Here is a 55,351-nt window from a genome sequence, read left to right on the forward strand (position 1 = left end):
TATGTGTGACATGAACGGAGCATCTTTGGCTCTCTAAGAATACGGTAACATGTACATTTATGTCAGATATGGTAAATATCTTTCTATTTTCCTTATTGTATTTTATTATAGAATGGGCAACACCCCAGACTCTGCGTCAGATAACCTGAGCTTTCGCTGCGCTACTTCCCAGCCTGCAAAACATGGAAAAGAAGACCTATGAGCCAAGCATTTAAAAAATTTTTTTCTAATGCTTTAATCTGTGACAAGACTGTTTTTGAACAATTCCAGCTGTCCAATAAGGATCTGTGTAATTTGTATGTTCCTTATGGAACAGGTCAGGTAAATTAACTATATCGCTTTATAAAAGACCAGCAATTCTCAATCATTAAAAAACACTTTTGACACGTCATTGGGCATGTGAAAAGTTATTGATCACAGTGGGTCTCCCTGCTGTGACCAGCTGTGATCAGGACATATATCTGGGGAGAGAGCCTGGCATCCATGTGATCCACTCCCTGACCGTATCTCCTGATCTGCTAATTCTGACAATGTAAGTCTATGAGGCTATATTGTCGGAACTAGCTGGGGAGTGGATGGCACTGCCACTGGGCTCTCTTACTGGCTATATGTCTTGATCACAACAGGTCTTAGCAGTGAGACCCACTGCTATCGTTAACTTTTGACATGCCTGATCACATGACAGAAGATTTTTTTTAATGACAGCTACGGTACTCTTTAATCTATACATTTTTGAGGACATTTAATAGGCACAGTATTTTGCAGACCTCTTGCCATACTTTTTCCTCAATATCCCAAATTTATATTAGGATGTATATGTGGGATTTTAGATTTTCAAATGAAATGTATTCTCAGTGATCCAAATAGACACCTGTTTGGATAATGCAGAAGGACACATCCTAAGAATCTTTTTCTTGATTATTCAATATTTTGTCTTAATTTTTATCATTTTAGCACCGTTAATTGGTTCCTTATTCTTTCCACAATACCTCATATAGTTAAAGGACAGAGTTTCTCAAAATGTATTTGGTGAGTTGGAGAGATGCCTGAGCATTCTTACTGTGAAAATTGAGTACTACAGAATGGGGGGGGTAATTGCTTTATTACGTTGCTGTTTATGTTATCATCACAGTCCCTTTTATGTTGGTGTCTTCTGTTGTTGTTTTTTGTGCAGATTTAAACAAAAAACGTTCAATAAGAAACTGTTACAAAACCCTCTCTATCTATGTCTATTCCTTTTTATATATATTTTTCTAGGATGCCATTTTTCTTACTTTTGATACCCAAATTGGTAGATAAAGTAGTGAATATAATGAAGAATCAAGTTATGTATTTTGGTTTCTCCTTACGTTATACGTATCGTTAAAGGGGAAAGAAAATAGTTTCAAATCAACTGGTACCAGAAAGTTATACAGATTTCTAAATGACTTCTATTTAAAATGAATATAAAAAAAATTAAAGCCTTCCAGTACTTATCAGTTGCTGTATGTCCTGCAGGAAGTGGTGTATTCTTACCAGTCAGACACAGGGCTCTCTGTTGCCACTTTTGTCCTTGTCATGACGTAAACTGCACAAAGCATTAGTAAATCCCCATAAAAAAACCTCTCCTGCTCTGGACAGTTCCTGTCTTGGCCAGAGGTGTCAGCAGAGAACACTGTGCCCGACTGAAAAGAAAACACCACTTCCTGCAGTATATACAGCAGCTGATAAGTATGGGAAGAGTTGAAGAGTAATTTACAAATCTGTATAACTTGACTTAAAAACTGCAAAAACAAGCCCTAACATTGCTGTGTCAATGGCAAAGATAAACTTACGACTCAGGGATGAAAAATGGAAACTTTTTGTACTTTTAGTAGAGTAACACATGATTATAACTGATAAAGTAGAATCTTTAAATTTATATAGATTAAACCATATGTTTGACCTTTTTAGCACAACAACATAGTAGACAAGGACACATATTTTAAGAAAGACTCCCAAGGAATCCTCTGCATCTGTCCCTTGAAGGTCTCGCTATTTAGGAACGTGTTCAGCTATAATTGTTGGTTCCCACATTCTGAATGAAGACTTAAATATAATATGAGCTAAACAATGTAAATAGCTCAGAAGCTGCCTGATGTCGCTGCAGCATGCGGGCATGGGTTTTGCCCTCATGCCTTGTTCTTGACATACACCCACCTCCCTCTAGTCTTAGAAGGTGTACTTCAAAGATGAGCAGAGAGGTTAAGGGCCCTATTCCACCGGACGATTATCGTTCAGATTATCGTTAAATCGTTCGAATCTAAACGATAATCGTTCGGTTGAAATGCAGTTAACGATTAACGACCGTACGAGAAATCGTTGATCGCTTTATAAGACCTGGACCTATTTTTAGCGTTGCTCGTTCGCAAAAGGTTTGCAAATCGTTCGCATTGAATAAGACGTCGTTCGGTCGTTCGCAGTAGATACAAACACAATTGCGAATAAATAGCAAAGAAAAAACTATCGCAAATACGATCATAAGTAACGATTATCGTTCCATGGAAATGAGTGAATGTTTTCAGGTCTTTAGCAATAGAGGTCATTTGAGATCGTTAATCGTTAACGATTATGCGACCGATAATCGTACGGTGGAATAGGGCCCTAAGTGAGTTCCAATAACTGTTCTAAGCCCTTTTCTGCTCCACAGACATCCCCTTTAAGCCATGCACTTTCCAGGTAAGCCACAACTACATTCTTGTCGGGAATGGTTTGAAAGTTAAAAAAAGTGTTTAAACACAGAAATAAAAAAAATAAAAAATAATAATAATAAAAAATATATAATGTTGTTGTTGTTGTTTTCTTTTCTTTTTTTTTTGGGGGGGGGGGGTGGAGGGGGGCTCATAATGCTAGCAAATTGTATTTATAACTAACAAGGGATAAGCCCACTTAGCATTTTGCAAAATAGTTTTGATTCTAAGGGCCCTTTTACACAGAAAGATTATCTGCCAAAGATTTGAAGCCAACCAAGGCCAGGACTGGATTTGAAAAGAGGAGAAATCTCAGGCTTTCATGTATGACCTGATCTCTGTTTATAGTCTGTTCCTGGTTTTTGCTTCAAATCTTTGGCAGATAATCTTTCTGTGTAAAAGGGCCCTTATGCAGTGCTTCTCAATTCCAGTCCTCAGGCCTCACCAACAGATAATGTTTTTTTAGGATTTCCTTAGTGTTGCACAGGTGATACAATTATAGTCAGTGCATCAGATATTATCACAGGTGTTCTCTGTATGGGAAATCCTCAAAACATGACCTGTTGGTGAGGCCCAAGGACTGGAATTGAGAAGCACTGCTCTAATGCATGGGTCTCTAAGCTGCGGCCCTCCAGCTATTGCAAAACCACAATTCCCATCATGCCCGGACAGCTAAAGCTTTGGATTTGGCAGTGCAGGCATGATGGGAAATGTAGTATGGCAACAGCTGGAGGGCTGCTGTTCTCTGACCTAAACAGAAACTCAGATATTTGCTTGTTCCATCCAGTTTCTTTATATTTAAAGAGGTTATCGGGGGTTAGAAAAAAGTATGGATACTTACTTGAAAAACAGCACCCCCATGTCCTCAGGTCAAGTGTGGTATTACAATTTAGTACCATTTACTTCAATGAAACTGACTTGCAAAACCCACCCCTGAACTGAGAACAAGAGTGGTGCTGTTTCTTGGGCAAAGTGTCCATGTTTTTAGCATGATAACCCCTTAACCCTTACCAATATATAAGTCCAGGAATGGATTTGAAAAGAGGAGAAATCTCAGTCTTTCCTTTATGACCTGTTTATAGTCTGTTTCTGGTTTTGGCTTAAAAAATCTGCCAGATAAATCTCTCTGTGTAAACCCGCCATAAGAGTTAGGGCCCTATTCCACTGGACGATTATCGTTCAGATTATCGTTAAATCGTTCGACTCTAAACGATAATCGTTCGGTTGAAATGCAGTTAACGATTAACGACCGAACGAGAAATCGTTGATCGCTTTAAAAGACCTGGACCTATTTTTATCGTTGCTCGTTCGCAAATCGTTCGCGTTGAATAAGACATCGTTCGGTCGTTCGCAATAGATACGAATGCAATAGCGAATAAATAGCGAAGAAAAAACGATCGCAATTACGATCATAAGTAACGATTATCGTTCAATGGAAATGAGTGAACGTTTTCAGGTCTTTCGCAATAGTGGTCGTTTGAGATCGTTAATCGTTAATGATATGCAAACGATAATCGTTTGGTGGAATAGGGCCCTTAGAAGAACTGTTTTTTTTAGTGGAGACTGTGACCCCCTCTGTAAACCTTGCTAGAATACAAAAGGATTTGGGATTGAACTACTGAAGTAGAAGTATATGAAAGGCTAGATGGGTGTTAATATCTATTTCGGAGCTGTGTCTGACTCGTCTAGTGCCACAATTTGGCTGGCATATAAGACAACAGGATTTGCTGTAGTGCTGTGTCAGGGTTAGGCTGCGGAAAAGAAACACTGCCAATGTACTGTGTTGAAGCTTTGGAACCTTTGAGTGAGGATTTTGATGATGCGGACATTGTTCCTTGCTTCCATTCCAAGAGTGGAAATAGATTTAATAGGAAGACAGGAAGCAGTTATAAGCAGCTGTTTATAGCACGCATTTCGGAAGGTGACAATGCTAGGAGAGGGGTTTGGACCTCTGGGACTGGTTGTCGTTGGAGGTAGCCAATGGGCCAGTCAGCCTAGACCAAGTATTTAGATGCAGGTTAGATCACCAAGTTGAATATTTGGGTAAAATTGCTATTATGAACACCCCAGTCATCTCCTCTTAAGCCCCTATAACACGGGGCAACTGAGAGGAACAAACAAGTGCTGTCAGTGCTTGTTTGCTCCTCGTTCCCTGCTCGCTGCTGCCGCTATTGCACACATTGACAGCGAGCAGGTAAGTACAGCGGGGGTCGCAGGGAGCTGCCTGGGTGATCGCTAGATCGTCCGGGCAGCAGATAGCGGTCCACTGCTTCCACTCTTGTTCCACGGAGCAACGACAGCAGATCGTTGCTATATTAGTCATTTGTCTTTCAACAGCAACAATTGTCGGCTGATCGTTGCCTACTATTACACAAGACGAATATGGCCGATAATCGTATCATGTAATAGGACCTTTAGACTATGGCAACATGTAACATGATCCTTCAGTGCGCTGAGTGCTCTCTCATGATTCATTCTTAGCTTTTCTCAGAGTACAGAGTTTTCATCAATATACACTTATTACGGGAAATGCTTATAAAGTGCTTTTTTTCCCTGCACTTACTACTGCATCAAGGCTTCACTTCCTGGATAAAATGGTGATGTCACGACCCGACTCCCAGAGCTGTGCGGGCTATGGTTGCTGGAGGGGATGATGGCAGAGGGATGCTCAGTGTCCCTCCAGTGCCCTGTGTCCCCCTGTCATCATCCTCTCCAGCAGCCACAGCCCGCACAGGTCGTGACATCACTATTTTATCCAGGAAGTTAAGCCTTGATGTAGTAGTAAGTGCAGGGAAAAAAGCACTTTATGTGCATTTCCTGTAATAAGTATATATTGGGGATTTGTATAACTTTTGGGGGGCAATTCAATACTTAAATAAAAAGTTTCGTCACACTTCTTTAACCTCTTAAGGACATAGGACGTACCGGTACGTCCTATGTCCTCACTTGCACTTCAAAGCGGGGCCGCGCGGCGGCCCCGCTTTGAAGTGCCGCGATCCCGGGTGCCGCGTGTAGCCCGGGACCGCCGCTATTAGCGGGCACGGTCTGATCGCCGTGCCCGCTAATTAGCTAATCGGAGGCAGCTGTCAAAGTTGACAGCTGCCTCCGATTACCGGAGGCAACGTTTCCCTGGTGTCTAGTGGGGGAGATCGCTCCTCCGGGACCTTGTCCCGGAGGAGCGATCTCCGTTACTGATGCCGGCCGGGGACGCGTCCAAGATGGCGCCGTCCTCGGCTCGGCACTCGTTCGTTTTCGGCTGCAGCAGCCGAAAGCAAACGAGTGCCTATCTCATGGATCTCTGCAGCATATCTATGCTGCAGAGATCTCAATGAGAGATCAAAGTATATATACTAGAAGTCCCCCAGGGGGGCTTCTAGTATGTGTGTAAAAAAAAAAAAAAAAGTGTTGTTAATAGTAAAAAGCCCCCTCTCCTAATAAAAGTCTGAATCACCCCCCTTTTCCCAGGTTTTAAATAAAAGTAAACAAATAAATAAATAAATAAACATGTTTGCTATCGCCGCATGCGTAATCGCCCGAACTATTAATTAATCACATTCCTGATCTCGTACGGTAAACGGCGTCAGCGCAAAAAAATCCCAAAGTGCAAAATTGCGCATTTTTGGTCGCATCAAATCCAGAAAAAATGTAATATAAAGCGATCAAAAAGTCGTATATGCGCAATCAAGGTACCGATAGAAAGATCACATCATGGCGCAAAAAATGACACCTCGCACAGCCCCATAGACCAAAGGATAAAAGTGCTATAAGCCTGGGAATGGAGCGATTTTAAGGCACGTATATTGGTTAACAACGGTTTGAATTTTTTACAGGCCATCAGATACAATATAAGTTATACATGTTATATATCGTTTTAATCGTAACGACTTGAGGAACATGCATAACAAGTCAGTTTTACCACAGGGCGAATGGCGTAAAAACACATTTCCCCCAAATAAAAGAAATGCGTTTTTTTTTTCAATTTCACCACACTTTGAATTTTTTTCTGGTTTCGCAGTGTACTTTATGCAAAAATTCAGCCTGTAATTGCAAAGTACAATTAGTGAAGCAAAAAATAAGGGGTCATGTGGGTTTCTAGGTGGAAAAATGCAAGTGCTATGACCTTTTAAACACAAGGAGGAAAAACCGAAAACGTAAAAACGAAAATGGGCCATGTCCTTAAAGGGTTAAAGGGGAACTATCAGAATAGAGCGCTGAGGAGGAAGGTATGTCTCTTACCTTTATCATGGGTGCCGTTCTCGTGCTGTTTGTTGTATAATCCTGTGTCTGGTAAGGACATTAGGAGCACCGATCTTGCCCGTTTTACTGAAAATCTTTAGAAGGGGCGGGTCAGCTAGGGGCAAATTGGTGTTTGGGGGGCGGTAGCCCCCTCCCCCGTGCGCTTAATGGCCTTATGGGACACATTATTACCCTACAAATTGCAAGAGAATGGTGCCGATGACAAAGGTAAGAGACATACCTTCATCCTCAGCACACTATGGAGCCATCACTGGGATTATCATCAGGATTACCACCGGCTGATAATTCCCCTTTAAAGCTTGTTTCATCAGTATTAGGAGCATCTTTTAGTCCCCACCCCCATTTCACTAAAAGCATTGGATGTATAATACTTATGAAAAATGGACTTGTTGCACTGGAAAAAAAGCACTATGTGAACAATGGTCCATATTTTCTCATTAAATCAATTGGATGTAGTTTTTAGGCTCATGGTGTACTTACGGAACTTGCAGAATAAACATATGCAACACTTAAAAAATATTGTGTGAATCTGGCCTATGGTTTAAAATTATGGAAGAGAAAATTTATTTTCAGGACACTAGTTTCTCAGACATAAAGCATTATGTTTTTATAGTTTTATCCTTGTTTTTGATACAAATAACATTACCATTAATAGGTTTATTGATATAGAGCTATATAACTGTCTAACAACCCCTTATAAAGACTATGTTGAATTTTTTTGTTTTTTCTCTAAAAGAGACCTGCTCCCACAAGGGCCCTATATACAGCTGGCGCTCACGCTGAGTACATTCCATTAGAGTGATCTCTAGTAGTAGCTCTTTTCTTGTAAACACATTGTAAAGGGTTATTAGTAACCAATTAGGCCTGTACTTATAATATGTTATACTTAAAAGGGTTATCCAGGAATAGAACAACATAACTGCTTAAAGGGGTTATACAAAAGTTATACAAAGTTATACAACTTTGTAATGTGTGTTATTTAAGTGAATGGCCCCCTTCCCCGTACCCCCACCCCCGAAGTGTGGTGCATTATACTTCGACCCCGGCCGCCATCTTGGGTCGATGACGTCATCTTCGGGAGGCCGACCGGACCGCTCCAGCCTTCCCTCATGCCGGCCCCCTCTGCCGTGTCATCAGCTGCTCAGCCGCGATGGACACGGCAGAGGGGGGGGGGGGCGTCACGAGGGACTGCTGGAGCGGTCCGGTCGGCCTCCCGATGACTTCATCGACCCAAGATGGAGGCCGAGGTTGACAGCGAATACGTAAGTATAATGCACCACACTTCCGGGGTGGGGGGGAAACGGGGAAGGGGGCCATTCACTAAAATAACACACATTACAAAGTTGTATAACTTTGTAATATGTGTTATTTAGTGAATAAATGTTAAACGCCGCACTACCCCTTTAACAGCACTACTGTTATGTGTAGTATTGCAGCTAAGTTCTATTGAAGTGAACATAGCCAAGTTGTAATACCACACACAAACTAAGGGCGAGATTGGCACTATTTTTGAAAGAAAACAGCTATAGTTTTTCTAATCCTGGATAACCCCTTTAACCATGGAGGTATATTGTACTGACAGGTCCACTTTACATTCTAAAAATTTATGATCACAGACCTGGCGAATGCATTCCAGCAGCCGACATATGGGACATCTCATAAAAACATCTTAAAAATAAGGTAATAACATTTTTTTTAATTAATCATGTAGCATCAGTATTGAATAAATATATTTACATACACACAAATATTTGTATTGCAGTTGCTATCACTCTGTAAATGCTTAATGTAGACAATAGAGATGAGCAGACCTCGATCACGTTTGTCCGAACCGGAGTGTGCGGCATTGGCTGCATCCAACAAGTTTAGCCACCGGTAATCAGATTCAGAGCATTCGGGTTACAACGAAACAGAGTATGCTTGAGGTTCACTGATCCCTAGTGGACAAGCACACTTGTTGTATCTTCATGTAAACTTTAGGATATACTGGACTCTGCAGCCAGGGACAGTAGAATGGCCTTTGCTGTGTTTTCAAAGAGGGCAGCTCTATTCTGCTGCTCTCCTTTCTTCACCCAATGTCCATAGATCCTGAATGCACAAGCATCAATCATCTTCCTAATGGGCTTGATTGCATATGGGTCCCGTGCAACAATCTCCTTGGTAACAGGTTTCACTTTACGGTAGTAGTGGTAAATACGGACAGAGGCCAAAACTGTTAAGCAGACGACCTGTAAATAGACAATTTCATTCAATGCATTATTGTATATTTCCAATAACATGAGAATTAGCTGTAACTGCTATTGTTATACTCCTCCGCACAGAACCACCAAGGTATGGCTAACAGCTCATATGGGGGTGCACGTTTGTTTCAAAGTCCAATAATGCAATAAAAACATGAGAAAATCAACCCTCCACCGCACATGGCCATGTTTTACTATGTTCTTTGTAATGCTGGAAGGGTTAAACGGAGGTCAAGTTGCTGATGAACTCACTGTGATTAACCCAGCAATACAAAGTTGCAGATAGGGACTCTTTTACATCAGCCGTCTTGGAAGGGGGGGAGGAGAGACTGAGAGAAAAGCTCACAAACAGTTTTTTTGTGTCTTGGGCAAAAAGCAGCAGCTGAGAACCAGGAGAAGGAGACTGAATAGATACTAACAAGTATGGAATGAATTGTTCGCCTTACCATGGGCAGCAACGTAGTTATGTTTGAGCGGAATGCCCCTTTAAAATCTCAGAGGGCATTTCTCGTAGTATAGTAATGCTTTGTTCACACATAGTATTTCTGCCAGTCTGTCAGGAGTGGGTTGAAAACACAGAAACTGTGCAAATCTTTCTATTATAATTTTGCCCTGTCTGTTCAACTCCTGGTTTCGGTAAAAAAAAAATACTGACCAAAATACTGATGGAAATACTATGTGTGAACATAGCCTATAAGTCCAGGCAAGTCCAGCTCTTGTCCTCTTATTTATCACCTCCGTAACCGCTTACATTTGCCTACCCCATCTGGCTGAATGACACTCGATAAAGAGGACATGGACTGGACTAGGCTGGGCTTTTGCTGTGCTAGGAAATGTCCGCTGGGCATTTACATGTTCACAAAATAAAAATAAAAAATCTTGGAAAGTATATAGGATCATTCCACCCAAGCCTGCTATGAAAAAAAAAAAACTAATTTCACGTGGTTTGGTTTAAACATACAGTATATGAAATAGAATTACAGATTTACCTTAAACTTCCTATATGGACTGAAATGGCGCACTTCTTCTACTACATATTGTTGGAAAAAGGGATGTGCCAGTGCCTCTTCTGCTGTCAGACGTCTTTCAGGGTTCACTACTAGGAGACGGGCAATCTGACATATGAAAAAAAAAAAATAAGTGTCTTTCCTTTTGTGGTAGCAATATGATTGTGATGTTATTGTATTATAAGTAAGAATAATTTTCATAGGTTTATTAATATATAAATTAGCCTCCATAGGCTTATCTAAATACCCCTTTTGCTCGGATGTGAGAAGCCACATGCTCTGCCCTTTAGGACATGTAGTATAGGCAGAGGGAGCTCACTAAGGACAGACGGGGTTGACTCTTATGAAGCCGAATAAAAGCGATGAGTACAGTACTTTTCCGGCTTGCTCGGCTCCGGTAGCTCAATAGGAATGGATAGAGTCGTGGGTCACGTGCTGTACCTGCGGCTCTTTTCATAACAGAGGTGGCAAGGCCCGAGACAGAGATCTGTGGGGGGTACAAAGGTGGGACCCCCACAATCTCCTACTTTTCCCCTATCCTGTGTTTAGGGGAAAATTTAATTTTTCCTGAAATACCCTTTTAAGGCAACCACTTTCAATAGGATCTGTCACCTCATCTAACACGCTTTTACTAAATTCTGGAATTCTCCATAAAGCAAAAATGTTGGAGCACCTTTTCTGAGAACTCAGTTCTCTGTTCTTGTTGGAACTGTACAAATTAATTGCTGATTGTGTATAAATATTGGCCCGGTCATTGGAGCGCATGCAGCCATTGGGGACTGTAGTAGATTATTTAGGGACACCACCTTTTGACAAGGAGAATGATAACAGAAAAGTGGCATGTCGTACTTCTGAGAAATGATGGAACGGCAAATATGTTCTAAAACAGACATACAAAATGGTGGCATCCTTGTAAGTTTATAAAAGTTATTTCATTCAATAAATAAAACCTATACTTTAAGGCTTATGCTATACCAGGTCTTTAACTGTGTCTGATCGGTCATCCCACTCTGGGGAACCAAACTGATAGTCTGCATTCATTATCATTCGTAACATCAGCATCTGTTTCCTATGCCAAAACGGGGGTGATCCTGCCAGTAGGGTGTACATGATAACTCCACTGCTCCACCTGCGGGGGAGAAAGTCACTTTAATATTTGATACCACAGTGTCCAAATACTACATAGTAAATGCAGTTATAGTAGCATGCATGTCTTTACTTCTTACTCATGTATCAGTACATTACTATTATTCTGTATCTTCTAGCTAATACAAAAGTTTGATGAAAACTTTATAAACTTACATGTCTACTTCTTTACCATAGCCTGGATGGTACTCATCCATGGAGCACTGAAGAATTTCAGGGGCCAGGTATCCTGGGGTACCACATATTTCTTTGTAGAAACAGAAAATAAGGTGCAGATTTATAAATAGCTAAATAGAAAAGAAATTATCTTTATTATAATAAAAAAATAAAACATAATATTTTTTGGGGGGTGGTTTTGTGTTTTGTGGTAAAACTGACTTGTTATCTATGTTCATCAAGTTGGTACGATTACAATGAAATGCAACTTGCATGACTTATTTTATGGCTTTTAAAAAATTAAAACCTTTTAAAGAAACTAAATGTTCCTTAAAATCGCTCTATGACCATCCTTATAACGCTTTTATCCTTTGGTCTATGGGGCTGTGTGAGGTGTCATTTTTTGTGCCATGATCTGTACTTTTTATCGGTACCTTACTTGCGTATATGTGACTTTTTGATCACTTTTTATCACAATTTTGCACTTTGGAATTTTTTTGTGCTTACGCCGTTTACCGTGCAAGATCTGAAATGTGATAATTTAATAGTTTAGGTGTTTATTTTTTTATCTATTTTTATTTATAAAATAGGAAAAGGGTGATTCAGACTTTTATTAGGGGAGGGGATTTTTTTTATTAATAAAAAACTTTTTTCTCCCCACATACATTAATAAGAAGTCCCCTGGGGGACTTCTATATACACAATACTGATCTCCCATTGAGATCAATGCTATGTATATAATTGAGCACTGATCCATCAGATAAGTGCTCTATTACTCTGGTCTGCTCCAGACCAGATACATAGATTGCCGAGCCAAGATCAGCGTCATTCCGACGATGAGTCCTGGCCCGGAGAAAGGCTATGCAGGGCATTTAAATGCAGCTGTCATGTTTGACAGCTGCATTTAACTGTCCTAATTAGCTGATGCGTTCGGCTGCACCCGCTAATAGCCACAGTCCCAGGCTGCTTTCTGCGGCGGCGGTTCAGAGCGGGGTCGTACCGTAGCAGTACATACTGGTACATCCTTCTTCAGAAAGAGGTTAAAGGGTATTATTATACTACGTCATGGGTGTCAAACTGAGGCTCAGCTGTTATAAAACTACAATTTCCATCATGCCTGAGTTTGACACCCATGTACTATGTGAAGAGATATCATGTTAAGGGGTGTAACTAGAAATGGCTGGGCCCCATAGCAAACCTTTGATTGGGCCCCCTTCTTGACTGATCACTACACCATAAAGTTTAGTCATAACTGCAAGTGCCCATCAGGAGTGCCCACCTGGTGCTACAAATGATGACAGCTGAGGGGGCCCAGTGTAATGAGTTGGCCACAGGGCCCCCTCATGTGGCAGGCCCTATAGCAGCTGCTATAGTTGTAGTTACGCCCCAGGTCATATTACTAGGATCAATTCCTCCATTAATAGGGTTACGGAGTTAGCTCCCCCATAATTCTTGCACTATTGAGTTTTGCCGCCTTTACGTTTTATTCCCCAGCAAAACAGCGCTTCTGTTTTCCCATTGTTGGAACTGTATTCCAACAATCCACTCTTGTTTGCGGAGAATGTGTGAACGCACCCTTATGATTGAAGGAAAACAATTAAAACAAGATGTCAGTAATGATAAGTGTGTTATAAGTACACACCGAACAGCAGACACATACTACACAACCTGCATGACCCTGCTAATCTCTAGTACAGCTGTCGGTGGGGTTGTTGCATCAGTAATTAAACTAGATGACCGTTCATAGAACGTCCTACCTTTTAGTTTTGTTCCTTCCGGAATCTGACAAGAGAATCCAAAATCTGTCAGCTTGATGTTCATATCGTCATCCAGTAGAATGTTTTCGGGTTTCAGGTCTCTGTGTACGATATTCTGGGAATGCAGGTATGCAACAACTTCAAGCAGGGCTCGCATTATCTTCCTGACGAATATAATGCCAAATTATTTATTATACAAAGACTTGAGATTTTCTAGACATGCATCATACACACATTGCTTTAAAGGGCTGACTATATTAAATGAAAGGATTGGATATTGATCATTGATCATTTGGGATTCTGCCTGACTCAAACTAAAGGGTTTGAAGGGTTTTCCCAAGATGAGAGTTTATGACAAGTGATTGGTGGGGGTCCAACCACTGTGACCACTCCATTGTAACATGTAAATGTAGAAATATTGCGGCACTCACCATGTTTGTTGCAAATCTACAGTTCCTTTATTGATAAAAACGAACCATAATAACAGCAGTGAGAAAAGCAAACACTTTGCTTTTTTTACTGGCGTCTTTAAAAGTTTTGACATGTTTGTATGTTTTTTCAAATGAAAAAAAAAAAAAATAAATAAAATAACACTTGAACCCCAAAAAGTTTTGACATGTTTGTATGTTTTTTCAAATGAAAAAATAAATAAATAACACTTAAACCCCAAATATAATTTTGAGTTCTGGTTCCAAATGATGGTTACTTGGTGGCCCAGGGGCCTCTGGGTTCACACTTTTGTGTATTGTTCACAGATGCATAGACAGATGTTATACTTTTAGCTTTGTAAGCCCATTACCTGGTTTCCTTCTCACTGAGAGTAACTTGTTCTGTCAGATAATCAAACAGTTCTCCTCTTTTCATCCTAAAAAAACATAACTCATTGGCAATTACAATATTTACTACCGTTGTATTAATAATACTGAGAGGGATTTTATGTGTCATTTAAAGCGACTCACAATCTGTCCCCCCAAACCACTTGTACCTCCGGATAGCTGCTTTTAATCCAAGATCTGTCCTGGGATCGTTCGGCAGGTGATGCAGTTATTGTCCTAAAAAATACTTTAAAATTTGCAGCCCTGTGTCCTCGGCCATGGCTTACATTGTGTATGCATCAGGCTGGCACACCCTCTCCGTCCCTCCTCCCCACCCTCCTCATCATTAGGAATGCTCCAGGCAGATTGTCTCCTATTCATCAGCTGTGAGAGGACGTCACATGGGCTGGATCGTTAAGGACCTGTGCAGTGTTCACACAGGAGACAATCTGCCTGGAGCATTTCTAATGATGAGGAGGGCAGGGAGGAGGGACAGAGAGGGTGTGCCAGCCTAATGCATACACAATGTAAGCCACGGCCATAGGGCACGGGGCTGCAAGTTTAAAAGTTGTTTTTTATGACAATAACTGCATCACCTGCCAAACGGACCCCAGGACAGATCTTGGATTAAAAGCAGCTATTCGAAGGTACAAGTGATTTTGGGGGGGGGGGGCAGATTGTGGGTACAGAGTCGCTTCAAGTACTGGAAAAAAAGACAATGGTTTCAAGTCACACACTACTCTAGTGATTTCCAAAGATTTTCTGCTACTTTGATCTCCAGTAGCATTAGAGGAGTTTGATAGACGTGCCATTGTAAAAAGTGAGCAGCATGTTGGGCAATTTGACATACACTCCACTGCAGACAGGTTTACGGGTATGTGTATCCTGTTAAGCCAGTATATATACAATATACATATAGAAAGCTATGGAGGAGGCATATAGTGCTAGGTAATATCATCATAAATTACCATAAAGATCATGATCTCAAACCTGTCCTAATGGGTGTCTACTGCTGTAATATTTTGTGTTCATTTTTACAAATTAGTTTATGCCTATGGTCCGACTTAAGGAACATATCGGGCATAGGCGGCTGCCTCGTTATATAGACGGCCACTAATAATGATCATGATCTTTATAACGAGACGGCCACCTTTGCCTCATATGTTCCCAAAGTGGGAACATTTCCTTAAATTGATAATGAATTAAATGTTAGACCCTGATATCTTGTTACTGTACGGTGTTGGTATAGTACACCCATAGGCTATGTTACCAAAACTTCCTTTTTTGTCCATTTTGCGACTGTTTTATATTTTTGGACGGACATCATTTTGGTACCAAAATGCATCTGTTTCATGCTAATGATGACTAATTTGCATAAAACTGCAGTGTTTTAGCACTAAAATGACATCCGTAAAAAAAATAAGAAAAAATCTGTAAAATGGCCAATAAAAGACGACGTGGGGATATGCATTTTTTTTTTCTATTGATGTGTTCTAGCTTTGTTCATAGACTTAAATTTATAATCATTAATCAAAGAATAAGCTTTATAGGTAAGCTGCACCAATTTCCTGCCAGTTCCTGTTCAGCCTGTCATTTCATTTCCATATAACAGACACAATCTAGGGTTAAAATCTGGGATTTAAGGACACATACCAAATACCAGCAATCTATTTTAAATTCCATTTACTTTAATATTGTTAGCATCCAAATTAGTTTATGTTTCAGATTAAAGGGGTACTCCAGTGAAAACATGTTTCCTTCCAATCAACTGGTGGCACAAACTTTTTATTTATTTAAAAATTTCAAGTCTTCCCATACTTATCAGCTTATGTATGTCATGCAGGAAGTGGTGTATTCTCTCTAGTCTGCCACAGTGCTCTCTGTCCATGTCAGGAATAGAGATGATTAAACAGGGGCGAGGTTCAGGTTCATACGAACCCGAACCATCGGCATTTGACTCCCGCTGCCTTCCCGTTCTGTGGGGAAGGTGGAGACATCCCGAGTACTGCCTGGAAAACAAGGATACAGCTTATTACCTAGGCTGTATCCCTGTTTTCCAGGCGGTACTCGGGCTGTCGGGTTTGTACAAACCTGAACCTCGTCCCTGTTCGATCATCTGCAGTCAGGAACTGTCCAGAGTATTAGCAAATCCCTATAGAAAAGCTCTACTGCTCTGGACAGTTCTTGTTTCAGACAGAGAAGGCAGCAGAGAGCACTGTGTCAGACAGGAGAAAAACACCACGTCCCACAGGACATACAGCAGCTGATAGGTACTGGAAAAATCAAAAGGTTTAAATAGAAGTAATTTACAAATCTGTATAACTTTCTGACATCAGTTTAATGAAAAAAAAATTTCTCCGCCTGAGTACCCCTTTAAATTAAGGATTTGATGATTTTTTTTTGATTTTTTTTAAAATGTACCTGAAAGAGCTAAGGAGATTTTGATGAAATGATTTCTGTCTGGCCAAACTGCTATCACACACATCTAAAATGTCAGGATCTAAATGTGCCTGGAGCAGTTATAGGAAGGTCTCGCTTGCACCCTAGCAGGCAGAGCAAAGGGTAAAAATAACATGGAGAGTAATTATAACTGGTCACAGTAAAGGGTAGCTGGACATCTGAGCTGGTGATAGCTGACTGAGGTCTCCGGGGGCAGCTGTTATACAGACAAGGTGGCAGGTAATACATTCAGCAATGCATAATATGCCTCACAGAACTGCACACAACAATTTAGCATTGGAAAGATACCCTAAGCCCATTAGAATGACATTCATAAACTTCATTCAACCACTGAAGTGTGAAGCCCAGGAGATTCCCTGTGTTCCTAGAGGGAGATGTACGGGATCTGTCTAGGCTATTTTTATGCACTTGGATTGCATAAGTGATGTGTTTTTTAACCAGTTATACAATCCTCGTCACAGTGTAATGTAAAAACAGGAAGGGCCTGAAATATATATATAAAAAAGTAATACATACAGTATATAAGCTGCTGCTAAAAAAAGGAGGACATATACCGTATTTTCGTCCGTATAAAACGACCCCCAACTTTTCCAGTTAAAATATAGAATTTGAATTATACTCGCTGTATAAGACTACCCCTCGTCCAACGCACACCAAATAAGAAACATCAGACAGCAGCGAGAGGCAGAGAAGCAGGTACAGTAATACCGGTAGGATACAAGGGCGGCCACACAGCCAGCACCACTCTACCGTATCTCTTTTTTCCATACCCTGGATGCCTGCAGCTTGCTCTGCCCTTCATATGGTTGCTGCACATGGCGTGGATGCGGACGTTTTTTTGAGCTCCCCCCCCCACCGTATGCGGCGACTGCAAATTCTCCAGTCCAGTTCTGAAGTTTTTCAGCACTCGCCCTATAAGACGACACCCGGCGTATAAGACAACCCCTGACTTTTGAGAAGATTTTCCTGGGTTTAAAAGTAGTCTTATACGCAGGAAAATACAGTAGGTTCTACAAGGGGACACAAATATGGAACACAATATGGAACGCCAGTTGAGGACCCTTGCTATAGAGAGTGCAGAGGCTGTAGTTGTACTTGGGCTTGGAGACTGATGAGGACCTGTGATGCAAAGCCAAACATCAGTATTATAAATATGACCTGTGAAGGGGAGCCATTTTATCACACCATCATTATTGTCTAGGTTTTTGTATTCTTGCAGATTTGGCATGTATCAGCCCCCTACAAAAGTCTTAGGGGCACATTTATCAAGGTCTGTGACTAGCGCAAACGAGTGCAAATTTTTGCGCATGGGAGTTCCTGTGCGCTTTGTTTTCAAGTTTTCGCTTTGTGCACCATATGGGCAGAAATTTTTCACCTGAATAGGACAAAAACATGCAAACAAAAATTTTCACCTCCTGCCCAAGCAGCCTCCGCTATGCTGGTGTGCGCCTCTTGATAAATACAGCGTCAGGAAAAAGGGGGAGTTAAACATTTATGGCGCACAAAAAAAAAAAAAAAAGCACATTGTGCCCCTGAGTTTTTGGCAGTGCTATTATAGTAATATTTGATAACTGTTTCAAATGGAATACTAACAAACAGTGCAACAAATGAACTTAAACCTAGAGTATACTTACAGGTCAAAGACAAGAAAGAAGAATGTGTTGGACTCGTAACTGTCTTTCAACTGGACTGTAATGAATAAATAAAAAAGAGAATGATGCATTATTCAGTAAGTATATATGCTGTACTATTGGTTAACAATTTGTGTGTTTATTGTATTATATTTTTTATCTAAATGTGCCCAGTGGTTCCACAGTATATCTTTATGTTTAGTAAATATATCCATATCCACTCTTTTCTTTACATAGCCATAATGTTAAAGACTAATCTGGTATCGTTTAGCCACTATTAGGAGGAGAGTAGTAAAATTAAATCGATTTATTAGTCAGTTCAATGGGAGCTGTATAAATCTATTTTCAGTCAGCTTGTGGTGTTAACTGCAGGCAGCTCTGTGTCTCTTTTGGGAGGAGTAATCTACAGCCAGAAAGCTCTGACTGTGGCTTTTGCCTCTGAGAACAAAGGGGTTGGGCATTTATTTTCCATCTTTCCGCGGACGTTCGGGGGAGCCCTTTACATCTTACACCGATGGCGGGTACGGCGGACAAAATACTTTCTATAGCATGTAATTGGAGAAGCCAAATGTCAATCACCTAAGCAAAACAAAGTTAACCTTGAAGTGGCCAGAAAGAAGTCAGCAGAGAAGAGACGGGTGTGGTAGGGGAATCAATTAAAAGAATTAAAGGAGTAAGACAGTGTTCAGACAGAGCTCAGAATGGGTTTAATCTTGATTGAAAAAATTAACTTATTTTCACTGTTTCTGGCATAAAGCACACAAATCTAATAGTACTGTCTATAGTAGTAGGTAGTCCAGTATGCACTACATTAATAAAATTAACTCCTAGCCATATGTCCTATTAGGTGCCATTAAATGGAAGAAAATTTTCAGGACTTCTTTCTATTAGCCAGAAAGAAGAGTGCCTAAGGGTACATTCACACAATGGTTCCACTCGGTCAGGGAAGAGACAGGGAAAACACAGAAAGTTGACCCTGCACTTGTCCCCACTCACTTGCCTCTATCAGCCCTAGGCGGCTGTGGACAACCATGCACCCGTCCCCAACTTGAAATTTGTGACACACTTGAGGAGGGTCAACAGTCCGAGGTCACAACGAGTGGGCAGCAGAGGTACAAAAATGTAATGTCATAAGCCAAAAGGTCAGGGCAGGCGGAAAACCAGGATAATCAGGGTACACTTAACAAGAGGTCAGAGAAACCAGATAGCAAAGTAGTAAGGAAATCACTGAGCTTGCTAGGAAACCTAAACTTAATAGCCAGCATCTTCCACTGGTCACACTTTATAGGAGACCAGAAACGGTTTTGATCATCAGTTTTCATGCGTGAAAACTTTTTATTTATTCCCCCCATTGTTTTCTGTTTATTAACCTCTAGATTGTGTGGCAGATTGGAGCTGTAATGGAACACATATTGAATAACATATATGTAATCCAAGAATCTTCACACTATAAATGTAAAATGTATTACTCACTGACATTCTGATGCCCAGAGACCTTCTGCAATATGTCGATCTCTTTGATGGTAGCTTCTCGAAGCTCCTGAATTTCCTCTGTTGTCAAATGGTCACCAGTAATATCAATAATCTTGACAGCAAAGTCCTCCCTGGTCGGCTTGAAGATGCACCGACGTACCACACTACTAACGCCTCTAGAGAAATACAGAAAGTGTCAACACATTAGTACATTTAGGCCAATAAATTTTATTTCATTGATTGGATGCAGCTCACTGAGACATCAATTAGCCGGGGTCAAATAGGCAGCGATTACCCAAGTCACTAAAGTTCACTAGAAAAAATATACAAAAGGTGCCTAGACCTCAAGGCAATGTAATACAATAAAAATATTGAAAATTGAAAAATGTTCATTTAATGCAACAAAAATGGTAGTATCAATAAAGAAAAGAATTAAAAATGACATAGATAGGATATAACAAATGTAGCAAATAATGTATCATATCATGTGCTTAAGGCTTCGTTCCCACTGAGCAAAACTAGCAGAACATCTTCAGCGCGGACAAAGCAGGAGCGCGCACCTCCCATAGACTCCCATTATGAGGGGAGCCTAACGGCATTCCGCGGCAGAATTCCGCTAGTTTTGCTCAGTGGGAACGAAGCCTAATAGTTAATTCTGCCCGTACTATATGCAAACCACATAAGTTCTTGGTCATAGAGTATGTAGTGTAACCAAAGGGCCCTTATAGTAGGTATACAGATGTGGTACCATAAGTTCCTGCTGAACTGGTTGGGTAGAAGGCTATCAGATATATATCTATATGTGAGTACGAGTATTCTTCTTCACTATCATTCTCTACAGCAGGGGTGTCAAACTCAAATACACAGTGGGCCAAAATTAAAAAATTGGAAAAAGTCATGGGCCAACCATGATAGATTGCATGCAGCGTTTCTGGCACTGTCAGAGCACCGTGCGTCGTTCCTAGCACTGCCTATCCTAAAGTAATTTTCCGGACATGAAAGTTACCCATTATATCCCTCAACCAGTAGGTAATCCCATAATTGTGCCCCATGTAGTAGTCCCCCAAATAGTGCCCCACATACTAGCCAGGCGTACTATTAGAGACCTACGTAGTAGCCAGTCCTCCCGATAGTGTCCCATGTAGTAACCAGCCCCCAATAGTGTCTTATATAGTGGCCAGCCCTCCCAATAGTGTCTTATATAGTAGCCAGCCCTTCCCAATAGTGTCTTATATAGTAGACAGCCCTCCCAATAGTGTCTTATATAGTAGCCAGCCCTCCCAATAATGTCTTATATAGCAGCTAGCCCTCCCAATAGTCTTATATAGTAGCCAGTCCTCCCAATAGTGTCTTATATAGTAACCAGCCCTCCCAATAGTGTCTTATATAGTAGGCAGCCCTTCCCAATAGTGTCTTATATAGTAGCCAGCCCTTCCCAATAGTGTCTTATATAGTAGATAGCCCTCAAAATAGTCTTTTATATAGTAGCCAGCCCTCCCAATAGTGTCTTTTATAGTAGCCAGCCTTGCCCAATAGTGTCTTATATAGTAGCCAGCCCTCTCAATAGTGTCTTTTATAGTAGCCAGCCTTCCCCAATAGTGTCTTATATAGTAGCCAGCCCTCCCCAATATTTTCTTAAATAGTAGCCAGCCCTTCCCAATAGTGTCTTATATAGTAGCCAGTCCTCGCAATAGTGTCTTATATAGTAGATAGCCCTCAAAATAGTCTCTTATATAGTAGCCAGCCCTCCCAATAGTGTCTTTTATAGTAGCCAGCCTTCCCCAATAGTGTCTTATATAGAAGCCAGCTCTCCCCCATAGTCTCTTATATAGTAGCCAGTCCACCCCAATATTTTTTTTTATAGTAGTCAGCCCTCTCCAATAGTCTTATATAGTAGCCATCCCTCCCTAACAGTCTTTTATGTAGAAGCCAGTCCTCAAGAATAGTCTCTAAAAGAGAAGCCAGCCCCTACTGTAGCTCATGACTGCCCCCTTAGCTTGGACTCAACCTTCCTGCGGCTCCAGAGGCTGCAGGAGGCGCCCGTCGGAGGATGCGCGTGATGACTTCACCACATTGCCAGCATTGGGGCACTACTGAGATACTTCTAGGCCACGGACTAAAAACTGCCTGCAGCCTACGAGATTATAATATGGGTGGTCCAAGCAGCTCTATGGACCACCCATATTATAATCTGCTGCAACGTCAGGTGGGCCAAATTTAACACAGCAATGGAAAAGCATGGCGAGCCAAAAAATAATGGCACCACGGGCCAGAGTTTGACATGTCTACTGTACACTAATCCTGGCAAAGCACATTTCTACCTTGGACAAGGCCCCCAAGACAGTCCATGTACCTTATCAGAACAAGCTTCACTTCTACTTCTACCTCTACTCTTCAGTCACTACCTCATTCACTACAGTCACCTGCACCTGTCAGGTTTATTTTAATTAAATTGCATTGAAGATAACCACTAAAAGTCACCTTTGTTTAAGTGCCACCCCCGCTGAACCCACACCTGTTCTACCCTTTCAAGTGCCAATGCCCATTGGTCCGGGGGGTGGGTAAAACCACTCCTGTCCCCGTAGAAACACGAGAGTCCACCTGCTGCATAATAGCTCCAGCACCCCGGGCCATGGCACTATTGCTTTGGGCATTCTTCCACCTGGCCTTTCTCAAGGTCAAGGAAGCAGATCCCAGAACATCAACTTGTAAGGTGTTGTTGTAATCAATGTTACTCACTGTGGTTTCACATATTATGGCTGATCTGTGTACACGTATGATATCTTTGTAAAATAAGTCTTTACCTTCCCAAGATCTCTTTGGGCTCATATTTCTCATAAAACTCTTGAGAACTCTGCCAGTCAGGTAATTCCTCTTCACGAGTCATTTTTCTTTAATATTTCCCTTAGGAACCTGAAAATCAATAGGTCACATTTTAGAAATACATCTACTTAGGAGTGGCAGTAGGTAGAGGAAATTAAGCTATTAACATGTACTCAGTGATAGTCTACATCTAGCAGTGTTCATCATGTAAACATTAGTCTTCTATATGTTGGACTTCTATGCTGAGTTATCAGTATGGATCATCTGTAGTGACAATAATACTTCCTATTCTGATCAGAAATGGACATTGTTGGTTCCATTCCATCATCTACATGACTATGCACACATATATGCTCTATGGCCCAAAGTATGTAGGCCATTGATCACCAAACTTATAATAGCTTGGCGGATGCTCCCATCTTAAATAGCCTCCAGCCTTTTGGGAAGACTTTCCCCATAAAGTGTGACTGTGAGTATGTATGTAATGCCAGTCATTGAAGTTGGGAAAGTAGGTCTAGCTTGCCACTGGCATTCCATGTCATTCCAAAGGCATTCAATGGGACAAAGGTCAGCCCTCTGTGCGGGCCACTCAGGTTAACCAACCATGCCTTTAAGAACTTCATGCGGGAAAAGGAAAGGGCCTTCCCTAAACTACTGACACAAAGTTGGACACATACAAATGTCTTTGTTATCGTATTAACATTCAACGTCACTGGAAATAAGAGACCTAGTCCAAACCCTGAAAGACAGCCCTATACTATTGTCTCTTTTCTACATACTTTGGTATGTAGTGTTCTTCGGACAGCCACCAATCCAACTATTTCCATCAGACTGGCAGAGATTGGGATAGGAAATATTGGTAAGGATTTGACCCCTGGATAAATTATATGTAATAATGTGACCCTACTTTTGAATTATGTGACTCATACCAACCTAAGCAGGATCAGTATTGCTGTGTGCTGTGGTGTTATTACTATCACTGACGCACACAGGCAAGATCTGTGTATTCTAAACACTAAAACACTAGGTTGTATTAAAATTTTTAATTCTAATGGTGTATAATATCCCGAGAGTTACTGCCATCTGAGAGAGGTTGGACCTATGGGGTCTCCATAGTGTAGAAACCAGTACTGGAGCTCTGTCAGATTGCTGGTAGCCTCTCCCCGGATGAAGTTATGACAGATACTGATATGATTAACTCTTGTATGTTCCTGGTGTTGACTTGTTCTCTGTCTTGCGCCATTTTGCTGCAGATGTTTTTTTTTTTTCAGCCACTTGTTCCTTCAAAAGTGGCTGATGCTTAACAACAGATTATGTTACTATCTACTAATGATACTGTAAGTACTTAAACTTTCTATTCACATCTATGAAAAAATTGTATGTAATCCCATAGTATGTCCAAAGAACACCTGGTTATTGTATGTCTGCCATACCATCTGTATATAATCCTTTTATATATTTCTTATAAACTTTCTAATTAGTTTAATAAAATTATGTTGTATCTTAACTGGTCATCGTCTTTAACCCCTAGGCGACCCTGGACGTACCCGTATGTCCAGGGCCGCCTCCATGCGTTCAGAGCGGGGCCACACGGCGGGCGCGCTCTGAACCGCCGCGGTCCAGGGTGCCGCTCGTAGCCCGGGACCGTGGCTATTAGCGGGCACGGTCCGATCGCCGTGCCCCCTAATAAAGTAATCGGATGCAGCTGTCAAAGTTGACAGCTGCATCCGATTACTTGATGCAGTTGTTCCCTGGTGTCTAGTGGGCATGATCCACACATCTTACCCTGTCCGGGGTCAGTGCCGTAATGGCGCTGATCCCGCTCGGCACTCGATTGCTTCCGGCTGCAGCAGCCGGAAGCAATCGATGTGCCTATCTCAACGATACAGCATAGATCTGTATGAGAGATCAGTGCACTTATACTAGAAGTCCCCCAGGGGGGCTTCTAGTATAAGTGTAAAAGTAAAAATGAAAGTGTTATTATTAATAAAAAGCCCCCTCCCCTAATAAAAGTCAGAATCACCCCCCTTTTCCCATGTTATAAATAAACATGTTTGGTATCGCCACGTGCGTAATCACCCAAAGTATTAATTTATCACATCCCTAAACTCGCACGGTAAATGGCGTAAGCGCAAAAAAGTGCAAAATTGCGCATTTTTGGTTGCATCAAATCCAGAAAAATTGTAATAAAAAGCGATCAAAAAGTCATATATGCGCAATCAAGGTACCGATAGAAAGAACACTTCATGGCGCAAAAAATTATACCTCACACAGCCCCATAGACCAAAGGATAAAAGTGCTATAAGCATGGGAATGGAGCAATTTTAAGGAACATATATCTGTTAACAATGGTTTTAATTTTTTACAGGCCATCAGATACAATGAGAGTTATACATGTTACATATCGTTGTAATCGTAACGACTTGAGGAACATATATAACAAGTAAGTTTTACCCCAGGGTGAACGGCGTAAAAACGAAAAAAAAAGAAAAGAAAAGCGTTTTTTTTTTTTTCAATTTCACCACACATTGAATTTTTTCCTGGTTTTGCAGTGTACTTTATGAAAAAATTCATTGCAAAGTACAATTAGTGACGCAAAAAATAAGGGCTCATGTGGGTTTCTAGGTGAAAAAATGCAAGTGCTATGGCCTTTTAAGTACAAGGAGGGAAAAACAAAAACGCAAAAATTTAAATTGGCCCAGTCCTCTAAGGGTTAAGAGTTAACATAACAACTAGACAAAATAGCTAAAAATATTAATACAAAATTAAAGAAAAAAATTATACAAGCCATGTTTTAGTATCGTAACATGCAATGGCTTCATATCAGATAAAAATGTAATAATATGTATGCATTCACATTAATATTCCTACGACAAAACAGCTTTAGGCCACTCACAATGAATCAGCAAAGCTATTGGCAGACATATATTCTGATCTCTACTGTAAGGCTTTATAAAATACTGCAAGCATTAAATTGTTTAGCTTTTCAGAAGGATGTGAGAAAGGTGCACGTACAAGGATGAGCATACCACGTCTTGGATCTATCCTCAGGCCTGTGACTTTCAAGTCAGTGTTTTTGAATATCCTCTTCCAATTCTTCACCACAGCATCATTGTCCTAGTACACAGAGGAACCTGCCCTGTGGGGTTACCGTCTGTAAGTAGACGCTTTAGAATCTCATGGCGTATAAAGTCAGCTCTTGATGCATGACTAAGCTTGATGGCTATGCAGCTCTGTTTCAAATGTTACATAAGTAGCTTCCTAGAAGGATGTTACATCATTTATATTCTTTAGAGCAGAGAATGGTAACGGGAGAGGAGGGGGCGGGAGGGAGGGAGGGAAGCAGCAAGAGACTTCATCTTCTCTTACGTTTCATTAGGACTGTGTCACCAATCAATCAAATGGTATTGTCCGGCCGTTAATGGACCCAAAGAATAATAGTAACAGTAAAGTAATGCAAGACGTTTTTCTATGCTAGGATGTAAATATGTTAGCAATTCATTTGTATCTTTTTAAATTATTCTAATTATTTTGAAAATTGATATCCAGTACACACACAGACAACTACCCAGCATTCATTAACCCCTTCCCTCCCGGGCCAATTTTCGTTTTTGCATTTTCGATTTTCCTCCTCGTGTTTAAAAGGCCATAGCGCTTGCATCTTTTCACCTACAGACCCACACAAGCCCTTATTTTTTTTGCGCCACTAATTGTACTTTGTCATGACAGACTTGATTTTTGCATAAAATATGCTGCGAAACCAGAAATAAAATTATATGCGCAGTGAAATTGAAAATAAAACACATTTTTTTTTTGGGGTGGTTTTGTGTTTACACCATTCGACCTATGGTAAAACTGACTTGTTATCTATCTTCCTCGAGTCGGTACGATTACAATGATAGGTAACTCGCATAACTTTTATTTTATTTGTTGGTTTTTAAAAAATTAAAACCTTTTAAAAAAACTAAATGTTCCTTAAAATTGCTCCTTATAACGCTTTTATCCTTTGGTCTATGGGGCTGTGTGACGTGTGATCTTTTGCACCATGATCTGTACTTTCTATCGGTACCTTACTTGCGTATATGCGACTTTTTGTCACAATTTTTCTGGGTTTGATGTGACCAAAAATACGCAATTTTGCATTTTGGAATTTTTTTGCGCTTACAATGTTTACCTTGCAAAATCAGAAATGTGATAATTTAGTCTTGCGCAATACCTGTCAATGCTATTTCTGAGAGTATGCCTCCCTATCTATCCCCCCCTCCCTTCCTTTGCCCCAGTTGTATGGTTACTTTGATTATTATCGTGTTACATTTGTTTGAACCTTTTCTGTGCCTCATGGCACATGTTTGTATTAATCTTGTCTTAAAAAATTTATAAAACACAGATTTGACAAAAAAAAGGAAATGCGATAATTTAATAGTTCGGATGATTACGCATGCGGCAATACCAAGTATGTTATATATATATATATATATATATATATATATATATATTAGGAAAAGGGGACTGATTCAAATTTTTAATAGGGGAGGGGATTTTTTTTAATTAATAAAACATTTTTTTTTCACTTACATTAATTCTATATACACAGCACTGATCTCCCATTGAGATCCATTAGATCAGTGCTCTATTACTCTGGTGTGCTGCAGACCAGACATATTACATAGAATACCGAACCGGGATCAGTGTCATTCCGATGCTGAGTCCTAGCCCGGGGTGGGGGAGAGATCCGGCCACTAGACACCAGGAATAGGGGCTATAATGGACATTTAAATGCAGCTGTCATGTTTGACAGCTGCATCTAACTGTCCTAATTAGTGGGTGCGGCAATCGACCACACCCACTAACAGCCGCGGTCCTGGGCCACAGAAAGCAGCTGGGATTGCAGCGATTCGCGGCCCCTCTCTGAACCTCTCCACCCACAGCAGGACGTACCGGTAGGTGCTTCTTTGGGAAAGGGAAGCTGTCTGCAGTTTAGACAGATCTTACCTGCTGATATTGCCCTATTGCGCATGAGGCTGAGCCCCTAAAGGCCTTATTACACAAAGCGATTATCATCCAATAGTCCGTGTAATAGGAGCAGACCGTCGCTATCTCCTATGGGCTCCCTGGACGATCTAAAGAGGCCCCTTCAGCTCCCCGAGGCCCCTCACACTTACCTGATAGCTGTCGCCACGTGTAATAGCACCAGCAGCGAGAGCGGAACAAGGAGCAAGCAAGTGCTGACCTGACGCGTCAACACTCGCTAGCTCCTGGAGATCGCCCCGTGTAATAGGGGATTAAGTCTCTTACCTTCATCCTCTCAGCCATTCCCCTGCAGTTTTTAGTTTGATTTTGCGTCTAATTAGGTTGTTTGGAGCACTGAGGACAAGGCTACCGCCCCCAGAGCACCTATCCCGCTTGCCCGCTCCATTGATTGGAGAAGATTGGTGCTCTGGGGGCGGTAGACACCCCACCCCCCCACCCCCAGTGCTGGCTGCAAGCAGCCTTATTAAACGTAAGATTAAACTGCAAACTGTATGGAAACTGTGCAGAGGATGAAAGTACCTTCATCCGCAGCGCCCTGTCTAACCTACTGATAGTTTCCATTTAAGTAGTGATATCCATAGTATGGCTATCCATTGTGTAGCATATCCATAGTGACCTGACATACTACATGAGATGTCAGTGTGGCTGAATTATCAGTAGCATTTACTCAAAGCGGTAACAAGGCCATGGGTGTAACTATAGCAACAGCAGGTCCTATAGGACCCAGAGGTTGAGGTGTCCCACTCAGGCTCAAGCATATTGTACCTTTTTGTAGGAAATACACACATTTGTGTTTTTTTATTATCTATGTCTTTCAAAAGGGTTGTCCCATTATGGGAACCTCCTTTAATTACAATACAATCATAAAGCCAAGTAATTTTGTAAGTGATAAGGTGCTCCTGTCATGTGATGTCATGTGACTGTCATGTGATGTCATGTGACTGTACTCTTGATTTCTTGCCCCCCAGCACGCATTGCAGGGTAGTGTACCTCTATGTCATATGAAGGGTGGGATGAAATGAGCCGGTCCTCCATCTTCTTATAATGAGCGTAAATAGCTAGTGTAGACAGATGCCCGGTATGAATAGTGAGCCATGGGGACTTGCTATGGAAGCTGTCAGTGGGCAGGATAGAGCAGGGTGTGAGCACAACACATATGCAAGTCCTCCCATAATCCTAGAAATCACTATTCATACTAGGCATGCACTGTGCTTGGCCGTATAATTGTAAGGGCTCCTGACGAGCACTTACAATTAAATGTGGTGCTCTTATTGACAGTGAGGAGCCTTTGGCTCCCTGCTCTGCCAACCACTCTAGAGGCTGCAGGCAGTTTTATGCCTGTGGTCATACCTCCCTACTTTTTGGGTTGACAAAGAGGGACACTTGTGGTTCACTTTACAGACATTTCTACACTTTTTAATTCAATGATGCATTCACACATACAGCTGCTGCAGATTGATGCATGTATTTAGCTGCAAATCTGCAGCAGATCCTGTATATATTAGGTGCCATTCACGTATCAGTAACCCTGTATGTCATTACAGACCCGCAACTGCGGACAGGGTCACAGATGTGTTTCAGTAACTATCCGCATTTACAAGGACCCACTGATTCAAATAGATGACACAGACGCACAATGGCTTAATCCTCTTTTTTTGGCACAGATCATGTCCCCAAAATGCATCCATAACATCTACAGATGCGAGTATTAGGCCATAGAAATAAATGAGTCTGCATGTGTGTAATAAAGTGTGAAAGGGGCCATAACATGACATAATTCATTTGAATATAACAATTTTAGGATCCAGCTTTCACCACATGAAGGAATAATATGTATAAGTTTAAGTCTATTATACAGTAAGAAACCAGACACTTTCTAGAGAAACATAAAGAGATTATCAATGCAGATCTAATTTCTAGGTCAAAAAGAGGGACATGTAAGGGGCAAAGAAGGACAGAAGCGCATGGGTCAAAAGTAGGGACTGTCCCTCCAAAAGAGGGGCGCTTGGGAGGTATACCTGTAGTCACAAAAGACCGCATTCTCCCCCAGCGCTCCAGTCACTGAAAAGCAACTTCCTTTGAGTTGGAAGGAATAGGGGAGACTGGTGGACTGTGTTGCAGCCAGGTGAGTATGGATGTTTTTTTGTATTTTTTTTTTTATATATGACAGAGGGGGATGCCTATATGCGGAGAAGGGGGGGGGCATAGTACTGGGGGGATTAAATACGGTGGAAATTGGCTAGAGGGCAGGATTACCCAGAGGTGGATTGCCTACATGGGGAGCTTTACTACAGGGAGGATTACCTATAAAGGGGATTATTTACATGAGGGAGGGGAGACAACTACCAGAGGGAATGCCTGCATAGGCAATGCTACCTATTGTAGGGCCTAACAACCAGGGGTGGCAAAGGCTACCTACAAGAGGTATAGCTACATGTGGAATACTACCTACTGGGGGTCTAACTACTATATGGATGCACAGAGGAGACCCCACTACTATATGGATGCACAGAAGAAACCTAACTACTACACAAGGGCACAGAGGAGACCTAATTCCTGGGGGGCTACCCACTATATGGGCTGGAGCAAAGAACCTAAAATATTTCTCTGGTGGAGTCGTGGCCTGAGCCACATAGAAAAGGAAAATAAAGGTGAATGACTCCAATCAGAGAAGACGCCCCCTTTGTGTCACTGGATATAAGAACGCTCTCACTTTTTGTATGGACTGACTTCTAAAACGTGCTCTACCACAGAGCAGGGCACAAGGGAGAATCATTGCTTTGGAGCCAGTGTAACAAGTAACTATTAATTGCTACCGGTATGGGGGAAGGCACCCCTGCTTTGAAACTCAAGTTGCAATAAGTGTGGAAAAACTGCATCTAAACGTTCATATAAATGGGGTAGTCAGGAGAGATAACTGTCAACCTATAGGGGGAGATTTATCAAACATGGTGTAAATTGAAACTGGCCCAGTTGCCCCTAGCAACCAATCAGATTCCACCTTTCATTTTCCAAAGAGTCTGTGAGGAATGAAAGGTGGAATCTGATTGGTTGCTAGGAGCAACTGAGCCAGTTTCAATTTACACCATGTTTGATAAATCTCCCCCATAGTTTTTAAAGGTGAATAGGCACCTTTAGAGTTCCTATGGCTCAGCAATACTGAACCACAGACACTTCTAAATGGGGTATTATTCCAGAGATTAAAAAAAAAGTTAGCTAGTGGCAGAAAGTTATGCAGATTACTTCTATTTAAGTAACTCAAGCCTTCAAGTACCTCAGCTGCTTTAAGCCCCAAAGCAAGTATGGTAATTCTTTCCAGTCTGATGTTGTTCTCCCTGCTGCCACCTCTATCTGTGTCAGGAACTGTCCAGAGCAGTAGTAAAACCCCAAACCCTTCCTGGACTACCCCTTTAAACACATGTATGGTGCCCCTTCATGTCACTGTGTTACCGTTTTGGTCTGATTTTGTGTATAAACAAAAAATTGAGGCACGTCCCGTTTTAAATGCCGCTTGACTATTAAATTGAAGGCGTAAAATGAGACCATACATCTCTGTAGAACATGGACGTGGTATGACGCCATAAAAACAGCCATCTGCATGAGCAGTTACTCTATGGTAGACAACTTTATTATATGAAACACTTCCCCTGTGATACTGTTTCTAAAGGACATGCTGGTTACTCCCATATGTTCACAATACTATTATTAACAATACAAAAACAACACCAACAAAATAATAGGTAATTGATGAGAAACTGTAAACTGAAAAACTGTAAACTAAGATGATAGAGATAACTAAAGGGAAACAGAATGACAGGATTATAGGAACGCAGATTAAATCCGGTCCATGTATAGATACATATAAATGTATGGACATGTATAAATCTTACCGTTACTGAAGTAAGGCCCCCCAGTGCTCCCCTGAGAATGTTCCCATGTACAATAACAGCAAACAGCCAGCACGCAGATACGCTGTCAGAGCTGGTGATAGTCTGAGCTTGTGTTCTGTACACTGCAGATCTAAGCAAGTGGCTTGCCAAAAATACATTGCTATTCATCCTGGAATAAGCCCAGCACTCCCAAGCCTCAGCATGTGCTGCTGCTGAACCGCCTATGTGCCTGTCATGTAGTCAGAGCAACATGTGTGACCTAGGCTGAGGTGAATGACAATTCACACTAGTAAACAATCCATGATACATACTGTACCCTGGTGTTTTACAGGCTCACAGCTGCTGCATTGCAGATTTTCCCAGAATCTCTGCTACCTACCAATGGCATAGCACATTAAGATTTATGAAGAGAATAATGCCAGCGGTGAAAAGACCAGGGAAAAGTAAATAAGTAGGGAGTGCCACCAGAAAACTATGAGCACACAAGCAGTAATCCATGTACTGTGCACTAACCCTACTATACAGGCTGCTTAAAGGGGAAGTCAAATCTAACCTGCTGATAGCCCCCTATAGTGCCTGGGACGCTAAGGAGGAAGGTATGTGTGTTACCTCCCTCCTCAGCATCGATCCAGTGCTGTAAGTTGGCGTAATCTTCGGCCGGGAGCACCGTTAGGAGCACTGCCACGTCATCCGGTGGTGCTGGGGCAATGCTCCTAATAGTGCTACCGGACGAAGATTATGCCAACTAACAGCACAGGAGCCGAGGAAAAGGTAAGACACGTACCTTCCTCCTCAGTGTCCTGGATACTATAGGGGGCTATGAGCAGGTTGGATTCGTCTAACCCACTAAAAGTTCCACTTTAAAAAATAAAATGTACATGTTGTTTCAGTGATATCATTGAGAAGCATAGAAAAAAAAAACCTCTCCTTTTATGAAACAAACTAGGTCTATGCATACAAACTAATATTTCTGTAATTGAAGTGTAACTATGGTTTAGTGAGCTACTTTTTATGGAACACCTTCTATCATAGAACTACTTCTACATAGGGAATTGCATATATAATCCTTCCCTAATAGATTAATAAAAGAAGTGAGTTAGATGCAGGCACAAACTAGAAAAGAAAAGGCAAATGACAAATTCTTCTTGGTTGCCTACGTTTTCTTTAGGCCTTGTATATTTGCTATGGAATAAAGGTGGCCTAAATAGTGCAATAATAATAATATAGTTGTTCTGGGTATACACGTATTAAAATTGTATTTAACATATACTCCAACATATTAAATACGGTAAATAGTATGTGTGACAACACAGAAGTATAAGAGAAAATAGTAGACTTGATTTGCATCCTTATTAGTTGTGTTCGCCACATTTCCATATTTATGCCAGATGATTGCCATACTACACCCTGTGGCATCCCACACTACGATTTTCACAGATTCACCTGCCAGGCAATAAGAAGCTGAACAGAATGATGTATCACTTACATTGCATACCTCCCAACCGTCCCGGATCCAGCGGGACAATCCCGGTTTTGGGGTGATGTCCCGCTGTCCTGGAACGGCCCCCATGTGTCCCGCTGTCCCCGGCATTCGCACCGGCAACTGCCGGGTGCAGACTGCAGCCCTTACACAGTGAGCGCTCCTAATGAGTGCTCACAGCGACACCTACTGGCCGCTCCCAACGCTGAGGTGGCCGAGGAGGTGATGCACAGGCTTCTGGTGCAGGCTACCTCTTCCAGCTCCGCGGCGCCCGCACTCTGATTGGCACAGATAATGTGAGAAGAGTGCAGGCACCGTGGAGCTGGAAAAGGAAGCCTATAGTTGCCAACAGGTATGACCCGGTAAGCCCCGCCCCCTGCGGGGCTAACTAACCAGCAGAGTACACAGGGCCAGAGAAGGAGCCACGCAATGGACAACAGAAAATATAGTAAGTATAATGGGTCAGTCTCTTACCATATTTCTAGTTGTCCATGGCGTCTCTCCTCCTCTGGCCCTGTGTACTCTGCTGGTTAGTTAGCGCTGTGGTGGGTGCCGGGGGCGGGCCTCACAGCAATGGGGGCGGGGCTTACCGGGTCATACTGTTTGCAACTATGAAAGCCTGCACCAGAAGCTCCACGAGATTGAGTACTAAGGGGCATACTAAGAAGGTACTAAGGGGCATACTAAGGGGGTACTAAAGGGCATACTAAGAAGGTACTAAGGGGCATACTAAGACGGTACTAAGAGGCATACTAAGGGGGTACTAAGGGACATACTAAGAAGGTACTAAAGGGCATACTAAGGGGGTACTAAGGGGCATACTAAGGGGGTACTAAGGGGCATACTAAGAAGGTACTAAAGGGCATACTAAGGGGGTACTAAGGGGCATACTAAGGGGGTACTAAGGGGCATACTAAGGGGGTACTAAGGGGCATACTAAGGGGGTACTAAGGGGCATACTAAGGGGGTACTAAGGGGCATACTAAGGGGGTACTAAAGGGCATACTAAGGGGGTACTAAAGGGCATACTAAGAAGGTACTAAGAGGCATACTAAGGGGGTACTAAGGGGCATACTAAGACGGTACTAAGAGGCATACTAAGGGGGTACTAAGGGACATACTAAGGGGGTACTAAGGGGCATACTAAGGGGGTACTAAAGGGCATACTAAGAAGGTACTAAGGGGCATACTAAGACGGTACTAAGAGGCATACTAAGGGGGTACTAAGGGACATACTAAGAAGGTACTAAAGGGCATACTAAGGGGGTACTAAGGGGCATACTAAGGGGGTACTAAGGGGCATACTAAGGGGGTACTAAGGGGCATACTAAGGGGGTACTAAAGGGCATACTAAGGGGGTACTAAAGGGCATACTAAGACGGTACTAAGAGGCATACTAAGGGGGTACTAAGGGACATACTAAGGGGGTACTAAGGGGCATACTAAGGGGGTACTAAAGGGCATACTAAGGGGGTACTAAGAAGGTAAAAAGGGGGGTACTAAAGGGCATACTGAGGGGGTACTAAGAGGCATTCTAAGAGGGTACTAAGGAGCATACTAAAGGGATACTAAGAGGCATACAACATAGGGGCATGCTATATACCATGTGGGGGCTAAAAAGGAGGGGTTATATTATGTGGGGGCTATACTATGTGCTTTTTGGGGGCTTCTGCACAGGAATGGGTCCTATACTCTATAGGGGCTGCTACGCGGGAGGGCTATACTCTATGGGGACTGCTGCACAGGGGGAGGGGAAAGATGGCAAGAAACACAAAACTGAAGCAGAGAAGACGTCCCCTGTGAGTCACCGAATACCTGCAATACAATTACCTATAAGGTCTGCAGGTGCACAGCCTCATCTACCGCTATATGGTCACTGCTGAGGGAGAGTACTGCTCTGAGTATAGTGGATGTTATGTAGTAATGGTATAAGGGGGGGATAAGTCACTATGTGGTGAAGATCTGGTCATAATATTTGTTTCTTATGTAATGGTAACAGGTGATGCGGTTATGAGGGGCGTGGCTACGGGGGGTGTGGAACATTGCCGTGACTGTCCCTCTTTCCTCTGCTCAAAAGTTGTGAGGTATGCATTGTTCTGTGTAGCAGATTCAGAGATTTCCTCATGGAGCAGCATGGACAATAAGAAATCGCCATAATGTGCATGAGCTTAGTAGTCCTAGATTATCATGAGCACCAGCACACTCCGCCCTCCGACAGCTGATTGGCAGTTGTCTTTCTGTACTGTTTATAGTCAGACAGCGATCAGTCAATGTCCGGAGGGTGGGGGGGGGGGGGGTGCGGTAAGAATTCTATTCTCTTGCATATCAGGAGAATGGCTGAACAGAATTATACGTTATACACCGATCTGTTCAGCATTTGTCACTAGTTTATGCTGACCTCATTTAAGGCAGCATAAATCTAATGAGAGATTCCCTTTAAAGCTCTAGAATATGCCATAACTCTATAATCTTTTAAATCTGATGCTGATCCCTAAAATGACGTCAGCAAAGCAGAGCACTGTATTACCAGGATTGCCAATACCCCATAAGTAGTATATTATTTCCAAAAATGGCCTGTTTCTTCTTTTCTCTTAGGTCTTATAGAATTTAAGTTTTTTTTTCTTTTTGGAAATTCTTTCCCATGGAGTTTTTTTTTTTTCTTTCTAACCAAACTAACCACTTGAAGAATCGCTTGAGACTTTGTCAACATTTACCTAAATATTGGTATGTTGCTTGTGATTTTTTTAAATTTTTTTTAACCAAATTGCAACTTCAGTTGAGCAGCACGTCACTGTGTGCCCTAGCCCTATAGTAAACAGAAGATATAAAAGTGGTTGAATGCAGACCGGAAAAGGTTAGGGAACTGTTAAAGTAACAGCCGGGTTACAGCCTCTTCTTTTTTCCAACTCTCTTGACCTCCTCCCTAAGCGTAGGAGTGCACTGTGTCGCACTGCCACCTGCTGGTCGCATTCATTATACTTCTAACATAGCTATCTAACCTCATCACTGCTTTTAGGGTATGTGCACACTGAGGAATCAGATAGGAATTTCAAGTGGATTCCGCTTAAAATGCTGCGTGTAAAAAATGAACAGAGCAATGTCCCATTTTGTTCAATGGGATTTCGGCTCTATTGTTCACACAGCAGAAGTTTCATTGAGTATTGACATTTCAATACTTTGGGCAGAATGCACTGCAGGAGTCCTATAGAAGTCAATAAGGCTTGAATTCTGCTTTATTTTGCCAGAGCTGAATTGGCGAGGGATTTCAAGCAGAACATTCTCCTCAACCATTGCTCATGGAATCCTCAGTGTGAACATACCCTAAAAGGGAAACTATCAGCAGGTACCTGTTGCTGAGTTCCTGATCCCAGTGCCAGTCGTCTGCTTTGCTTTCTCTATGCGGTTTGTCGGTAATTTGATGGAAAGCAAATATGCAAATTAGACCTGTGGTGCACTGGGGGAGGGGGGGGAGGTTCCTTGGCCCCTCAGTGCACCTTTTATTTAAGTTTATTTACTTGTAAACTCTTCATCTTAGATTATCTGAAAAGACTAGCTCAGCAGAGCGCTTGTTAGCTAAAATGAGCACTGAATTGCATTAAAGGGTAAGAAATTCTGGCTTCATCAAATAAATAGCACATAAAGCCTATTACATTGAGCTGTGGTAACCTGGCACCACAACTACACAATGAATAATGCTTGGTTTCTGGCCCCGTACATGGTGTAGTAAAGGTGTCATGGCCCTCTTGAACACATAAGGAAAGCTTAAAGTGGTTCACCAAATTTATGCAGCACTGCAGCAAACAGCAGTGTGTGATCAGAGCCTCATAGGGCCAGCAATCAGCACAGTACCTTTCATATATGCAGCTGTGCTTCCAGGATGTAGAAAAATGTGTAATATATGTGTATGTATGTATATGTTACCACTTTGGCACAAGAGAAAAAAAAAAAAAAAAGTTGTGTTTTTTTTTTTGTAACCGTTCTTTTACAAAAAGGCAAATACAATGTAATTTTATTTGGTGGGGATTTTTTTTATGTTTTGACACTTTTTTTCACTAGCATACATTTTAGTACATTAACCAGTGATCTGCTGATCACTGGTACATTACACTGAACTACTACTACTGGAATGCCGTGTATTGTGTCAGCATTATGACACAATCTACTCAGACAGGCCCTGGGTCCCTCAGAAGGCACCTAGGACTGCCATGTAGTCCGAGGAGAAGCCAGACCCTGCAGCTGGACTTCAGATCAGGCGGGTATACTTCTTTACCCCCACAGAAACACATTACATGCCGTGGTCATGACTGGACACTAGCATTTAACAAATTAAAATACCCAGAGCTGAGGATTCTCTGCTCTTGGTAGTTACAGCATCCTGTGATGCAGGCACAGTAAAGCAACATTCACTTATTCTGATACCATCATCAAAGCAGACGGGATCAGAATACGGCCCATCAGTGACTGCTGTAGAAAGCCACATCAGGGGTCACTATGGGGTTAACCAGATCAACGCCTCTTTACCAAGCAGCTTGGGCCATGTAATATGGCTCTTATGGTCCTTTTACACGGAACGATTTATCGTTCGAATTTGCACAATAACGATCGAATTCGAACGATAATCGTACGTGTAAACGCAGCGAACGATCAAACGACAAGCGATAAATCGTTCATTTTGATCTTTCAACATGTTCACAAATCATCGTTGATCGTTCGCAAAAAACTCGCAGATCGTTCAGTGTAAACATTCTTTCAACGATTTCACCTGCGTGTGAGATAGGCTTAAACGATCGCAAAACTATCGCATAGTGAATTTTCTGTACTATATCGTTCCGTCTAAACGCTGATCGTAATAAAAAAAACATCGTTCATTCAAAATCGTTAATCGTGCGATCGGGCAAATTATCGCTCCGTGTAAAAGTACCATTAGAATGCAACGTGGTTACAAAGAGCTCACTTTTGCAGGAATTGTCCTGTATTACACTGGTCCTTTGACATTTATGGGTTTTGTAGACCGGTTATCACTTGTGGTGAGAGAAATTGTTAAACTGTGCTCAGCCAATCTGTGCTCAGCCAATCGCGGCTGAGCAGCTGATGACGTGGCCGCGTCATCAGCCGCTCAGCCGCGATTGGCTGAGCACAGTTATGCTCAGCCAATCGCGGCTGAGCTTCAGATGACGCTGCAGAGGGTGGCCGGCACTCGGGAAGATCCGCCAAGCTCCCGAAGAAGACGTCACTGCTGACGATCGGAGACCGTGGACGACACGAGATGCGGTGAGTATAATGCACCACACTTCCGGGTCTAGCGTGGGTGGGGGGAAACACGGGGAAGGGGGCCATTCACAGACATAACATACATTACAAAGTTGTATAACTTTGTAATGTGTGTTATTCTGTGAATAATTTTTTATCTCCGGACAACCCCTTTAAGTGATTTTCCTAACAAGTATGGATTGTGCAATAAAGAACCCCCACCCACACACACTTTGATTTCTGTTTTTTTCTTTAATAGGTGCCCTAACCTCAGAATAGGCCATCGGTATGTAATCAGCTCCATTTCTCTATTAAAGGGGGTGATCCAGGCTTACAAAAACTTGTCCACTTACTTGCAGAAACAGCAGCTCTCCTGTCCTAAGTTAAGGTGCAGTTTAGTTCCATCGATGTGAATGGAATTAAATTATAATACCACACCCCAACTGGGGCAGGGGTGGTGCAGTTTCTGCAAGTGGCTTTTTGTTCTGTAACTCTAGATAACCTCTATATGCTGTATTAGAAAACAGTGGTGTCATATGTTTAGGAACAGATGTCACTAAGAAATGGATGGTCTATTTTATCTTCCTATACACCAATTGCTCGGTACATGGCAGACAGATCCCTTTACATGTAATGCATTTAGTTTATTAAATGTTACACATTAAGGGCCCTATTCCACGGGACGATTAACGTTCAGATTATCGTTAAAGCGTTAGAACGTAAACGATAATCGTTCGGTTAAATAGCAGTTAACGACCGAGAAATCGTCGATCGTTTAATAAGACCTGGACCTATTTTTATCGTTGCTTGTTTGCAAATCGTTCGCATTGAATAAGACGTCGTTCGGTCATTTGCAGTAGTGACAAGACGACCGCAAGAACGATCATAAGTAACGATTATCTTTCCATGTAAATGGGTGAACGATTTCAGGTCTTTCGCAATAGCGGTCGTTTGGATCGTTTATCGTTAACGATTATGCGAACGATAACCTTCCCGTGGAATAGGGCCCTAAGGCTATGTTCACACAAGGTAACGAACGGCCGTTGAGTTCAATATTAAACATGTCAATTATTTTGATTGTTGTTTTTCATTGTTCACGCCCGTTTTTTTTTTTTTTAACCCATGCTTTGAATTAAAGTAAATTGAATTGGTATTACAGGACACATCCAAACGGGACAGCAGTCAATAATGAGCTAAAATAATGTTCCTATGACTAATATTCCAATGTCAGCCGAAGGGATATGCTAAATAGCGGTTGTTTGACACTCAAAATAACGGCTGATGTTTTGAGTGCCAAATAATGGCCGTTGTTCATAAAGTGTGCAAACAGACTTATAGTGCGTTTTAATGAATATATTGGGCCATTTCTCTTCTATGGCTATGTTCACACAACATCAAAAATAGAGAAAAGGCGGCTGATTTTGGTATTTAAAAAAAAAAACATCCATTATTGCCGCGATTTAACTGACTGCAATGACAATGCATTGAAGTCAATAGGAAGACGGACGTCCAATGCACAGAGTGTATTGAATAACGGATGTTTTTACCACAGACTTCAAAATAATATTTTCGGACGTCTTTTGCAAAAAGCGGACGTTTTTTATTATTTGTTCACAAAGTTTTTCTTATGTCACCATTCTTTCGCCGTTTTTACTGTTAAATTCAATGGACTTTTCATTTAAGCCGCATCCAAAGGCCAATTAATAACCCCAAACTAGAATAATGTACCAGCACCAGTCATTGCACTAAGGGGAGGCCAGGCTGCTAAATGATGTTTTTTAGACTCCAAATGACGGACGTTATTTTAAAAAGAGCTGAAAAAAACGTTGTGTGAACATAGTCTATAGCTGTAATTTCTCAGGATGATATGTTGGTTCATTCAGAAAAGCTCCCAGTGAGGTCAGCCTGTAGCTCCCCTCTCTGCTCTCCTGAAGGCCAATCTAAGGTTGGGTTTACACTACGTTTTTGGAATCTGTTTCTTTCATACGTTTTTGCAAAAACGGATAGAAAAACTGATGCAATTGTGTGCATCCACTTTGATCTGTTTTTCTCACGAACTGGAGAGAATGGAACCGCTGCACATCCCATCTATGGCTGATACTAATGCCGCTAGGCCTATATTAAAAATCAACACCAGAGTGTCTGTATATGAATTGATCAAGCCATATTGCCCCGTGTACCACCGCGCAGGTCCTCTGGTCCACACGGGTCCCTACGCTAACTCCACACCGTGTCGGTCAGCGACCGCCAACCCCGCAAAGCGTGCACGTGCAGGGAAGGTAGGCCATGGAACGGCCCTGCAACCCCAATGTCACAGGACCAGACCCAAAAAGCCCCACCAAAACCCAGCCAGCACCACCGGCGGGGAAGGCTGCCCCCAAACGACACAAGTATGGATATGGTATTACACTTACCATTGCTGCTCTCACAGAATGGGGAAGACATAGGGTCCAGACATGTGAGCACAGACATATCCTGCTAATTTTGGTCATGTGGGTCTTATAAAGGAGTGCTAGCTGTTCAGAGAGGGAGAATTGCAAAACACGAACTGGAGAGAATGGAACCGCTGCACATCCCATCTATGGCTGATACTAATGCCGCTAGGCCTATATTAAAAATCAACACCAGAGTGTCTGTATATGAATTGATCAAGCCATATTGCCCCGTGTACCACCGCTCTGATCTGTTTTTCTATTGACTTCCAAAAGGATCTAAACACTTTTTTTTAACAGACAAAAATGTTAGACTTTGTTCACACTATATTTTTCATCCTTTCTTTGCAAAAAATGTTTCGATCTTTTTTTATAATGGAAGTAAATGAAAAAACGGATCAAATGGATGCATACAAATGCATCAGTTTTTCCATCGTTTTTTTGCAAAAACGTATCAAGAAAACAGATTGCAAAAACGTAACGTGAACCCAGCCTAAACTGACATCTTTCTAACATAAAGGGGTTATCCAAGAATAGAAACACATTGCTGCTTTCTTCCTTTGTGCAAAAAGATTTCCGACACACTGCTCACCCTGGTTTAGTGCACTTTCAGATATGAACACCATTGGCTTCCATTGTAATCATACATCTGTCTCTTAAGTAGCTGCTTTGTAATCCACCACAAAATAAAGGAAGGCACAGTAATCCAGATTTGGAAAATCTTTACTTAAATAGAAAAAAAAAAAATCACAACATCACATACAAAGATACATCCAGCCAGAGATTCTCTCTAAAACCAATCTTCTTTGATGCGTTTCAGATCTTCCTATCAATTGCAGAAACGTTCATACACAACTCTTATTAAGGAAGAACTCCGCTAGGTGTGTTGTGCCTTGGTCATTTCTGTAAGTCTTCAGACCCAGTAAATTCTATTCAAGAGTAACATTCTACGTTAAAAACCTGCAACAAATAAAAGGATAAATAAATGTAGAGATATAAATACCTTTAGTATCCATACCATAGCCATAGTGTGTAGGGGTAAACTAGTATGGGCTCACAGTTCCCACTTTACACGTTCCATGGCTCTCTACCAGTTATTTGGGAGCTCAGAGCTATCTGCCACCCCTGGTAGTGTTTGTTAAAAGTTTGCTGTATTAAATCGCTCATAGACAAGGCTCCCCTGACAAAGACCCTCTCTCTGGATGCTGGCAGCTGTATACTGGGAGCCATAGTAGAATACTTCATGAACATATAGATGCTATAACATAGTAAGAAATACCACTATTGTTCTTCTAATTTCTTACCATTTGCAAAGCGGCATTGTTTGAGCACCTCTGAGAAGCCCTCACACAGCTTCAGGTCACTCTGGTTCTGAGCACACTCCAAGAACTGCTTCAGCTCATACTGGCATGGCGAGTACTGAGGCTGCGGCTGCTGGTACGCTGACTGGGGAGCAGCAGGTTCCTAAGATAAAAGACAGACATATGGTTGAAGATAACAAGACACAAGTTAATCTGCAAGAAAATGACAAATGGAGCATAAACTTACAAAACACATACATACTAACATAAGTATCAGAAGTATTGCTCACTGTGTGTTACCCTCTCGCTTATTGAGTATATGCGCCACTACATCAAGTACCCTATTCTAGCATGGTAAGATAACCCACTCACTATCTATAACCTAAAAGACAAGTTAAAGCAAAACATTGCTAAAACATTAGATTTTTTTTGTCCCCCTCTGTGACTAGTCTGTTGGGCATCTGATCACTAATACAATGCCCCACAATGTCAGACATGTCAAAAAACATGGCAGTCAATGATGTAACTATATATAGAATTGGATAAAGTCACAAAGTTAATCTAGCTGCAGGTTAAAGGGGTTGTCCAGCGAAAAAAAATTTCTTTCAAAAAGTTATATGGATTTGTAATTTACTTTTATAAAAAAATCTCAAGTCTTCCAGTACTTATCAGCTGCTGTAAATCTTGCAGGAAATGTTTTATTTTCAGTCTGACACACTGCTCTCTGCTGACATATCTGGCCAAGACTCAGTTTTCTATGAATCCCCATAGAAAACCTCTCCTGCTCTGGACAGTTCCTGTCTCGGCCAGAGATGTCAGCAGAGAGCACTGTGTCAGACTGGAAATAAAACATTTCCTGCAGGACATACAGCAGCTGATAAGTATGGGAAGACTGCATTTTTTTTAATAGAAGAAAATTACAAATCTATATAAAAAGATTTTCGCTGGACAACCCCTTTAAGCTTTCTTTACTATTGCATCCGCGCCCTTGATTCCATTGCTAGCAGTAGAATAATGTGGGTGCCGGATCCCCTACATGTCGGAGACAACAGCCAACATGCCTTTATCATGGCATCCAGCACTTTACCAGACAAAATAGCGTGGTCTGCGGCAGTATTCTACCCAGGATTTTATATCAAATCTGAGATGGAGGATCCTAATGGACAGATGTGCACAGAGCCTAAACCATACCAACCAAAACCCCAAAGTAACTTGCAAGCATTACCTGGTAAGTGATGTCAGCTCTTGCAGGCTCAGAACTGCTTCCACCACCAAAGCCTCCAGTGATGGCGTGTCCTAAGGTGTGCCCTACCGCAGAACCAACCGCTACACCAGCCGCTGTGGTGGCCATCTGTGCCATCAGACCTGGTTGTCTAGGGGCAGCTGCTGGTCCAAGGGCAGAAGGAGCAGGTGCTGCATGGGCAGGTGGGTGTGCTGCAGGCGGTGGGGCTGGTCTCATCATAGGTGGCCGGCTAAAGGGAAAAACCAAAAACTAGGTATAACTAGGTACAGCAGGTAGAGCACTTCCTTTGTGTGGCTCCCTCATTGCATCACATATATATTCACTTACAGACATGTAACTGGTATTGCACCAGTATTATATGATCTTCAGACCAATTCTGCGGATGGGATGGACATTTCTATCCTAAAACTAATCACAGCAAGCAGAGAAGAGTACTCTAGTGAGGGGCTGTAAGGACGGCAATCACCACAGGCAGCAATGCTTGGTTACATCAGTGTCATCGCTCTAGAGTTGAATTAATATCCCTCTTTATCTGTTATTCAATGGCCAACTACAGCACAGTAAGGGCCTGTTCACACTGAGCAAAAAGGGCAGAATTTCAAGTGGAGCATGCACCGCAGACACCCCTCGTAATTCCGCCTGTCCCATTGATTTAATGGGATTTTTCACGCACCAGTGCTCTCTGCCTGAAGAATTGACACGTCAGTCCCTTGGGCAAAGAGCGGAGGCGCACAAGAAATCCCATTGAAAACTGGTTATATTCGGGGAAACATTTTGTTTAAAAGTACCCTCAGTCCACTATAAAGCTATGTTCACACAATGTATTTAGTTCAGTATTTGTAGCCAAAATCAGGACAGGAACTGAGAGGACAAAATTATAATGAAAAGATCTGTACAGCTTCTGTGTTTTCAACTCACTCCTTGTTTTGGCTGAAAAAATACTGACGAAAATACTACGTGTGAACATAGCCTTAAAGTGGAATATACTTTGAAGTCTATAAAGTAATTCTCTTCCAAAATTTGGAGCACAAAGAATATTGAGTGGAAAAGAAATGTTAATCCCCTATATATCATTGGGCTGCACAATCCCTCTAGATATCACAAAAACAGCTAAAACGTAACCTTCAGTTTTTCCACAAATGCAAAGCTCAGAATCTAGTGATGAAAACCTGTAATAATTATAGATAATAAGATTATATAATAGATAATGAGCAGGTGGCACATACAGCCCAGGGATGGGCAAGCGGCCAACATACATGTGATGGCTGCCCTACACTCTAAGATCACTTATGTACTGAGTGTTCCCTAGCTGGGTGCTCTATACAGTCACTCTCTTGTTCCTATTTGTTGGAGACCCACTAGATGTGATTGTTCCTCAGGTACAGGCAGTTATGGATGCACGCTAGGGGATCTTTCACAATGCACAGGGACATAATGCAGTGAGGGGTCACACTTTCCAAGGTTACAGCTCTGTCTAGAAATAGGGTTAGCGGATAAGATGCCTATACACCTTATTTTATAGCTGCCCGTTACCCGGGTGGTTTCCCACTCAGTAACTTCTTAAAGGGATACTCCGGCAATGAAAAACTTTCCATCTACAGCTGCTCTTCCATATGACATTAGGCCCCGTTCACACTACGGAATCCACGCAGAGAGGCACCGAATCCTGCCATCTATCACTTTGAATGGGAGGGCCAGTGAGTCTCCGCTCAAAAAAAATTGACGTTTCAATTCTTTAAGTGGAGGCGCATGAGCCCTCCCATTCAAAGTGATAGACGACAAGATTCTGTAGTGTGAAAGGGGCCTAATAAAGACGCTATTCTTACCTCTTCAGCCTCCCCAGGTGTCCTCCTGCGGTGTCTCCGGGTCCCCTGCTGATCGATTCCACATCCAGTTTTGATACAGACTCATCTTTGCAGGGACAGTCCACTCAGCCTATCCCTGAGTGAGCTCGCAGCCAGCCATTGGCTGAGTGGGCTGTCACTGCCAAGACAAGTTGGACTCTGTGAGATCTCCTCAGTGGGTGACCTGGAGACATGGCAGGAGGACACCAGGGGAGCCTGGAGAGGTAAGAATAGGCTATTATGTTGTACGGAAGGGCAGCATTATATCAAATATATATCAAGGAGAACCCTTGTAAACATGGCTGTGACCTATTGCTCTGTGTCCTGCCACTGACGTCACACCTGATCAATCTGCCGCTCATCGCGCTATAGTGTGGGCAGCCCGCACATACACGGCCACAGAAGTGCGACTACAATGCAGGGGACAGCCGCCACACGTGACACACAGAAGCCGGCTCGGACAGGACGCCTTCACTCGCGAGAAACATGGCCGCCGTGGAACTATCACCCAGCCCCGGTGTCCTTCCCTCCCAGCGATATACCATACCTGGCTGGTGGCGCCACCCGGGATGTTCGGCTACGACTCCCCCTTGGCATGGCTGCGGCTGCTCGCTCTCTGTACGTCCTTCACCTCACTACTTTCAATGTGATTGCGTCATTAGACTTGCCAGACGTTTATATCACTTCCGACGTGCTGCGTCACCACGCCCCTCATAACGCGTGTGCCGATAGCTCCGCCCATTATGTAGAGTACAAGGTTCTAGAAAGAATCTACCGCGTCAGTACCGTGAAGGTCACAGCGTGACGCAGCAGAGAACTGCGAACTACATAACAGCCGTGACGTGTACGTGTGACGCCATACGTATAGTATCACATTGGTGTATATTTTCTAATTTAATACAACTTTATTATTGGTAAGGTTGTACAGTGGAGAATGCGGCAACCCTTCCCCAGCAATGAGGGGGCAGAAGCCATTGTCCATGTCCTGTAGGGCATGTGGTGGCATATAGGGGGCAGACTCAGCATGTCTATGTGTGAGGTATACATGGGGTAAAACTTGGGATCTGGAAATCAATATTCGACCACTAGGAGATCACCAAGTGCACAATGACCCTAAGGAAATGATGCCAACACCTCTGGATGCGTATGGGACAGCAGGGGAAGCATGCCAGGGTGCATCTAAGGGGCCTATTCCACGGAGCGATAATCGGCTGAATCGGAGCCATAATCGGCCCAATTCGGCCGATTATTGCTCCGTGGAATAGAGAGAACGATCCCGGCCAGTGATTGGCTGAGCGGTCTGTCAGTTCAGACAGCCCCACTCCGAAGCTGCTGCGCGCGGGACCCAGGGAGAAGGAGAAGACCTGCAGCCTGGACAGGTAATGTATGGTGCAAGGACATCGGTAAATATGCCCCTGCAGCCCTCGCTTAACGATCATCGGGCCATGGAATAGGCCCAGCAAACGAGCGCCAATCTAGCAGATCGCCGCTCATTTACATCGTTGATTGGGCCCCCATCGGCCCGTGGAATAGGACCCTAACACTAGTGATGAGCAAACATCCCAATTTCCCCAAGTGTACGCCGAAGATTCACGAACACATCATGAACGTAAAGTAGAAGCGTACGTTTCGGTCTAGCAGTATGCACTTGTGTACGTATCAGGTCAGGTGCAGTGTAAAATACATAATAACGAAAATTAACAATAACTACAAATCAGTTGTAGCAAGATAACAGGTATTATCCCGCAATCACAGTATACAGCCGTATAACGGATATATAATTGTTTTTACAACAATAAAATTAAAGGGCTGTTCAACGCCTTTACAGGACGCAGACTGCGCAAACCAGTAGTAGCAAGATAACAGGTATTATCCCACACAGTATACAGCCATATACACTATTAGTAGATGTCTGAACACACTGCCTGTCTCGCAACAGCTTCTAAATACAAAATATCTTTGTTGTTTACATAAAGGAAGACAAAAAAATACAGGTACGAAACCCAACACACTGGGTCTGTACAACAGGATAAAAAATAGTACAGACCCCAGGACACAATTAGGAGTAAACTACCAGTGCTCAGTAAGTAGTAATATTTTGCAGTATTCCCCCAACTGGCATGTAGTTTGGACCTATATATAAGTAAACAAAGAGTCTCGGGGCCCAGGACCCAATGTATGTTTTGCTACATGCCAGTTAGAGGAATACTGCATAATACTTGTTGTATGTAGCATCTATTGTGTCCTGTTCTTGGGTCTCTCATGTCCCCCGCTTTCTGTAGCTACTGTTACTTCCAGGAGTGACAGCCCGCTCAACTAATCACTGACTGAGATGGGACAGCTCTGCAGCCAGTGATTGGCTGAGCGGGCTGTAACCTCCAAGACACCAGCAACACTGCAACAGCACACTGGTGGAGCACGGACAGGTAAGCATAACATGTTTTTAATATTTTCAGCAACATGTTAAACGTGTGCTAGGGTCTCATAACCACTTTAAGGATAGCTTCACACGTACCATATCGCAGTGGATTTTCTGCTGTGGATCCGCAGCAAATTTAACTAAATGAATGAAAACAGCATCAAATTCACGCAATGAAGGGTGGTTGGATAGAAAATAATTGATTACAGCAATGAAGTGATGCGGTAAGGATGTGGCAAAATTGATGAATTTTGGTCAGATCAAATCTGGAAAAATCATGGTGCAAAAAAATGACACCTCAAATAGACCCATAGAGCAATTTCAAACATTTAGGGGGAGATTTATAAAACTGGTGTAAAGTAGAATTGTCTTAGTTGCCCCTAGCAACCAATCAGATTCCACTTAGTTGCCCCCCCCCCCATACTCCAATCTATAACCTGGAAGAGCTAGGAGAAAAAAACTGTGTTGGTAAAGGAGGAGCAGGATTAACCGGTTACAGTAAAAGGACAAAGAGAGGGACATCAAATTAAATAGAGAGGTTAAAGAAAGGAAAGACGGGATAGAACTATAAATATAGTGTCACGGCCGCGGCCTCTCTCTGCCCCATGCAGCCGCCGGGGTCCTTGTGCAGGGACCTGGCGCTGCTACCTGTTCGGCCCCGGGGGGCGCCTTACCTCGCCCCGCTCCTGTCTCCGTCTGGAGCGTGCGTTCCCGCCTCCTAGGGCGCGCGCGCGCCGGCTGTCTCAGATTTAAAGGGCCAGTCCGCCCCTAATTGGAAGTTGCACTAATCACTCCCTATAAATTCCAGCCCTGCCCCACTACAGGTGTTGGAGCCTCTGCATGCTTCCCATAGCGTTTGGCCCAGCTCCCTGTTGTTCCTGACCTTAGTCCTTGTTCCTGTCCGCAGTCCTTGTCCCTAGTCCCTGCCCGCTGCCTTCCCATTGTTCCTGAGTCCTGTCCGCCACCTGCGATTACGCCTACAGACCTCTGCCTGCTTACTGCTCCTGCCACGCCTCGCCTGCCGTCACTAGCAACCAAGCCAGGGGTAGCGAGCCGCAGCAAGTCCATCCCGCCTTGCGGCGGGCTCTGGTGAAAATCAGCGGCCCCTTAGACTCCGCTCCCTGGTGAGGTTAGTGCCATCGCTAGTGATGGTTCAGTGGATCCACTACTCCAGGCGTTACATATAGGAATATTATAGTGGCCTTGAAAAATCATATGTATATTGGATATTGAATTTTAGCTGTAAATCTGAACAATTTAGTGGTCCCTTACTATTTTTGTTTATTGTGATAGTACTGACTTGAGGAACATAGATAACATGTCATATGCACAAGCCTAGAGGACAGAAATGGCTGTACATTGCACCCATGGTTGATACGAAAGCTTGTTCAGCTACATTAAAAACCAACATCAGAAGTTAGTATATACCATATAAACCATATTGCCTCATGTACCACGTGCAGGTCTTCTGATACACGAGTCCTTATGCAAAACGACACTGTGACGGTCAGCGAATGCCAACCCCACAAAGTGAGCACAAGCAGGGAAGGGAGGCCACAGATTGGCCCTGCAACCCCACTGTCACAGGACCAAACCCCAAGGGCCCCCCAAACCCCACCGACCCAGTGTTGGTTTAGTGTAGGGATTCATGTGATCCAGGGGACCTGCACGTGGTACATGAGGCAATATATTTTGATCAAATTATATACCAACATCTTGGAGTTGGTTTTTAAATGTAGCCGAGAGGCATTAGTGTCAGCTTTCTCTTCATGCCCATATAGATAACATGTCAGTTTTACCATAGGGCAAACAGTGTAAACCCCAAATCCCCCAAATTGTGAAAACACATTGCTTTTTTTTTTTTCAATTTCACCTTACAATTGGTGTAGCAAAAAATACGGGCTCATGTGGGTCTGTAGGTGTAAAAATGCAAGTGCTATGGTCTTTTAAACGCAAGGAAAAAAAAAAGGAAAGTGCAGAAATTAGCCCAGTCCTGAAGGGACTGGGTTTACAAAAACCTGTGGGAAATTACTATTGGGTGTCCTGCGCTTTACCTTTATTTTCTGAATGTACTTTTCCCATCTCAAAATTCTGCAGCTGAGTACAGTATTTTCTGGCGTATAAAACAACATATTAACCCTGAAAAATTCTCAGAAAACGTGGGTCCTCTTATACGCCAGGTATGGTCGCCGTATACGGTGGGTGAGCTCAAAAATGGCCGCATTCCCACTGTATGCAGTGACCACAATGAAAAACAAACAATTCAACTCACCTGTGACCCGTTCCCGGCAGCCACGCATCTCTTGTCACGTTTCCGGCGCAGGCAGTGTGATGCAGAAACACTGCCTGTGCCGGAGGCCCCGAAGCTCTCCCGGCAGGCGAGTGTCTCATTGTCTCCGAGCTTCTCCGGCTGCCAGGAGAGCTTCAGGGACCTCTGGTGCAGACAGTGTTCATCACGTTGCCTGCGCCAGGAACATGAGAGACACGTAGCTCCCAGGAACGGGTCACAGGTGAGTTGAATCCTGGGTAACTTTTTAAATTGCAGTAGACTTGCCACTTAAACCCCCTGCAGTGCAGGATCCCATTCAGCCCGATCTCCCTCTTGGTCCTGCCCTTCCCCCCAGCTGTACTCCCGCAGGTTTTAGTAATCGTACTGGTCGTAATAGGTGAGAGGTGAGTTGAATTTTTTGTAAACCTTGCTGCGGTCAGTTGTCTTATACGCCAGAAAATACGGTATGGCCACTTGGTTGACCTCTATCGAATGATGACATGGTGAGTTGGGGTCTTCTTTCCAGTAGTTTCTGACGGTTTTTCAGCTGGTTCAGCATTGACGGTACATGTCTAAAATAATCTCAGTTATCTTAATTCCTACATGAACAGTTATATATACCGCCAACTCAGAAAGTTTTAAAACTTATTTATTTTTACACCAAGCAAAAATATATAAAATTTGCTGTATATGAACACTTTTCTGCATATAATGCAGCATTACAGTACAATAAGATGTGTAGTAGTAAAATCATTATTGCACTGGATGAAGTGCCCTCAGTTTCTTCCATCATGCAGAACTGACTTCTCCACAGCAAAGCCACAAGCGAAGTACGTGTAACTACAGTCACGGCCTACAGTCCTGGGAAGGCCACCACAGCAATAACCCAGCTTTTTCTTCTTTAGTAAGACAGGGTTGCTTCTCTTAGTAAAACCGCAAACACATCAGAAACAAAGTTGAAGTCCGTTGAATGAGTCCATTACCTATAAGACAAAAGGTGATAAGTCAAAGGGGGGAAAGCAGTAAAACTGTAGTGAAGGGAAACATCGTTCAAGAGGATCTGTCAACAAGTATTGCTACCGTAGCAGCCAAAAAGTATCACAAAGAATACTGTGCCATGTGGCTAACAGGAACAATCAAGACAGTAGGGGCTCTCGCACACAATAGTATGTGGGTGCTGAATACGTTCCTACAAGTGGTTATCCATTTAGAAAAACTTGGCTGATTTCTTTGGAAAACAGCACCACACCTGTCCACAGATTAAATGTGGTATTGCAACTCAGTGCCATTCATGTTGATGGAGATTAGCTGCTGTACCACATACAATGTGGACAGGTGTCATGCTATGTTTTTCTAATCACTGGTACCCCCTGCAGTGCAGGATCCCATTCAGCCCAATCTCCCTCTTAGTCCTGCCCTTCCCCCCAGCTCCGCAGCTGTACTCCCGCAGGTTTTAGTAATCGTACTGGTCGTAATAATCCTGCTGAAACACCACCAAGCTCTCCACATCTGCAGACATGACGGCACCGACTCTGCCAATCCCAAAAACAACAACAACAACTGCAGGCCTCCTGAAGCTGCCTAAGCTTGTAAACACACGTAACCGCACTGCAATTGGTCAGGATATTCCCAGCATAGGGGGCGGGGTATTCACCATGCGCTTTTGGCCAATCAGGAGGGCAATGTTTTCCACAGGAAACCACATCCCACTCTTCAGTGTGGACAAGAATAGTCACAAACTTGCTACTCCACAATGACAACTGGTGCCTAATGGGTCTGACTATAGCTTGTTCCTAAGTTAATAAAAACATATTTATCTTATGGTGGAGTCAAGCAAAAGGTCTTAGTCTTGTGCTGGTTTAACCCCTTAAGGACAGAGCCTGAAATGGCCTTAAGGACAGAGACAAATTTTATGAATATGACCTGTGTCACTTTAGTCATTAATAACTTCGGGATGCTTTTACCTATCCAGCCGATTCTGAGATTGTTTTCTCGTGACATATGGTACTTTACATTTCTGGTAAAATGGAGTCCATACTCATAAAGAATCTTTATGAAAAACACCAAAATAACATGAAAAATTGTGAAAAAATGCATTTTTCCAACTTTGAAACCTTTCTGCTTATACAGAAAATGGTTATGCCACATAAATTATATATTAAATAGCATTAGCAACATGTCTACTTTATGTTGGTAGCTTTTATTAAACTATCTTTCATTTGTTTAAGACAATAGGAAGCTTAAAACATTAGCAGCAATTTTCCAAATTTTCTGCAAAATTTCAAAATCAGATATTTTTAGGGACCTGTTCAGGTGGGGGCTAGGTTCACACTATGTAACTGTGCGGCTGTATTTTTTATGCGGCTGTAAATGTGCGGATGAAACTACGGCCGTGCGAAAAAAATAGACATGCGGCTCAAAACATACGGTCATTTACTTCGAAATCTGGTTCAACTAAAAATAACAAATAAAATCTTAAGAAAGTGATGCAAACACCTCTGGATGCATCTGGGAAAGCAGGGAAACAGTTTACATGAATTGCTATTACCGGGGTTTGCGATCCTCTGCACTATAGCCGATGTCTCTCATGGTTAATATATTAAAATAATAAAACACATTTTCGTTGTAATAAAGTCCCTTTCGTTGTTCAATAATTAAATTTAAATGAATCCATCATTTTGCAATTAAATATACTGTTAAAATAAATAGATATATAAATAAATGTATATTTATATATATATTTATTTTTTGACAGTATATTGAATTGCAAAATGATGGATTCGTTAGAATTAAATTATTAAACAACGAAACTGAATTTATTTAATCGAAAATGTGTTTTATTAATTAAATATGAATTAGTACAGGAAGCTCCATAAGCCGTTAATTCATATGCCGGCAATAGAGCTTTCTGTACTAATCATCACTTAACTTTAATTAAAACATCAAATGTTTCTTCTAATTATGTTATCACAATAGCATTATTAGAAGAAACATTTAGAATTATATGTGCGCTCAGCTGATTGGCTGATCGGCTCAGCGCACATATAATGAGCCGGTCCGCAGCACAGTGACTTCATTGTGCTGCGGACCAGCGAAGAGGACACATCGGGGTGAGTATAGAGCTCTCCCCACCCCCTCCCCAGCACTGCACCCCTCCCAGCAAGGAAGGGGGGGGTCAGTTAACCCCTTCCTTGCTGGGATGGGTGCAGTCTGACATCAGTCTGGCCCCCAAGGGGTTGAGGGGGATGCAATACATCCTCCCTTAACCCCTTGGGGGCCAGACTGTAAGCAGCGATCTGTAAGGATGCTGCATACTGTAAGGAGCACAACACCGCACACAGTGTTGTGCTCCTGTTTGTGTGTTTTTTGTGTGTTTCTCCCTTTTTGTTTTTCAGATATCTGTATCCTGGGGATTACGTCGGATTCCGTGGACTACGTCGATGACCAGCGTTTTTTTATTTTATTTTTTTAATAAAATGGTCAATGAGGGGTGTTTTTATTTGAATAAAAAAATTTTTTAACTTGTGTCTTGTCTTTATTTCTTTACTTTATAGACTTAGTAGTGGAAGCCGTCTAATAGACGGAATCCATTACTAAGTCGGGGCCTAGTGTTAGCCGGTATAAAATGGCTAACACTAACCCCCCATTATTACCCCAGTACCCAATGCCACCAGGGGTACTGGGAAGAGCCGGGTGCCAGTGGTCCCGGAGCGTCAAAATTGGCGCTCCTGGACCGGGCGGGAGCAGGCTGGTAAGATTTAGGCTGGGGAGGGCCTAAAACAATGGCTCTTCCCACCCTGGTGTTACCAGACTGCTGTCGTTTGGTTTTTAACCCGGCTGGTTATAAAAATAGGGGGGACCCTATGCGTTTTTTTTTAATTATTTATTTATGCCAGGGTAGCTGCGGAGTATTCAATGCTGTTGTGCAATTATTGTGAAACATTAAAAAATTGCACATTATAAGTTTCACATAAACTGTGATTAATCACAAAGCATGACCCCTCCTAGCGGAAAAAAGACCTATCTGATGAAAACGAGATTTATTTGTGTATCATTTGCTGAGTGATAGGCTGGAGGACAGGAAGGGTCAGACATGTCAGCACCTTATAGAGGATGAGCTGGGCCAGTATGACAGCACATAGGGCACCCACTATCTATCCCCTCCACAGTATAGGAAAGGGGCAGAGCTCCAGCTATAGTGTGAAGCACTCTCTCCAGTTTCTTCTACCTCTCAGGGGAGCCAGGACTGCCATTGGGGTTGGCTCTGGCTGTCACTGCTATGGGGGGCTGTCACTGCTATTTCTCCAGTACCATATGGTGTACACATAGGGAGGGTCCACTCTTAGTGACTGCATCATCATCGCTCTAGCAGAGTCATGTGACTATGGAGTAGAGGAATGCAGCAGTATCCCCTGTGTTAGCTCTCCGGGCGGGCGTACTGCGCCCCCTGGTGTCCCGCACTGGCATCTGCAGGGCCGGTTACCTGATCGGAGAAGGAGTTGCTCGTCTAGTTAGAAGAGCTGCGGCTTCTCCGGCGCTTCACCTCGCTGTTGTGCAGCTTCTCCTCGATCTTCCTCTCGTGTCCGGCCGGTACATGGCGGTTCCCGTTCAGCCCGATCTCCCTCTTGGTCCTGCCCTTCCCCCCGGCTCCGCAGCTGTACTCCCGCAGGTTGTAGTAGTCGTACTGGTCATAGTGATCCTGCTCAAACACCACCAAGCTCTCCACGTCTGCAGACATGACGGCACCGACTCTGCCAATCCCAACAACAACAACCGCAAGTCTCCTGAAGCTGCCCAGGCTTGTAAACACACGGAGCCGCACTGCGATTGGCCAGGATATTCCCAGCATAGGGGGGCGGGGTATTCACCACGCGCTTTTGGCCAATCAGGAGGCGGCGCTGAAGGACACGCCCTCCGACTGTCAACATGAGAGGCGATTGGCCCCTGTACTGACAGCTGAAGTTCTCTATGGGGAGTTACTGGGAAGTTTGCCTGGTGACAGCTCCTGTGCTGAGACTGCAGGGGGTGCGCTTAGACAGCAGGGGGTGCGCTGAGGCTGCAGGGGGTGCGCTTAGACAGCGGGGGGTGCGCTGAGACAGCAGGGGGTGCGCTGAGACAGCAGGGGGTGCGCCGAGACTACAGGGGGTGCGCTGAGGCTGCAGGAGGTGCGCTGAGGCTGCTGGGGGTGCGCTGAGGCTGCAGGGGGTGCGCTGAGGCTGCAGGGGGTGCGCTGAGGCTGCAGGGGGTGCGCTGAGGCTGCAGGGGGTGCGCTGAGGCTGCTGGGGGTGCGCTGAGACAGCAGGGGGTGCGCTGAGGCTGCAGGGGGTGCGCTGAGGCTGCAGGGGGTGCGCTGAGGCTGCAGGGGGTGCGCTGAGGCTGCAGGGGGGGCGCTGAGGCTGCAGGGGGTGCGCTGAGGCTGCAGGGGGGGGCGCTGAGGCTGCAGGGGGTGCGCTGAGACTACAGGGGGTGCGCTGAGACTGCAGGGGGTGCGCTGAGGCTGCAGGGGGTGCGCTGAGGCTGCAGGGGGGGCGCTGAGGCTGCAGGGGGTGCGCTGAGGCTGCAGGGGGGGGGCGCTGAGGCTGCAGGGGCTGCGCTGAGACTGCAGGGGGTGCGCTGAGACTACAGGGGGTGCGCTGAGGCTGCAGGGGCTGCGCTGAGACCGCAGGGGGTGCGCTGAGACCGCAGGGGGTGCGCTGAGACCGCAGGGGGTGCGCTGAGG

At 43.0% G+C, this 55,351-nt stretch overlaps 4 protein-coding genes across 11 annotated transcripts in view; 1 reads left to right on the forward strand and 3 right to left on the reverse strand.

Moving 5' to 3' along the window:
- Nucleotides 1-1,085, forward strand: part of SUMF2 (sulfatase modifying factor 2) — a 21,224-nt gene extending 20,139 nt beyond the window's left edge. For both annotated transcript variants that reach the window (XM_069971189.1, XM_069971190.1), the window contains exon 9: nt 112-1,085. In XM_069971189.1, coding sequence (XP_069827290.1) covers nt 112-202 — 91 coding nt within the window. In that variant the 3' untranslated portion in view covers nt 203-1,085. The remainder of the gene's footprint in view (nt 1-111) is intronic.
- A 7,608-nt stretch (nt 1,086-8,693) lies between these two features.
- Nucleotides 8,694-31,504, reverse strand: PHKG1 (phosphorylase kinase catalytic subunit gamma 1). Of its 7 annotated transcripts, none has more exons than XM_069972483.1 (10): nt 31,395-31,504; nt 22,455-22,563; nt 19,651-19,826; nt 18,181-18,235; nt 14,071-14,136; nt 13,272-13,435; nt 11,515-11,605; nt 11,188-11,341; nt 10,195-10,320; nt 8,694-9,193 (listed from the first exon to the last, which is right to left on the reverse strand). In XM_069972483.1, exons 2-10 carry the CDS (start codon nt 22,535-22,537, stop codon nt 8,942-8,944), a joined length of 1,167 nt encoding a protein of 388 aa, XP_069828584.1. In that variant the 5' UTR covers nt 22,538-22,563; nt 31,395-31,504; the 3' UTR covers nt 8,694-8,941. The 7 variants fall into 7 exon arrangements, with proteins under 7 accessions (XP_069828584.1, XP_069828590.1, XP_069828589.1 ...); XM_069972489.1 differs by lacking the exon at nt 31,395-31,504 and adding an exon at nt 28,270-28,362; XM_069972488.1 differs by lacking the exon at nt 31,395-31,504 and adding an exon at nt 28,130-28,149.
- A 9,757-nt stretch (nt 31,505-41,261) lies between these two features.
- Nucleotides 41,262-45,632, reverse strand: CHCHD2 (coiled-coil-helix-coiled-coil-helix domain containing 2). Its single transcript, XM_069972490.1, has 4 exons — nt 45,492-45,632; nt 43,083-43,329; nt 41,861-42,020; nt 41,262-41,516 (listed from the first exon to the last, which is right to left on the reverse strand). The coding sequence occupies exons 1-4, from the start codon at nt 45,539-45,541 to the stop codon at nt 41,509-41,511; spliced, it is 465 nt and encodes a 154-aa protein (XP_069828591.1). The 5' UTR covers nt 45,542-45,632; the 3' UTR covers nt 41,262-41,508.
- A 4,632-nt stretch (nt 45,633-50,264) lies between these two features.
- On the reverse strand, nt 50,265-54,463 carry NUPR2 (nuclear protein 2, transcriptional regulator). The gene is made up of 2 exons (XM_069972491.1): nt 54,116-54,463; nt 50,265-50,615 (listed from the first exon to the last, which is right to left on the reverse strand). The coding sequence occupies exon 1, from the start codon at nt 54,368-54,370 to the stop codon at nt 54,140-54,142; it is 231 nt and encodes a 76-aa protein (XP_069828592.1). The 5' UTR covers nt 54,371-54,463; the 3' UTR covers nt 50,265-50,615; nt 54,116-54,139.
- Nucleotides 54,464-55,351: the final 888 nt, after the last annotated feature.

The sequence above is a fragment of the Dendropsophus ebraccatus genome, chromosome 5 (genome assembly GCF_027789765.1).
Source record: "Dendropsophus ebraccatus isolate aDenEbr1 chromosome 5, aDenEbr1.pat, whole genome shotgun sequence".
Taxonomy (NCBI): Eukaryota; Metazoa; Chordata; class Amphibia; order Anura; family Hylidae; genus Dendropsophus; species Dendropsophus ebraccatus.

Bases quoted from the DNA above. Each gene is read 5' to 3' on its own strand.
- PHKG1 (XM_069972483.1), bottom strand. From the start codon at position 22,537: ATGACTCGTGAAGAGGAATTACCTGACTGGCAGAGTTCTCAAGAGTTT. The intron at 19,827-22,454 runs GTAAAGACTTAT...GTATTTCTCTAG, and splicing joins CCCAAAGAGATCTTGGGAAG to AGGCGTTAGTAGTGTGGTAC. The intron at 10,321-11,187 runs GTATAGCATAAG...TTCATATGTCAG, and splicing joins CAGACACAGTTAAAGACCTG to ATTGCCCGTCTCCTAGTAGT.
- CHCHD2 (XM_069972490.1), bottom strand. From the start codon at position 45,541: ATGCCAAGGGGGAGTCGTAGCCGAACATCCCGGGTGGCGCCACCAGCC. The intron at 43,330-45,491 runs GTATGGTATATC...TTTTCCCTTTAG, and splicing joins CGGGTGGCGCCACCAGCCAG to CCGGCCACCTATGATGAGAC. The intron at 42,021-43,082 runs GTAATGCTTGCA...CTTTTATCTTAG, and splicing joins GAGCTGACATCACTTACCAG to GAACCTGCTGCTCCCCAGTC.
- NUPR2 (XM_069972491.1), bottom strand. From the start codon at position 54,370: ATGTCTGCAGACGTGGAGAGCTTGGTGGTGTTTGAGCAGGATCACTAT.